The 50,749-nt window shown below is 40.0% G+C and overlaps 2 protein-coding genes across 2 annotated transcripts; one reads left to right on the top strand and one right to left on the bottom strand.

Moving 5' to 3' along the window:
- Positions 1-5,566: 5,566 nt before the first annotated feature.
- Positions 5,567-7,402, bottom strand: LOC116505360 (transcription factor AP-1-like). Its single transcript, XM_032212555.1, has one exon. It carries the CDS (start codon positions 7,125-7,127, stop codon positions 5,850-5,852), a length of 1,278 nt encoding a protein of 425 aa, XP_032068446.1. The 5' UTR covers positions 7,128-7,402; the 3' UTR covers positions 5,567-5,849.
- A 10,178-nt stretch (positions 7,403-17,580) lies between these two features.
- Positions 17,581-30,978, top strand: THAP1 (THAP domain containing 1). Its single transcript, XM_032214712.1, has 3 exons — positions 17,581-18,211; positions 19,959-20,154; positions 28,757-30,978. Exons 1-3 carry the CDS (start codon positions 18,141-18,143, stop codon positions 29,150-29,152), a joined length of 663 nt encoding a protein of 220 aa, XP_032070603.1. The 5' UTR covers positions 17,581-18,140; the 3' UTR covers positions 29,153-30,978.
- Positions 30,979-50,749: the final 19,771 nt, after the last annotated feature.

Raw genomic sequence — 50,749 nt, 5'->3', positions numbered from 1 at the left:
CATACTTTTTCACTTCTCAAATGTTTGGATTACCTTATTCTCCTAATAACATGACTTTTCTTGTTCCTAAGCAAGGAAAAAAACCCAGCTCATTTGTATCAAATTTCAGAAAGACACACGTGTTATAGGTTAGTAAGTAGGTCTCTTCTTGAGACTGATCAACTATGGGGGATTTTATGACACATTACTTCACCCAAGGACTTTCAGAATTCTTTCTTGTATGGGATTCTGTGACGTAATAGTGTGTACTAATCAATCAGTGAAGACCAGTGGGTCAAAGATGAGAATCAGGGAGCTGGAGACCCTTAAAAGTTGTAATCCTATACATACCTCCTAGTCCTTACCAATAAATCTTCCTGAATGTTATATGGGAATGCTATGTTTGGAGGAAAAAGGCTTAAAATATCAGATTTATGCTTTTCTTAGAGAAACATAGCTATATCTGCATTTTATTTTAAACCATTAGCTGTGATTTGTTTCAAAGTAGTATAGTTATCATGATATAATTCAGGAATTCACTATTAAAACTTCATCAGGAACTCTGATGAAGCCATACTCTGGAAGCCATACTGAGTTAGCATCAATAAAAAAAAGGCTACGAGTGTACTACAAATTTCTACAATCTCAGTAGACATACTCCTGATGGAGACATTTTCAATATTATCTATATAATAATTGCATTATCTAATATAACAGACATTTTTCATCTATCATGTCAAATTTCCAGTTTATGTTTCAAACTACACAAAAGGTTAAAACTACGCCTTATCTAAGAGGGATTACTCACACCCCACTTAGCAGATTCTTAGACAACTTGAGCATTGCTTTCAAAAAGGAAAATATAATCCAAGCTTATCTGAACAAATTGCCTGAAACATCATACATAAGACAAGTTGCTATTATATAAACTTCCCTTGCCCCAAATCTTTCAAATCTACAAAACTAATTTTGCTCTCCACGCAATTGCTAAATAAGCATTTTTAGAATTGATCATGTATAGAAAGTCTTAAACCTAAAGTTATATTATTTAAAAAAACAATATGCTTAAACTGCAAAAGACAAAAATTATATGATTGCATCTGAATGTCTGACTGCAAAATTATACCTAGTTATCAAGTTAAATACCTCTGATTAAAGAAACAGGTGTTTATTTACAATACAACTGCTCCACAGTGGGGAAATACTGACAACAATTAACACAGCAAAAATCACTTTGAAGTTCATTGAGTAATAGAAATATTGTCATACTTAAACAGATTCAGCTTTGCAACAGAAAGCAAGAAATTACAGTAATATGCACTAGGGCCTATGTTTGATTTTTACATCCTTCTGTTCCAGATAGATATTATTAAAATGCTTTCTGGCAGCAATATAAAAAGCTAAGCAGTGCTCCAGCAAAATTTAAGCACTTTTATATTGCAGTGATTTCCATGTAAAATTTAAAAAGATACTCTGACTAAAATCATGGGGTTTAAACATATATGAATTTGCTTGACACTTGCTCTAATGTCTTTTAATCCTAGTACATTTAATACTAATAAGTGTTCTACAACTTCCAGGAAAAAAATACACTATCATAATTGAAGCCAATGGCCCACTAACATTTCTAATGGGGAAAAAAAACATTGAATCGAAATTTTCAGGCTAACAGTCGAGTTCTCATAAAACCAACAACGATTTTCTTAGAATGAATAAAAATCCTGCTGTGAAAACATGCAGGGTTTTACATCAATCCCTACAAAACCTATAATAATGAATGGTGTTTTCAGAGTAAGTCCACACCTGAATGTACATTTCTGTCAATGACAAGCATTCCAAATAGAACCAAAAGTGATTCCATTGGTAAGTTAAAAAAGAACCATTGGAAAAGAATCGTGATACATCACCACTCACCAAGTTAGCAACAAAAATAGTCAGCCTTTTGAGCCATACAATCACCTGAGTATTCACATGAACTGGAGAAGTGCACAAGAAAACCAGCTGCCAAACAACTCTTCTCGTTAAAACTCAACGATAAGTTCTCAAATCCTGCAAAGACATCTTTTTTTCTTGTAACAAGATTTTATCTCTTGATTTTAGGTCAATGGACATCATCTGAACCATCAACAATATTAGAATGGGTTATTTGCCTAATTCACCTTAAGACAGGTGAGTACCATTTAGTCTAGAATTTGGGGGAATGGTTTTTTTTTATAATTACTTAAAGTGCAAGAGACAAAGTGTATAAAAACAAATCTAATAGATCTCTAAGAGTAGTTTAGAGGCACATGCAAAACAACAACAGCAACCCGCACAGTAATCAGAACAGATGAGAAAAAAGTAAGGGTGAAATTTGCATAAGGATGAAATTTCTTCCCTTGGGAATAAGTATGTTCCCAGGTCATCAGCAATAATGGATAGTCAACCAACAAATGATGCAGCATGTAAACAGGATTTCAAAGACACTGGCAGATTGGTTAGTACATGGAAAAAAATACAATATTAAAAATATCCGGAAATTGTGTCCAAAATACATGGTATTCAGAGAAATTATCACGGAAAAAAGCTTCAAAAACTGCATACATTGGCAATATTTGCCAAATAGGCTAGAAAAAGGCAAACAATTTAGAATACTGCAAATATTTCAAGCACGTCATGTTTTTGGCAAAAACTGTTACAACATACATACAGCATTAACAAGATAATGAATGATCTGCGTGCCAAGGGAAGGCACCAGGGTTCCACCACAAAATCACGGAGGACAAAATCGCGCTCGATGAAAGCGCGCATTTGACGTCATCACAGCGCGACGAAAACATCGCGCTGTGATCGAAAAATGTAAAAATAAAGCTAAAACCTTACCCTAACCCCCCCAAACCTAACCCTAAACCTAACCCTTAACCTAACCCTAAATCTAACCCTAAACCTAACCGTTAACGTAACGCTAAACCTAACGCTAACCCTTAACCTAACGCTAAACCTAACGCTAACGCTCTAAACCTGACCCTAACCCTTAACCTTAACCTGACCCTAACCCTTAACCTAACCCTAACCCTAAACCTAAACCTAACCCTTACCTTTATGTGAATCGGCTTGCTTTAATTTTAATTTTATTTCAATTTTTAATTTTTTTCATCGCACTGTGATGACGTCACATGCGTGCTTTCGTCGAGCGCGATTTTGTCCTCTGCGCTTTTGACGGGTCACGGACACCAGTTATGATGTGTCTTTTTTTGAAAAAATTAAGAAATAGGATGCTGTTTTTGAAGTAGGAATAATGATTTCTCTAAGCTCCATTTCCAAAACGCAATATTCCAGTACAGAACTTACCTGAGAAATTCTCCTATTTCAGTATTACATCGTCTAGAGAACATTTGAAAATATCTGATTTTTAACTGTTAACAAAATTGGAAAGAAAATTATTCATACTAATGTTGACTGTGAAAATACTAGTATAGATATGCATTCCAAACAAGAAAAAAATAATCACATACAGGGAAAAGATAAAGAATATATTATGAAAGTATCTTTGTCAATCAGTGCAAGATGGTTTAATCAAATTAATGTAAGTTTCCTTCACCAGTTCTCCCTCTACTCCTAAAATGCCAAGATTGCAGTGATAGGATTCCAAATCAAAAGCTCTTAATTGCCATTTTTTCTGAAAATCTGACTCCTTCATAGGTATCCATCTAAGTCTAGGATAAATATCAACCTATCAGTCAAGCAGGTTATGTCAATACTACTGCATGAAAGAAAAATCAACTGTGCCCTAGTATGTTTTTGACACAATACTTTCCTGGCAAATATCCAGGCAAGGGTTTTTACTGCATGGAAAGTTGTAGCTGAATCAGAAAATAAAATCACAGGACCTAAGAAAACTGCATTTGGAGAAGGGTAAAAACTATTCTCTGAACTTATACAATGAAATATGTTGGTAGGTAGGGCTGTCATCCATGATAAACAGTTTGGTGGAGTTACTAATAAAACTCACAAAATACCAATAAAACCATCAAAACCCTTAAAAAAGAAGCAAAAAACAATGTTTATTTCTGATCCCATTTTAAAATAAAACTCAATAAACCTTTCAAACTCAGCTTATAAATTTACTTGCCACCTTCCATCCTGAGAATAAAATAGCTTATACATAGTTCTTTTAAAAATATATGGCTATCTACATTTCTATTAATTTTTTCCATGAATTATTCAAAACATAGTTGAATTAACTAATTTATCTTTTTTTTAATCCAATTTTTTTCTCTGTATAGCACTATAGTTGTGATCATACCGAGAACAATTACAGCTGGAATGTATATTGTAAAAGATAAAACATTTGATATTTTTCTTCAAAAAGATTTCTTTTATCCTCTTGCATGTTATAAAAATAAACAGATATCCTATAGTTTTAATAAATAAGTGCACCCATACCCCTACTTTGTGCTGGCACAAGAAATAATATAGAGCTCATAGATCTAGGGGTGAAAAGCATTTTCTTAAAATCTGCTTTTTAAATAAATATTTTATGTGGCATAGTAGGCTAAATCTCCAGCATCAGAAATGTGAAATTAGCTTCAATGGCAACATTTTCATAGCGACAAATTACGGTTTGTGACTGTTTTCTTTTGTTCATCAAGAAAAATTTGCCAAGCCACATACTCCGTAGTACTTCCTAAACATATAAATGTAGTGTCTCTCAAGCGTTTAGCAAATCTAGAGAACCTCTACAGGAAGAAAATAACAAATAATCTGTACACAAAATTCACTTAACTTTGCACAAGTCTTCTAAATGTTGAAAAACATTTCACAAATCTATCCACTGGCAAATTCTAGAGCTGCTCTCTCTTAAAAATAGGCTTTATCTACTGAAATAACTAGCAATATGCATGATATACAAACATATTTACTATTCCCTTACTATCCCATCTTAGAAAATCCACACTGTTCATTAGAAAGCTGTAAATACACCTTCAGCAAAACTCATTAGAGTGTCTTTAACCATCCTTGGTAACTTTTTTTTCCTTTTTGCAGAAATGCTAATACATGTTGCACTCAGTGACCTTCAACCACAGAATAAAAATAAAATTTAAGAATCTTTAGAACATATAAAAGTCTTCCACAAAGATAACCTTTGTCCACAAGTATGATCTTTGAAGAGACCTTTGGATTTCCAGCAACAAGACATATTTTTACATTTAGTCAGCAAAGCTCTGGTTCTTCGTTTTAAGCAGGACAAGAAAGCTAGAAAAATAAGCTGTAGCTTCCAGAAAACCAAGGAACAACCCAGCCCCAGACTTCTTCACAGGCTGAAGGTAGTCAGAGGGGCTTCAACTGGAGAAGCTTGACACTTTCCTCTTTCCCTCTGAAGGTTTTGCATTTTTTGTGCTCTTGAAAAGAACCCAAGAGCATTACTTCCAGCTGCTTATTATCAATTTCAGTAATACTTTCATTACTTAGGTGGTTGGCAGGAAACCTGCTAGTTGTTGGAGATGCTTGAAGCTGCCAACCTTTAGTTAAGAATGACAGTTGTTATTTTTAAGAAGTTGTTTCTAGAAAGGCTAACACTGTCAAGTCCTACTCTGTTCCATGGCATATTTCTCTTTCTGCCATTATACCAAGTTCTTCTCTGGCTCTTCCGACTTCTATCAGAAACTGGTTTAAGATACCTGCATGGTCTCCCAGAAGCTGAACCTTTCCCTGCCTACTTCAGATGAATGAAGACTACTCTGCAGAAGCCAAAGGATGTGAAACCGAAGGCAGGGCTTCCATGGCCCTTCCCAAGACCATGATCAAGGTCTAATCAACTTTCTGCCGTGCATGCATGGCAAAGTTGGGCGCACTGATGGGTCTCTCCTTCTTCCGGGAGTCACACGCTTTCAGCAAGCACCGGTCTCCGGCTCTGTGGGTGCCTCCCTGCCGGGGGGTTGACCCCCAACTGCCAAGGTCTGCGCGGGGGCGGGGGCGGCGGCGTTGATGTGACAGCCACTGGAGAGGTGGCTCCGGACCCGACCTTGCAACTGGGTGACCTGGGCGCGGAGGAGGCTGGCGGTGGCGGCCAACTCGGCGTTTTGGCCTTTGAGCGCTTTGACTTTCTCCTCCAAGCGGGCGATGCGCTCCAGCTTGCGCCGGCGGCACTTGGAAGCCGCGATACGGTTACGCAGCCTTTTGCGCTCGGCTTTCAGGCGCTCTTGGCTCTCTGCGTCCAGAGGGGACAAGGAGGAAGGCGGCGGAGGGGAGTCCCCGGACGAAAGACCCGAAGGGGGCGGCGGCGGAGCTGACACTATTACAGGCGCTTCCGGCACAGTCTGCGGCTCTTCCAAAGCCCTGCCAGTCGAGCCTGGCACCGGCAAACGAGCCACAGCCTGGGAGGTGAAAAAAGCGCCGCCGGCCGATGGGCTGGCCGGGTTGAAGTTGCCTAAGGTGGTGTAGATGGCGGGGGGATCCTGCCTGTTGGTCGGGCAGCAGGGGCCTCCCGGGTGCTGGGTAGGCGAGAGAGGCGCCGGGGACACCCCGAGCAGCTGGTTCTGTTTGTGCAAGTCGGCCAGAGCTTTCACGAAGCCGTCGGCGAAGCCCTCCTGCTCCTGCGTCACCGCCTGCGGCGGAACCGAGGGTTGCGGAGACCGGTACAAGAAGGGCGCTCCGCCGGTCGTCGCCACCGAGGGCCCTCCGCCAGTGGGGCTGGATGGGCCGGCGAGGGCCGGGCTCCCCGCTTGGATCAGCAATTGTTCCAAGTCGGCGGCCGCAGGCAGCTTCAGCAAAGGCTGTAAAACGGCTGGGCCCACCTCAGGGCCGGCGCCGACGGTGGTCTCCTGAATGAGGCGGTGCACGGCGCTGCTGGGGATGCCGCGGGGACGCAAGAACGGCCCGGCCGGGGGCAAGGTGGCATTACCCGGGGAGGCCGCCCCCAAATCCCGAGGAGGAGGAGGCGGCGGCGGTGGCTTCCCGACAAGGAGCAACTTGCGCTGTTGAACCGCCCCGCTTTCCTCAGGCGGTTCAAGTCCCGTCGCTCCTCCGGGTCCGGGCCCGCCACCGAAACCCGGCAGCTGCACGAAGTCCGGGAGCAGCTCCAAGCCTTCTTCGCTGTAGTAAGGTGCTACTTCCATCTTCACAGCCACGCGGGCGCCAGTGCGCCCGCCGCCGCCGCCGCCGCTCATGCTGGGCGGGACGGCGGCGGGTTTGGAGGGGCCGGGGCCGCTACGGCGGCCGCCACCGCCAGTCCCCAGCTCTGTCTGGCTTCCAGAGAGAGGAAACGATGCGGTCCCGGCCGCCAGCTCCCGCTTCCCAGCGCGGCGAAGGCTGCAAGCGAGTTTTTCACGCCCGGCTCCAGCTCTCCATCTTCCGCCCCTGAGGCAACCCTTGCCCGGGGCTCGGCGCTTTCGACTTGCGGCTTTTAAAGGGAGAGAAAACTCTTTTTTTTTTCGCTCCTTGCAGCCAGAGGAACTGATGTCAAAATGCCTCGCCCTAGTAGCAGCTCCCGCTACTCCGCCTTTCTTGGCTGTGGCTGCGGCGGCCACACGCGGCCCTCTCGGCTCGGCAGCGGAGGGCGGAGCGACGGAGCCGCGTCGCCTGGTTCCGTCTTCCTCCTTTACTCGCCTCTCTCCCTTCTCCCCCGAATATAACGGGGCTTCGCGTTGAGATCAGCCCGAAGGAAAGCCGATAAGAGAAACCGAAGCGAAATCTCGCTGCGAAACTTTTATTGCTACCCGACGTTGCACTGCGGCTAATTCGCGCGGGCTACCAGATTCACCTGAAAACCAGGGGCTGAAAGGTGCCTCTCCCCCGCCCCAACTTTCTTACACAGCGGCAGTCCGATGGACGACCTGATAAACCGGTGAAGTAAAAGTGCGGGCAACTACAGGTAGTCCTCGACTTGCAACTTTTTTTAGTGATCGTTCAAAGGGAACTGAAAAATGTGACTTTTTCACAGTTATGACCATTCATTGTAGCATCCCTTTAATCATGGGATCAAAATTCAGAGGCTAGGCAACTGATTCGCATTTATGATGATTGCAGTGTCCCAAGGTTATGGGATCATCTTTTGTACCCTGACAAGCAAAATCAATGGGGGACCCAGATTCATTTCACAACTGTGGCAAAAAAAGATCATAAAATGGGGCAAAACACACTTCTCAACAGAAATTTCGTGGTCATAAGTCAAGGACTACTTGTAGTAGGTCGTGAGGACCAAGCAGCTATGGTTTTGTTTAGCAGGAAAAAAAGAACAGAGTGACCCTAATCTTGTAGTTTCTTAACGGCCTTCCTGCTTTCATCCTCATTTTGAGAAAATGCTTTTTCTGCTTTGAAAAAAAATCCCTTTCTGTTACAAATACAGAGCCATTAGAAAGGAAATGCAGTGGGGGAAATAGGAACTAGGCTACTTATACAGGTAATCCTTGACATAAGACCACAATCGAGCCCAAGATTTCTGTTGCTAAGCAAGACATTTGTTAAATTATTTTTGCCTCATTTTACGACCCTTCTTGCCACAGTTGTTAAGTGAATCACTGCGGTTGTTAAAGTTATTGACATGGTTGTTAAGTAAATCTGGCTTCCCCATTGCCTTTGCTTGTCAGAAGGTCGCAAAAAGGGATCACTTGACCCTGGGACACTGCAACAGTCATATATATGAACCCAGTGGCCAAGCGCCTGAATTTTGACCATGTGACTATGAGGATGCTGCAATGGTCATAAATGTGAAAAATTGCAATTTTGAATGGTCATTAAATGAACTGTTGTAAATCAAGGAGTACCTGTGTTCAACAAGGAGGTGTTGCCAATGAGCTTTTGCCAAGGTGCATATAAACACTAGGCAAACATCTGGAAACTCTGCTTTTTGTCCTGCACATTGTAGCTTTTATCTTAATCAAAAACCATGCCTGAGGCAGCCGTAAGTTATCTTTACCTGTTGATAAAGAGGCATTTCTGCTCTTAAACCAAAAACATCCCACAAGATTTTTAAGATAGACCAAAAAAAAGGCCATTCAATCTTGCCAGTGTTAAGCCCTTTCTTCTCCATCCAGATCTCCACGGCTTCCAGACATTTGAAATAACCATGAGAGCATCACTTTTGGGCAGGCTGCTGCAAAGCCACAACTGAAAACCAGCATACTGATATTAAGCCTGAAGCCTGATGATTTCACTCAGCACCTTCACATCAATGTTGAATAAGAGTGAGGGGAGAGAGAGTGAAACCCACCCTGCAATGCAGATTTCTAGATCTGGAACCTTCTTCCCCACCAATGCCAATTGTAACCAGTCTTGGAGGAAGGAGAACTACTTACTGTAAATCAATGCCATTCAATTCAAATTCAGATGCTTGGCAAATAGCATGTATGACAGTTGCAGTGTCCGGGGGTTGTAAGATCATCTTTTGCAACCCTCTGACAAGCAAAATCACTGGAGGACCTGTTAAGATTCACGCAACAGCTTAACAACTGTGGCAAGAAAGATAATAAAATAGGGCAAAACTCAATTAGCAACTGTCTTACGTTGCAACAGAAATTTTGGGCTCAGTTGTCAAAAGTTGAGGACTACAGATATTTTGTTTTATGTCCATGTCAGAACATCCAGATCACACTGACAAAATTCAGCGGTAAACATGTTGATTTGGGAGAGGACAATTTCCCATTTGAGTGTCCCAAGCTAACCCAAACTTTGTGGTCCCATTCCACTTATATTGCTGCAACACTGGCCATCTGCTCTGATTAGCTCCTAAAATAAAAAGTGGAGTTCATGTGCAAAACATTTCTTTTTGGTTACTGTCTTGAACAAATGGCATCACATCCTATGCATTAAGGTTTGTTATCGAAGCTTTCTCAGGCAATTTTGTTAGAAGAGGTATAATAAAGTCTATATTGTAATTTATAGGGAGATCTCTCTTTTTGCCTTTGAATTCTAATTTCATGAATGACAGCAAATCAGAAATTTGTCATGCTTGAGGAAGAAGGCAGGGCTTAGCAGTGAGAAGACGGATTTTCAGGCTATTCCTGAAATTCCTCTATTCCGAAGGAATTGGACGGTTAATTTTGAACCCAAGCTGTCCCGGAGAGACAGTGAAAGGTTGGAGGAGATCCAGTGACCCCAGAGATGTTCGCAAAGTCCCTGGGGGGTTGGAATTTAACCTCCTTTGCCAGTGACTTCTGGATTAGCTGTAAGCTAACCGAAACTGCAGGTTGCCCCTAAGAATGGCGTGAGTGTTTCCAGCTGGTAAGGTGATTTTATTACTCAGAGAGACACGGTCCGCATAAAAATTTAAGCTAATTGAAACCAAAGAACAGAAGAATCTAGCGGCGAATTGGATCTCTTTATGGGTTTATGGACGGTGGTTACCCTATTTCTTAAATGTTTTAAATGCTACTTACATGGACAAAGGAAAGATTACTTCAACATCTCCTCTGACTCTCTGTAAGTGGGCTGTAAACCAATTTACTATAATTTGACTCCCTACAACTTGACACTTTTATTGCTTGGCTGGGTTGGTCTAAGATCAGATAAGATTGTACAGCTCCCAGTTTGTTTTTACTTGCAAATACCTTAAAGCCTCTAAAGGGAAAATACTAACTGCGTACAAATATGGCGTCTATGCAAGTTTCAAATGATTCATTTCAAATGATTTTTTTCGCATTACAAAAGCTGTCTGACACGTTCAACAGATTTGAAAAAAAACTGGACTATTTGCTGTTTTTAACATCAAAATATGAAGAAAAAAGTGAGAATGTTGAATGTTTGAATGTTCCTGAAATACAAACAAAGGATATCAGAAATGAAGATTCTCAATTTACTGACATTCCGGGCATCTGGTTTACTTCTGAGGGAGAAAAAGATGGAACGTTTGAAGGGGGGGCAGCCATACAGAAGATTTACTTCCAAAGACAGAGCGCAGGAGGAATGAGAAGCATTAAAGAATTTATACTTTATGAAACATCATTTGCAAAACTTTTGATACCACCACTGAGAATTAAAGACAAGCTGAAAAGTGCAACAAACGTAGGACAACGACATTATATGAGAGGCATCTTAAGCAAAAAGGTGCGGAGATCTTCTTGTTTGGACTTGCTTATAAAGATGTTTGGAGAACTTGATCCACAAATGGCAACAGGATTAAGGAGGTTTTGTTATTGGAGAGACACAGGCTGATAGATGGAAGAATACAATTCAAAATTAGCTAAACCTAATTAATTTTATTTGTAATAGACATAGTTGAATAATAATTGATAATGATAGTAATGTATATAATGTGGAGTTGATATGATAAATAATAATTGGATATGAGAAGGGAAGGTTAGAAATATTTTTGGACCATATACAAAGGTTATTAATCACAATAATTATCACTATTAAAAAATAAAATAAAACTATATACAGTTAAATGTTAACTAATATGGGGAAAATGTTATGATATATGATATAATTACATAAAGAAAGGAGAATGATAATAAACTATATACATGGAGGATGGAATTTTTGGTATTAAATATTATGGATGTTTAGCTAAAACAGGATATGAGGATTTGATGTTAATGGAGGATTTTACAAACAAGTAAATGAAATGCTAGCATGTGGTTATGGATTAAATCTTTGACATAGTTAAGGATGAAAGATGTTTAAATAACTGTAGTCAACTAAAAGTGGAGGTATGATGATGTCAATATGGTAAACATTTGAGTTAAGATATTTGAACTAATATGAATTAATGGAAGAGATGCACCAAAACATGTTGTAACCAGCTGATATACTTTTTTATAATATATACCTGTGGTTTTTTTCTGTTTTTTTTCCTTTTGTTTTTTTTTCTTTTTTTCCCCCTGCCTTGTTTTCTGTTTTTTGTCTTTTTTGTGTTTTGATTTTTTCTTTTCCCACTGGTGTGGGTATGTGTTGTTTATGTAACAAAATAAAAAAATTTAATAAAAAAAAAAGAAATTTGTCATGCTTCATTCAAATTTGAGAGATGGTATTCAATTCATCCATCTCTCAAATATGAATCAAGCATGACAAGTTTCTGACTTGCTATCATTCATGAAATTAGAACTCAAAGACAAAAAGATATTAAATTCATAAGGGACACAATTACTCAGTGGCTAAGACGCTGAGTTTATTGATCAGAAGATTGGCAGTTCAGCGGTTCAAATCCCTAGTGCCGCGTAACAGAGCGAGCTCCCGTTACTTGTCCCAGCTTCTTCCAACCTAATACTTCAGAAGCACGTAAAAAATGCAAGTAGAAAAATAGGGACCACCTTTGGTGGGAAGGTAACAGCGTTCCATGTGCCTTTGGCATTTAATCATGCCAGCCACATAACCAAGGGGACATCTTTGGACAGCAGTGGCTCTTTGGCTTTGAAATGGAGATGAGCACCGGTGTCCCGTAGAGTTGGGAACAACTAGCACATATGTGCGAGGGTAACCTTTACCTTCACCTTATTCAATTCATCTCTTCAGCCGAAATAGTTGCTTCAATCAATTGAATATGGTATTTCATGTCCTCAAAACTTGTTCCCCCCAAATGAAGGAGAATCCCGTGTTAATTTTACAAGGAGAGTAAAGTCTAACGTGCAACATAATAGATTTAATCAACAATTCCCCTGAGTACACTCTGAATGATTTATTCCACAGACTGTTGTGCACTTCATTAGCGAAAGAAAGTTTTGAAACATGTCAATTAATAAAACTGCTTAGATGAATTTAAAACAATTGTGATATTATTTTTGTAACAATAAGCTTGAACAAAGACACTCCTGATCATATGGCTATCTTTAGAGAGATGGCCAGTCAGATAGAATGTTTACTAAAAAAAGGTAAACCTTCACCAATCTGCTTTCTTCCCATCTTCGAGTTAAGAGGAAAAAATGCCAGTATAGAGAACTGTGCTCCATATTTTGGCTTTGCTATGCATTGACAAGTCTCTCTCACTGTTGCAATCCACACTTTTTTTCAAATGAAGTAGACTGTCCCACCTAGTGTGTTTCACCAGCAATAAAACTACTATCGTAATTGCTCCTGTGAATGGCTGGTGAGGCAGGTTTCTATATTCATTTTTATTGCTCACTTAATTTTTTCCTACTTTATTAGACTTTTATTGCTAAGCATTAGTGATAGAACTAAAAACAACAACATCCCGATGTCCAACCCCCAGAAAAGAAAACTTGCAATAGAAGTGATAGGCACTCTTGTCCGAATTTCTGAAAATTTCTCCAGACTGTCAGGAATGAAGTTCTTCTTACTGGCAGTGTCTTGGCTAGAAGATGAGATCTAAATAGCCATAGTTTTTTCTCCTATGAATAGTAGAGGTGAATAAGGTTTTCCAAGTGTTATCTACCCTGAAAGAATTGAGGTTTTCTAGGTGTGATTCCCCATGTTCTTCCATTATCCAAGGATAAGTCTCTAAATGCCGGTTCTGTTCTCTCTCTTTTTTTTTGAATAGGAACATAGAATACTCCTCTCTCCCCACCTTACCATATCTTGAACCCTTCCTCCAACTAAAACAAAATTGAAAAAAGTTTTCTTGCTTGCAAAACTGCAATCTTGTTTCAATATGACATGAGTTCATTCATTCCAGCCCCCTTTTAAGTAGCTGCTCCTATGAACACATTTTAGGAAGTTCCTCTACTAAATATACTCAGATTCACACTTCTTCAAAATTGATGCAGAAGTCAAATCTTTAAAAATTCAGCAAATGGGAATAATCATCTGTATGTTTATTTTATAGAACGAGCCTTTCCATTGCCGATTCCATCTGCACAAATGCATGCATACAGTATATGCATGCTCACACACAAAAAGAACTGTTTTGCAATCACACTGTGCAACCACTATTCTCCACTACTCCTTTAACTCAGCTACCTAATGAAGAAATATTTGTGGGTAAAATTTTGCCTTCTTTATTATTGCTTACTAATCAGAATATTAACTTCATGATAGACCAGTGGACAAATTTACATGAAGTCAATATTCTCATTAGAAGAAACAGTCCATTCCAGTGAAGTGACCAATTCCTCTACAGAAAATAGTTGTAGAGGTGCAGCACTGTCTAGTGCAGGAGTGTCAAACTCAAGGCCCGCAGGCCAGATCTGGCCCGTGGGGCTGTCCTGGAAAATGTAAGGGGCTAGCCCATGTCACTTCAGTCTGGTCTACCCACGTCGCTTCGCCCCGGTCTACCCAATGCAAACAGGAAACATGCCAGCATTACTGCAATTTGGGGAGTAGTATCAAGCTGGCCACGCCCACCCAGTCAGCCATGCATGCCCCCCCAATGGTCAACCACAGTCCTGATGTGGCCCTCAATGAAATTGAGTTTGACATCCCTGGTCTAGTTGGAAAGAAAAAGGATCCTGCTGTGGACCAGTTGGATTCCTGCAAATTGCTGATCTCATAAAGCTCTTCCATATTTACTAGAATGTCTACATGGGATGTCTTTTGCTGACATAAGGTGGAAAATCCTAGTTCCATGTCAGAACCCTTAGTCTCATTTCAGCATGGTCACTGAATGGAAATTGTGGGAGTTGTATGGCTTCAGGTAGAGAATGAAAATTGGCACTAAAATTCTTTATATGTAAGCTGCATTTTATCTTGCTATGCCCTGAAGATGTCCATGCAAATCTACATCTGCTATGTGAAATTATACTACTAGCAACTGTTGTTTTATTGTATATACCGTATATCTGATAGCATTGTTCAAATACGTTCTTAAGACAAGAAGGTAAAGCATCTTTTTTTTTTCTTTCTGATTTCACAGGGACATCCTAAATCTAGTTTCAATCTGTAACTTTCTTTCTATTTATATCATTGCACTCTTATGCTTTAACTGTCCCAGTCTTCACCCTTGATCACATGACTGTAGTATCATCTTATAGCCAACCCAAAAGCAAAAATTACTTGACCTAATTTTTACTGCGCTGAATAAAACTAATTTTGTTTCCTCTTTGGTTAACAAAGTCATTATGCTGTGTAAAACGTTTGTCACTTAATCTGGAGGCAAGGACAGATGATAACTGCAGAAAGATGTGTCTGAGATTGTTTGGGGGGGGGGAACATATGCATTCCCCCATAGCTGTTTCTTTCCCTGCCTTTGCTTCCTGAGTTCAATTTCATACCTGGCAGTCTCTCCTACCCATTTTGCAAACAGTTAGACTTCAGCCTTTCAGTATAAAAGAAATCAGATATTATTTTTTCTAGGTAAGATAAGGTGTATTAATGTTGGTACTAAAATATTTTGAAATGGCACGTACCTTTAGATATAACAGCTCCACTTTTCTTGATTGCAGTGTCAAAAAATAGGGATATTAAAGTGGGCATTGGTTTATTTCCCATATTTATTTCAATTACTCTTCCCCTGCCTTCTCTGTAGTACAAGATGTAATTTGCTCAACATCTAATCATTTTGAATTTCCACCCTACAGGATCTAGTTGGTTGTACAGTTATGGCAGAATCTGAGTCTCTCCTCCCTGGGGCTATTTCTGCCTTGTTCTCTTCCCAGATGCTTCTTTATATTATTTCGTGCACATTCTCCTTATTCTGTGTGTGTGTGTGTGTGTCTTATCCCTTATTAACTTTTTGTGTTGCTGTCACAACTAAGCCCTTTTTCTGGTTTAGAAATTTAAAGTGTAACTGGATGGAATGTCAGGAAAATATTTAAGAGAACTGATTGGCATAAAAACAATTTGCTTTTATTAATTTTAAAATATGCCTTTGAACAGATTTATTTACTTTGATAAAGTAACTTATATCCTATCAATATGGGTAGTCCTCAATGTATGACCACAATAGAGTCCAACATTTCTGTTTCTAAGCAAGGCAGTTGTTAAGTAAGCTGCTCCTCATTTAACGATTTTTTTTTGCCACAATTAAGCGAATTACTGCAATTCCTGGGGACGTTACAAATGGTGATCAATGACCCCAGGACGGTGCCAATCACAAATACAAGCCAACTGCCAACCACCTGAATTCTGATCACTTGAGTGTGGGGATGCTGTAAGTATGAAAACTTGTCATAGGTGACTTTTTTCAGTAATAGTAATTTTGAAGGTCACTAAATGAATGGCTGTAAGTCAAGGACAACCTATATTAATATATCCTAGCATTAAACATATTCTTAATCCTTTCTCCCTGAAAGAAGATATTCTCAGATTAAGATCCTGAGCCTCCTTCAGACTATGCCTCCAACACCTCTCTTCCAATTTCCTTCTTCCTGCCTGAATATACCTTGCTATGTCTTGTCAACCTTTCATTGCTAATTCACCCAGTCCTCACAGCACTGAAGGAAATGCCAGAAAACCAATCAACCTGTCCATAAGAGGCACCACTCACAAAGTAGGGCAATGTTACTCTTGTGAATTTTATCTGATTGTACACTGCTTATGGCTTATGTCAAAGACAGTAATAAAATATTTGATTTGATTACTCCAGTGATTTGGGACAGGTGCCACAAAAGTGAAATGGACTGGTAACGAGGACAAAACATTTTATGCAAGTACATATTTTTTTTCATTTTCTGCGTAAAGAATGAAGGACTCCTGTGAACCACTGGACTGTATATTTTGAAATGCATTTAACCAAATTGCCACTTTTGCAACTGGGTCCTATCCTGTCATTCTTATTTTTACTACATCACTTGTTGAAAAAGGCAAAGATATAAGTAAAGAATATAATGCATTCATGTTATTTGGAAGACACGTGTCCAACTCCTAACTATGGTAGGACTACACCCCTATTGTAACAACAAAGGCCAAGAATCTGGAAACTGTCCTAAACCCAAAGCCTTATTAAGCATCCCCCGATAGCGAGAAGAGTAATCATGATAGCTCTAAACTGCAAGAGGCTTTTTACATCTCAACACTATTTTAAACCAATGGCCCCCCCAATCTTTTTGGCACCAGGGACCAGTTCCGTGGAGACAGGTTTTTCCACAGACCAGAGTTTCACGTGCTGCCTGCATCCCTCGGATTGAGCTTCACTTGTTTGTGCAGCCCAGTTTCTACCATGCTGCGGACTGGTGCCAATCCACCAACTGGGGACCCCTGTTAAGAGCAGGGGGGGGGGAGGAGAGGGGAGAAAGAGAGCGAGGGAAGGAGGGAGGGAAAGAGAAAGGGACAAAAAGAAAGAGACGGCAAGAGAGCAAGAAAGGCAGGGAGGGAAGAGATGGAGAGAGAGGCAGGGAGGGAAAGAAAGAGAAAGAGGGACAAAAAGAAAGACAGCGAGAGAGACAGAAAGAGGCAGGAAGGGAAGAGAGATAGAGAGAGGGAGCAAGGGAGAGAAAGAAAGGCAGGCAGGCAGAGAGGAAAAGATAAAGAGGGAAGGACAAAAAGAGACAGCAAGAGAGAGAAAGAGGCAGGGAAGAGATGGAGAGGGAGGGAGAGAAAAAAGATGCAGGCAGGGAGGGAAAGAGAAAGGGAGGGACAAAGAGACAGACAAAGAGGCAGGGAGGGAAGAGAGAGGGAGGGAGGGAAAGAAAGTAAGTGCAGGCAGGGAGGGAGGGAAAGAGAAAGGGAGGGACAAAAAGAGACAGCAAGAGAAAGAAGCAGGGAGAGAAGAGAGATGGAGGGAGGAAGGGAGAAAAAGAAAGAAAGAAAGATCTGTCAAATATACAGGATATGCAATTTCTTGCTATTATTTAATGGTCATCCGTATTTATTATGTCAGATGATAACATCCTTCAACTTAATTATTTTAGGAATAAACATCCTTCCCAACAAGTAAGGCTAAACTGCAGGACTAAGGACACAGTTTATAGAAGCGCGCCAATGCCTTCTTTGACGAGGCGCGCATCAACGTTAGGGTCGATCTAAAACAACGCGCCGTTCAACGACTCCCGTCGCGCGCTCGTGCTATTTCCGAGCTCAGAAAGCCGGAGTCCGTGCGTCAAAAGATGAGTCACTCCTCTCATTGGCTGTTCCGACGGAGACGCGTCGCACCCCAAACATTGCGGGGCGTGACCAATAGCCAAGCCCGATGCGAAGATCTCGAGAGAGTTGGTCTGAAGCTGGCACCGCCATGTTGAAATAGGGAGAGGCCACAGCCAGTTTATGTCGTTCTTCGGATTTTTTTTTTGTTTTTGAAAAGGAACGCGAAGACCTCAAGGAAGCCTTTGGATCGACGCGTGTCTTAACTTGATTTGCTCCCTCCCAGAAATCCCGGTGGTGGTAAAGAGGCAGGCGGAGGGGACGGCAACAAGAGGATGGTGCAGTCCTGCTCTGCCTACCGTTGCCGGAATCGATACGACAAAGAGAAGCCCATCTCTTTCCACAAGTGAGTAGGGGCGGGGGTAGGAAAACGAGAGCGGAGGAGGGGGGGAGAGGAAAAAAAAGCGACTCTCTTGACCAGGCGAGAGAAAAGCTAGCATTCGCTTCGCGAACAGGAAGGCGGAGCCAGAGCGCCTGCGCGGCCCAAAGGGGGAGGGACTTTAAATCGTGCGCGGCCTCTCTTGAGGTCGGCGAGAAGGCGGGGCTAAGTGTACTTACTGGGTCCTTTGGTGGATTTTTTTTTCCTTTAAAAAGTAAGGCTCGAGATGTGCCTGACTGGTGGAATCGAACACGCGCAAGCGCGCGCTTGTTCAACCGTCAATAACGGCAAAGCGGCACTTCCACCTTTCTGACAGGCTGAGAGGGAGTGGTTATCAATGACTGTTTAAAATAATCATGATTAAGAATCGGCAAAAGCAGGATCGATAGGGATTAGCCTCCCCTCCTTTTAACTCTGGTATTACACCCTAATGCTGGCTGGTTTAATAAAGTGCCCCCCCCCTCAAATAAAGCAAATAAAGTTCAGGTTTTGTTGAAAGCAAGTAGATCTAGGATTGCTTTTGGGCTTTAGGTAGTCCTCAACTCCCAACAGCTTGCTTAGTAACTTCCAAGTTACACCGGCATTGAAAAAAGAGACATGATCATTTTTCACACTTATGACCGTGGCAGTATCCCCATGGTCATGTGTTTTACATTTGGATGCTTGACTCACATTTATGACGGTTGCAGTGTATTGGAGTCATGTGACCATCTTTTTGCAATCTTCTGATAAATAAAGTCGATGAGGAAACCAGATTCACTTAACAACCGTATTACTAATCTAGCAACTGCAGCGGTTCACTTAACAAATGTGATGAGAGAAGTCGTAAAATGGGGTGAAACTCACTTAACAAATTTCTCACTTAGCAACATAAATTTTGGCCTCAAATTATACGTTGAGGACTACCTGTACAAGTAGTTCTTGACCTCAGACTATAATTGTGCCTAAAATTTATGTTACTAAACAAGACAGTTGAGTTGTTAAGTAAATTTTGCCCTATTTTAGGACCTTTCTTGTCATGGTTGCTAAGTGAATCTGTGCAATTGTTAACTTAGTAACGCAAAGTTAAGTGTATTCCAGTATTCAGGATTATTCTCACAAAAATTTAAGAGCAGCTGAGTTGACCGGCACCAAAGAAGAGGTTAAAAGTGTAACTGGAAGTTTACAAATGCACGTCTGGGTGCTTTTGAGAACTTGAAAGTATCTGTAAATCTATAGTGGGGTTAATAAAATTATAAATAAATTTTAATACTGATTTGAGCTTATATTTAATGTAAATGTTTTCTTTTTCTTAAACAGTAATAAATCTTGAGCCTTTGTGAGTTTTGTATGCTCCTTAAAAATTTCTACAAACATGGATTAAAGTTATAGAAATGGAGTATTTCAAAGTTCTTCCACAGACCATGAGTAGAGAAGAATCTGTAATTTGTTCACTAGAAATTGAACGTTAGACGTCTGTACTGTCATCTTGCACAAACTGATTTTACTGTTTTTGGTTTCCATTAGAATCTCTCCTGTTACTGGGAGAACAAAAAAAAATAGAGACCTTTCATTAAATCCAAAAGCTTGATTCCTACCATGTTTTAGGCAATTTCTTAAAAGCATATTAAGACTACAGCTAAGTGAAAATGTGAGTGCTTCCTCTTACTCTCCCTCCCACTTCCAGTTTGGTAGTAAAAATAATAAAAATGTTTGATGTACATTTTATTTGCAGGTTTCCTCTCACAAGACCTGATCTCTGCAAGAAATGGGAAGCAGCTGTTAGAAGAAAAAATTTCAAGCCAACAAAATATAGCAGCATTTGTTCTGAACACTTTACTCCAGATTGCTTCAAAAGAGAATGTAACAACAAACTATTAAAGGACAATGCTGTACCAACAATATTTTGCCACACAGAACCAAATGTGAAGGTAAGTGAAGTTTATGAATTATTTTTAAAGCTTCTGTGATTCAGAAAACACTGGGAGGCAATGCTGCTATTGCTAAGCAAAAGTACCGTATTTATCGGCGTATAACACGCAGTTTTAAAACTAAAATTGCAAGCTTAAACCCTGCCTGCGTGTTATACGCCGATACTGCGTGTTATACGCCGGGTCCCAAACTGCCTGCTCCAGCTGATTCACCGGCGCCCATGATACTCATAGAAGTGCAGCATCCATTTCATGGCAGCGTCGGCGGCTCTCCAGCTACCCTGCCTGATATAACCCCTACCTTGCAGCAGTGGCGGCAGCTCTCCAGCCACCTGCTGTTCGCTTTAACCCCATCATTGAACAAGCGGCGGCTGGAGAGCCGCCCGCTGCCTGATTTAACCCCATCCTAGCAGCAGCGGCTCGCAGCGGCCAGAGAGCCGCCCGCTGCCTGTATTTTTTCTCCATCATTGCGGGTGCTTACCTTCCCGCCCGCCTGCTCTCTGGTCCCAAGTGTACGCGCCGGCATTCTCCCAATCAGCTGTGAGTCCGCAGCCGCCCGCGCTGCTGTTTTAAAGGCTGCTCCTCAGGACCCTCCGAGGCCACCGTACTTCTGACGAGTGACGTCCCTGACGTTACGCTGAGGACGTTACTCGTCAGCGCAATTAAAGAGTAACCTGAGTCTGCTAGCGACACAGGCCAGGTACTGTGGTGAAAACAAAAACATATAGAAATAGGGGTTTATGTGGGGGGGGCTTGTTATGTGGCACAGGGGGAAAGAGTATGTGATATGGGGGGTGGGGTTATATGGTACAGGTGGTATCAGGACTATGTGGTACAGGGGGATTAGGTTGTACAGGTGGATCTGGGGGGGGGATTAGGTGGTACAGGGGGATCAGAGGGGGGAAAATGATGTGACAGAAGAGGGTGGGGAAGTAATTCATGTTCTAATGTTATAAATTTTAATCCAACATTAAGTTCCGAGCTTCCAAGTCATTTATTTTTAATGAAAAAAATTTTTACTCAAATTTTTGTGTTAAAATGGGGGATGCGTGTTATACGCCGGTGCGTGTTATACGCCGATAAATACGGTATTTTGAAGACAGAAGAGTGATATATAGTGCCAGACAAAAGCTTGTTATATTCATCTATTGATTTAATAGAATGAGTTAAAATTCTGTTCCTAACTCATTTACCACCTTTGATTTTTTATTTTGGATTTTTCTAAAATAAAAAATTAATTCATTGTTGCAATTCTGACAGATTTTTATATCACTTTTAAACATTTCATCATTCCTGCAAGAATACTTTTAAATTTGATTGATTTCACATGGGTTAATGCAAGAACATGATCAGTTCTTCTGCATCAGACAATATCTCATAATTTTTGGACCATTGCAAGAGAACTAAATATTTACTGTTTTGTACAGCTGCACCTTACTCCATCTCATGTCATATTTATGGACAAAATATCACTACTACAACCATAATGTCTTTTTTAAACAAGGAGAAATGGGGAGAATGATTTGCTTGGCACAATGGATATGTGGGACACAACTTTTCCTTTCAAATTGCCACTACAGGACTTGGTGGAAATTTAAAGTAAGGTACCGTTTTGTTTACTCAACAGCCCTTTCAGAACTAAAAACCTAAATAGGAGTCCTTGTATAAGTTATTATTTCCATCCAAGAAATAGCTATATTAATAAAAGTGATACCCTTTTAAAATAACTAACCTGCAATGTTCTATATTAGAGATCAGGAACCTTTTCAGGCTCTTTTACAATTTTGGATGCTAAAATACAATTTTAAACAACAAAACACACATAATACCTGATGAAAGAATATAAATCCATCTTATATAATTCGCTTATATTTTAAGTTTTTATTTTTTATTTAAAAATCCTCATATTTTAATTTTTGAAGTTAGAGGGTATAATATAAAGGTATCACACATAGCCCTTGTTTTATCAGAGCATAAGATTTTCTTTTTAATCTCTTTGTCTTTTCCTTATCCTCCTAAAAATGCATGAGTTAATTAGGGGAATCATCATCATCATCATTTTAGCAATTGTCTATCCACTGCAGGATGAAGGTCTCTTCTGCATGTTTCCAAATATTATGGTCCTGAGTTTTGTTTTGCCAATTGGGCCCATAATACTTGCTGATGTTGTTGATCCATTTTGGACATTCGTGCTCGAATGTGAAGCTCCATTCACACAAGTGCCCGCTGCTCTCACAAAAGCAGCTTCGCACATGCACTTGCCCATTGCTTGCACAGCCTGGTTTTGAACAAGCTGCATCCTAGTAGTGGTCTGCGGCTTGGGTGTTAGGAACCCTGATTTATGACAACTTTCTGTTTTTTTTTATAAATATTAAATCAATATCCTACATGAGAACAATGTATTTTGTTGCAACTCCCACATACACACTTTATGTCATTAAAAAAACATTTATATTGTTTTGAATATTAATTAATACTATCTTTTTAAATCTTTAATTTTTGATGTACCATTCATAAAACATAACTGCTAATAGGTGATTTTTTCTTCCGGTTATTTAAATAATACTTGGAATTCTGAAAGTTATTGTTTAATGATTCTTGACATTAGATTGGAAACTAACACAGCTACCCTATACATACTGATATGTGTGGTTTTGGGAAAAGGGCTGTGATAAACATTAATTAATTCATTGATTATATTAATTATTCATTTTTCTTCTCTTTAATTGTATTCAAATCTTGGAGAGTGCCTAGTCAAATCCTTGCGGTTTTCTTGGCAAGTTTTTCAGAAGTGGTTTGCCACTACCTCCTTTTTATGGCTAAGAGAAAGTGTTTAGCTCAAGATCACTCAGCTGGCTTTATGCCTAAGGCAGGGATGGCGAACCTTTTTGGCTTGCGTGCCATAAGGGGGGGGGAGCGCAGGGGGTCCCTGCATGGGCATGCCGCACCCATAATGCAGCACACGACCCCCAGTGCACATGCGCGCATGAGAGGTGCTCCCCCCATTTTTTGCATGCTTTTTTCGCCCATTCCAGGCTCCAGAGGCTTTATAGGAGCCTGGGCAGGGCGAAAACAGCCTCCCCCACCAGAGGCCCTCTGGAGGTTTCCCTGAAGCCTCCAGAGGGCTTAAACTGACCCTACAAGCAAACCGGAAGTCTGTTCCCGAACTTACGGTTTGCCCATAGGGCCGTTTTTTTGCACTCCGGAGGCTTCAGGGAAGCTCCTGAAGCCTCTGGAAGGCCTGTGGGGGGGCAGGGGAGACTCTTTTTGCTCTCCCCAGGCTCCTATAAAGGCTCCGGAGCCTGGGGAGGCTGGACTCAGCTGGCCAGCGTGCGCATGCCTTGCGTGCCCTGACAAATGGTTCCGCGTGCCACCTGTGGAACGCATGCCATAGGTTTGCCATCTTGGGCCTAAGGCATGACTGGAAGTCATGGTCTCTCTGCTTGTAGCCTGGTGTCTTAACCATTGCATCAAACTGGCTCTTTTAATGGTGATATAAAGCGCAATGAATATAATCATAATCCACTTTTAAATGGTTAGGCTTGTAATTTATGCTGTAGCATTAGTAATATGAAGGCTTCATTATAACAAAGGCTCTCAGTATTTCTGGTCTGCGTATAAAATTGCCACTAGGGATTTTCTTATGAGTTAATGGAAAGATTGCCACTGGATAGGCTGTTCAATGCATGGTAATCAGCTCATTTTTAATCTAAAGCAACTGCATTTCTGTATTTATTTGTTGTGGATTTATACTCGCTACATCTACCGGGACTTAGCATAGCTAATAACTCCTTAGTACTGCTGGTGGAATATAGAATTTAACATGCATGTTAAAATCAACTTCTGTAAGACAGCAAGCCTGGAGATGAGGTGAAAGCTCATCAGCCTCTATTACTATCATGTAGACATTCATAAATTGAATGTTTCTAGGCTGCAGTTCCAAATTCTCTCCTATAACTATTAATTATAGTCAAATGACTTTTTTTTGCAGGAAAAAAACCCACCTTGCTATCTTAATATTAACACATTTTAATGAAGTTATTTCAAAATAACTTTTCAGTGCAACTGATAAGGGTGGAAAAAATAATAATCACTAACTGACTCATGGATTAGTCATTAGTGCTTCATTTACTGAAGCATTTAACTGAGATGTAGTAACACTAATAATCTATAAATCTGTTTCCGTTCAATTCAAGTGTATTTATGGTAATTAATTAGTATATATAAATACAAATAGCACATATAAGAATAATATCAATTACAATTTGAGATAAGGTTTCACAAGTTGTCAAAGATTGTTGAAAAAATAGCAATTAAACAAAATATATGTAACACTGGGGCAGGAATTGAATAGTATATGGATAACATATGCTTCATTATTTTTCTTGAAAACCTTCCAAATTGGGGGAGATTAAATCTGTTCTCAAATGTATATAAAAGTTGTAATATAATAAGACTTCATTGGAGAGAGATTGGCCAAACCAGAGGGAATAGTCAAGTGGGGAATTAGTTTGGAATCATTATGTAGGCAAAACAGAGCAAGGACCAACCCCCTTGAAGGCCTTTGAACTATGTCTAATCTGGCTCTGGTACAAACTGCCAATCTGGGAAGATTTCTGTGAAATAGGCACGAACAATAAAGTAGCTAATTGAATTCTTCATGTTCAATTGAATCTGGTTGTTTGCATGTGACAGACATGGGCAATATTGTCTGTTGCACTTGTAGAAGAACTACCGTATTTTCACCCATATAACCCGCCCACGCAAATAACCCGCCCACGCGAATAACCCGCAGGTTTTCGGGATCGTGTAAAATATTTTCCGTATACCCCGCCCACGCATATAACCCGCGACGAGTAAGGGAGAAGGGAAACAGCTGAGATCGGTGGGGGCAAAAGAAACGGAGGAGGAAGCCTGCGCAAGCTGGGGGAGAGTTGGAGGAACGGAGAAGGGAAACAGCTGAGATCGGTGGGGGCTAAAGAAACGGAGGAGGAAGCCTGCGCAAGCTGGGGGAGGGTTGGAGGAACGGAGAAGGGAAACAGCTGAGATCGGTGGGGGCTAAAGAAACGGAGGAGGAAGCCTGCGCAAGCTGGGGGAGGGTTGGAGGAACGGAGAAGGGAAACAGCTGAGATCGGGGGGGCTAAAGAAACGGAGTAAGAAGCCTGCTCAAGCTGGGGGAGGGTTGGAGGAACGGAGAAGGGAAACAGCTGAGATCGGTGGGGGCAAAAGAAACGGAGGAGGAAGCCTGCTCAAGCTGGGGGAGAGTTGGAGGAAGGGAATATCTTCCCGATTCCCCCATCTCCTCGCCCGTAGAACTGAAACGAGAGCTGCCCAAATATCTCCCGGCCCTTCAGGGCTGCCGTAGCGTGGAAGAATGTACTCCTTCACTTCAGAGCGGGGCTAGGAGAGCTTTTCCTCCCACGGAGTTCAATAAAATAAAATAAGGTAGATGGAAGGGAGGGAGGAAGGGTCCCTCCCTCTTACTTTCTGCCCATTGAGATGAACCAGAGCCCTTCTCCCCGTAAAATCCCCCATTTCTCCCACGATCCTTGCAGGCAAAGCGTTGAATTCCCTGGCAAAGAACAAATGGCAGGAAGGGAGAATCCGGCTCCTTTATCGTAGGGAGAAGAAAAACCAACCAACCCCCCAACTTCTCCCTTCGTTTTCATTCCTTGCCCTTTCCAATTGTCAAGCTTTTTGCCTCATTCTTCCTACTTCCCACGGAGAAGTAAAACTCCTTAACTGCTCAGGTTGGGAGCTCAAAAGGGAAAAATTATATGCTGGACCTTTCCCCCTCCTTTATCGTAGGAAACGTTTCTGAGGTTTATGGAGCTTAAAGGTTCAAGTGCTTTTTGCCTCATTCTTCCTACTTCCCACGGAGAAGTAGGAAGAATGACTTGACTTCCGCAGGACTTCTTCTCGTTCAAACACACACAAACACACAAGCACGCGCGCACACACACACACAAAACACAGAGGCGGGGACGCAGGTCGAGTGCCTCAAGATATCCCCACCTAGATATCCCCACCTGTGCATGTAAAAAAAACGCATATAACCCGCGGGTTATATGGGTGAAAATACGGTATTGTTGCAAGCTTTAGTCCTAGGTAGGTATACAGTTTTAGACAATAAACTTTTGTTTCTTTTCAATGGCAATGTACTTTAAAATAAATAGGAGGGGAAATGTTTTTTGTCTTTACTAGTGATGGAACAGTTTCAAAATCCTTAAGATATATAAAATAATCATAGTACAAACTATGTACTTCAAACAATTGTAATTAATGATCAAGAGCAATTTTTTATTCATTTATTAAATTTATATACCACTCATCTTGTAGTTTGAGGTGACTCTTGGCTTCTCACACTGTAATAAAATATGGAGCTATAAAAACATTTAGTTATACAATCACAGATTAAAATCACAAAAGATTAAGAACAGATCACGGATTTGGAATGGAGTGGTGCCTTCTTCTGGCACTGCACCAGCCACCTGCACTCTCAGTTTCTTCTTCAGAGCTCCATGTCAACCAGCACAGCCTGGTTTTAAGGCTCTTCCTGAGTGCCAGAGGGGTTTCTTTCAGTGTTAAAAGAGTGCACAATACTGTTAAAAGACAGAATCTAATCTTATTTGAAAAATAAACTCATGAAATTAAAAAAAACCAATGCCCTAACAGTAAATTTGATGAACTATGCATTTTATGGGTCATATAATATATTGGGTTGCTAGATTGTTTAAGAGAATATTTCCTGTTCAAGGCCACGTATTCCAAAAGGTAAGCAGAAGGTGTATTTATTTGTTAGATTTATATTCTGCTTTAGTAAATCTCATCAGATATTAAGTCTCTTCTGAAAGATGACTTGTGGTGGGGCAGCCACAACTATGGTCATTGACTGCAAGATGGGCAAGTGAATTTTGAAGCCAGTGACTGTAGCTGCAGATATTCTTGACCTGGTAGAGATTTCAGTTGGAATTTAGAATTATCAAATGTTCATATTCCTTCAAAAAAAATCTTAAAGGTAAGTCCCAGTCTTACAGTAAGATGAAGGAGTATGTTTACAAAAATATAACTGTATAATAAATTATTCAAATGCCCCTAACTGCTTCAATGAAATAGATTACATTCTGGTTTCTAATGTTCTACTGGAATTTATAACAAAGACCTCTAGGCTGAATTAAATATATAGTTTTTGCTCCTATTATGATATATGTTGTTTATACAAAAGGAAAACTCTAGCTGGAGCTGGAAATTTAATCTTATTTTTTTGTCCAGTAAGAATTACTGAGAAACAATTCCTAAAGCATTTTGTAATTATTTAGAGAATAATCCTGAAGAATCTGTGAGCATTCACATATGTTGGAAAACATTAAAAGCAGTTGTAGGAATATCAACATTAAATGGCTTAGTAGAAAAGAACAATAGAGTAAATAAATAAAAGGGAAAAATGAGGCTTTATAGGTACCACCTAAATCTAATAGGATCAATTAAAGAATTAGAACTACGGAAATTCATTTCTGTTGTAATAGAATTAGTTTAGGTGAAACAAAGATACTAAATCTAAATTTTATTTCCAATCTCTCATCCACTGGCCTATTATTCCTTCCTTATACAGGTAGTATTGCTATCCTATTTATTTAAAGTTATCATTTTCAGATGTTTAGGAGCATTAGTGACCTCTTGCTTTAGGGAACATAATTATTCTAAGACAAAGCTCCTAGTCTCTTTTGTAGTACTCGTGTTTTGGTCTGTGACCGTAAATAAAGTATATATATGTAACACAGTTGTTAAATTAATCTGGCTTCCCCATTGACTTTGCTTGTGAGAAGGTCATAAAAGGTGATCATATGACCCTGGAACACTGCAACTGTCATAAATAGGAGTCAGTTGCCCAGCATCTGGGTTTTGATCAGATGACCATGGGGATGCTGCAACGGTTGTAAGTGAGAAAAAAGCCCTAAGTCACTTTATTTAGTGCCATAATTTCAAATGGTCACTAAATGAACTGTTGTAAGTCAAAGACTTCTTGTACATAGTAGAATTGAAGTGATGGAGTATTTCATATCGTTGCAGCTGTGAACATGAAGGTGCTTCTTTTGTTATCTCAAGATAATTTTATAATCCTTCATGCTCTTTGTGGAATAACATTTACACAGATATAAACGAATGATCTGTCTTCAGTGGTAACAAATTATTCTAATTTGTGGATTGTGTCTCTGGATTCTCAGATACCAAAGATGACTCTATAGCACATATGTTACTAAATTTCCCCTTTTTACACAACTGGCATTTTGAACTTATATCAGTTTATTCAGTTCCATTCAATATTTTCAAGGTGAGCTCAGGTATGATAAGATCCCTGTGAGAGCAGACTTCTCTATTCTGTTCATTTGCAAAGCCTTTAACTGACTAAACATATTGTTCCTCTGAAGGTTTTGCTACCTCTGTTTGAAGCTTGTTTTAATGCAAATAAAATAATGAAATTATTATTTTCTCGAAGCATGAAGTTTTGAAGAAGAAAAATGATCTTGCTTGTCACCTGAAATGTATTATGTTACCTTTGAACAAAACAAATGTAAAATATATCTTTTTGTTTTGCTTTTAGTCTGAAGGCACACAGGAACCACCTGAAGTACCAACGCCCCCTTCTCCTTCACCTCCACCACCTCCTCAAACGTACCCAAGATTGGTAGATCCAAGCATTGGATTATTGATGCCACCACTTCACACTCCCAATAATATTGCGGTGTTTTGTGATCACAACTATACTGTAGAGGATACTGTGCATCAGAGAAAAAGAATTCAGCAACTGGAAGAGCAGGTGGATAAACTGAGGAAGAAACTTAAGACTGCCCAGCAGCGATGTAGGCGTCAGGAGAAACAGATTGAAAAACTACGAGAGCTTGTTCAGTTTCAGAAGGAAAAAGACGTGCTGTCAGGCAAAGGTGGATATGTGATTCTGCCTAATGACTATTTTGAAATTGTAGAAGTCCCTGCCTAGAAGGTTAGCCTTGCCATTTGTGGGACACTGCCAAAGTTAGCCTCATCAGACTAACCCACCTGTTCAGTTTTAAAAAGCAAGACTTTTTAGTTCTGTATATTAAATACTTCAGCCCTTCAAACCAATAAAAGTTGCTATATAGTCATTTGTTGATGTTGCCTAGTGCTGATCTTTTTATTGACCCATTGCTCAAAAATGGAGCTGGTGATGCTTAAATGTAGAGAGTGATTGACAATAGCATACTGTGCTCCTTCATATGTTGCTTGATGTGATAAAATTTGACTCAGAAAGAAATACTGAGCAGTAATAAAAAAGATAAATCCCGAAAAAGCACCAGAAAAAATGCAAAGCACCTCCACCTTGATTGTGTTAGGGATAAGTTAAACTGGAAAGATACTTTGTCAGGCCTTCAAGATTATGTATCAATAGTTTAACAGCATTCAGGTGCATTCCAAGACTCTAGTGACTCCTTTTTCTGACTCTACCTATCTCAAAGAGCTGATATCCATCTTGGCATTGTCCTCCCCTTTCTCTCAGGAAGTTCATGTGTCAGCACACTCAGAAATCTATGTTCAGTGATTCATTGGCCTATGAAATATTTCTATAGTATTCATAAGGCATGATATGATACAGTGTGGTGGTGATTATCTGTGAGTCACTAAAACCTTGGTTCAAATTCCCTTGGGTAAGGGAGGCCAGTTGTATTTCCTCAGCCTCTGAAAAAAATATTTATGTGGCTTTTCTGTTCCACTGTGAGCCAGATTGCAGAAGATGGCTAAGCTAGGTCATCTTTCATTGTTCAATAGTACTTTAAAAATTAAAGAAAAAAGAGACACGTTCAGAGAAATTCTAACCAGCTCTTAGAATAGCGCCCAGACAGTAATAGGGCTCCAGTTCAGGTGCTAGACTATTAGAATCCAAGGAAACTTCAATTTAATGAATTTCAGTACAACAGGGTTCACATGCAATCAATCACGTTGCACTAGTGATTTATGTCAGTTGCATAAATTCAGATCATTTGCCTGATAACATAATCATGTAAATGCTAGAAATCAGTTTGTCCCAGTGTTTGATAGACTTTATGAATAATGAGCACACATTCCACAATTAGATTGTTAAAGTGAGGTGGTACTGTGCTTTTTCTTAGTACCTCCTTGGAAAGAATTGTGCTGTTGTGTCTGCAACCGCTGAAGCTTTCGATTATCTGGCTGCCCATGTGAAACAACTTTGAGGTTATGTTATAAATAGATGAATTACAATTGTTTAGGTTCACTGTATCCTTAAACTAGTAAAAGGTATATTCAGCCACTGCTAGTTTGAGCTAGAGATCACATAGAATAGCAGTCTATATCAAGACCACAGCTGTCAACGATCCTTCAATTTTATATTCAGTTTCATCCTGTTCCTCCTCCTTTTCATGCTTGTAGTGAGTAAGATTTAAAATAAACATCAGAATTACAAGATCTAGATCAGATGAATAAAACAGGTTTTTTTGCCTGCGTTCAATATGATGATGTCTGATGGTGTGCAACCTTCTCTGACTGCCTTATGTAGGTTTCCCGTTGCAACCCAAAGTCTTGGTTTTAAGTTACAAAACCCAATATGGTTTGGTACACAGGTAATTGCAGTGCTGCCCTCACCTACATGAATTAACCCATCTACACTTTTTCTGGGAAAACCTACCAGTGAAATCCAGTTTCACAAGCTTAGGGAAATGGAGGCCAGGAGGCACTGATTCTCAATTATTGCTCCAGCCTTATGAAATAGACTTCTTGTGGAATTAAGACTTGCATCATCTCTCAATATTCTGGGAGTATTTTAAGATGGAAATCTTCGATAGAATACTTGGGGATTTATTAGATGCTGCTAGCTTTAATTTCAATGTAATGGTTGCAATTCACTTTTGTCTTGTATTTTAATTGCTATTTATTTTTTCCTATTATAATTATACAATATTTACATTTTGTATTTTAATTATGCTTCTTGGTGTTTGTGTTATTTTTAAAATTGTATTACATAACACACTTTCAATCTGTCAGCCCTTCTTCATTCACAAATCAGGAAAGAAAACCACCAGACTCCATTTGTTGAAATCAAGTGTACTTTTACTAATTATAAATGAATAGAAGCGTAGCAAAGCTAAGACTGGTTATTTAGGGGCAAAAGCGAATAATATATTGTATAATTCATTCCCCTCCCCTTGGCATCCCGTGCACAGTCCAATCATAATTCTCCCAAATGTCAGGTGTGAGATAACTTCAAAAGGCATCACCAGGATGGAATGCTGGTCCATTGGCCTTGACGGGAAACACTCCTCCTCCACATGCGCAATAAGGTGGTCCGGTCAAAATCTAGAATCTTCCTCCAGCACAACAATGAGTCCCCTCCCAAATACCATGCCCCCCTCCCTGTTTCAATGGCAGCCGAAGCAGTAGCAAAGCGGAGGCTGACATCCGGCCTCCCTCCAGAAAAAGGCGGTCAGACTTGCAAAATGACAAAGCACAAACAAACAGACGAACAACAAGAAACGTAAAGGGAAAAAAGGGGAGAGGGAGAGAGAAAATACGTCAGGAAACCGGCCAAACTAGGGCTTGTCAGAATAAGCAGAATAGAATTGGCGGAGCAATTTAGGTGCCCGAACATGAGACTTGTCCACCCATTCGGTATGAGAAGGGGGAAAATGCTTCCAAGCCACCAGGTACTGAACACGATTCCGCCGTCTACGGGAGTCCAAAATTTCGTGAACCTCGAAATGTTGTTCACCATCAATCAACAGCGGGACGGGCGGTGGTGGAACAGGTGGACGTAAAGACGAAAAGCGAACAGGCTTTATGAGTTTAACATGAAAAACAGGATAGACCCGGTTGAGGTTTTTAGGCAGCTGCAGCCAAACAGAAACAGGATTGATGATCTTGATAATAGGAAATGGGCCAACATACTTTGGCCCCAACTTCTTGGACTTCTGGGGAGTCTGAAGAAACTTGGTGGACAGGTAAACTTGATCACCCACCTTGTAATCATACGGCTTAGTCCGTTTCTTATCAGCCTGTTTCTTATGTGCGCGATGCACAGCGTCCAAAGTTTGGAGTGCTAAAGGCCAAATGTGCCGAAGGCGATCACTCCACTCAGACAGAGACGAGACTTGGGACTGCTCACGAGGAACTTCAGGAATAGGTACAAAATCCTGGCCAAACACCACACGGAAAGGGGTGAAGCCAGTGCTGCTATGTACAGAATTATTATAAGCCACCTCCACGTGCGGCAACAAGTCTACCCAATCATCTTGCTGGTAGTTGATGAAACAATGTAAATACTGTTCCAGAACAGAATTAGTCCTCTCACAAACTCCATTAGTCTGAGGGTGGTGGGCGGAGCTTAAACCCTGGGCGGAGCCAATCCGCTTAAAAAACTCCCTCCAGAACACGGAGGTGAACTGCACACCCCTATCCGAAATGATGCAGTCTGGCACCCCATGTAAGCGGTAAATGTGGGAGATGAACATCTTAGCGAGGGTCTTAGCAGACGGAATCTTGGAACAAGGGATGAAATGGACTTGCTTTGAGAACAAGTCGGTAACCACCCAGATAATGGTGTGTCCCTGGCTCTCAGGGAGTTCGACAATGAAATCCATAGAGATCTCCTTCCATGGGGCAACAGGGCAAGCCACAGTCTGGAGCAGACTTTGCGGTTTCCCTGGTGGGCATTTAGCAGCAGCACAAACAGGACAACTGGCCACATAAAGTTCAATGTCCTTTTTCAAAGAAGGCCACCAAAACTGCCTTTTCACAAGATGCAACGTTTTCACGAAACCAAAATGCCCCGCCATCTGGGAATCATGAGCCCACCAAAGAACCACTAGACAAAGAGACTTAGGAACGTAAAGTTTTGCCCCAATCCAGGGCAATTCATCCCTCATGGTACATTCACTTATGTGCTGCTGGAACCATTCATCATCAGTGAGAGTGTTCTTGAGATTGGAAAGAAAATCCTGGGATACCTCCACCTTAGAACGTGCCTGATGTCTAGTAACCACTGGAGCAGCGAGGCTCGATGTGGGAATGACCGGCTGGACCATGCTGAGCAGCCAGGACTTGGTGGCTTTGCGGAAGACCGGGAGGGTAGTAAGGGTCCGGATCTCCACGGGGAGTTCATTCCAAAGGGCTGGAGCTGCAACAGAGAAGGCTCTCCCCCGGGGAGTCACCAGCCGACATTGGCTGGCAGATGGAATCCGGAGGAGACCTAACCTGTGAGATCTAATCGGTCTATGGGAGGTAATCAGCAGGAGGCGGTCTCTCAGGTACCCAGGTCCGATGCCATGTAGGGCTTTATAGGTAATGACCAGCACCTTGAAGCGGGTCCGGAGACTAATAGGTAGCCAGTGAAGCTCGCGGAGGATAGGTGTGACGTGGGTGTACCTAGGTGCACCCACAATCGCTTGCGCGGCTGTGTTCTGGACTAACTGAAGTCTTCGAACACTCTTCAAGGGCAGCCCCATGTAGAGCGCGTTACAGTAATCCAGTTACCCGGTGAGGAAGGTGTCTGTTAATGCATTGCTGGTATATTTTTTCATTCAATCCCTCAGCGAACTGATCCAATAAAGCGACTTCTGACCACCCCCTCATATAGGCTGACAACTGTTGAAATTCCTGTATATAATCTGCTACCGATCTACTTCCCTGCTTCAGGGCCATAAATTTCACCCGCCTGCGTCTCTCAATCAGCGGGTCATCAAACCTCCTCTTCATTGCAGCCATAAAGTCATTAAAATTCCTCAGGAGAGGGGGATTGCATTTGTGTAGGCCCACCATCCATTCAGCCGCCTTTTTCTCTAAGGCCATCAGGACCATTCTAACTTTCATATCATCAGTCTCTAAATCAGGTCCATAAATCTCCATATAATTCCAGACCTGAATAATAAACAACCCTAAATTCTGGGGGTCACCATCATATTTTACAGTTAAGGGAGGGACTTTTGCCATTTGGCGTCGCCTGCCCCCCCTACTCTGAGTGGCCCTAGCTGGAGGGGGAAGGCTGGTTCTGGGTTTTCTTGGCCCCAACCCCCTTCGGCTTCTTCACCCTCCCTTAACCTATGCATCGAGTACCTTTGTTCAAGATCATCAGCCTGCTCCCTTTCCGCGGCTCTTTCACGGCTTTTGCGTTCAGACCAAGCTTCCTCGAGGAGTCTCATAGTATGGGACATCTTGTAATCCTCTTCCCCAGCGGCACCCCCATCTGCTGACTTTTTTTTGGGTCTTCTTCTCGTGACTCCAGCATCCAACTCCTCTGACTCCTCTTTTTGTCCCACACCTAAAGTCCATCGGGGACGAACAGCTGGCTCTTCCATTCTTAGTCCAGCCAGCCTTTCAGTTAAAGATGGTTCTGCCGTCGCCCCCTCAGTTTCCTCTTGGTCACTCACTTGCAAAGACATTTCTTTTCTTCTTGTGAGGACACCCCCCTTGGTAGGTTGTAGCTCCGGGTGGGGTGAAAGTGAGTCTTAGCTTAATTGTCAGCCCTTCTTCATTCATAAATCAGGAAAGAAAACCATCAGACTCCATTTGTTGAAATCAAGTGTACTTTTACTAATTATAAATGAATAGAAGCGTAGCAAAGCTAAGACTGATTATTTAGGCGCGAAAGCGAATAATATATTGTATAATTCATTCCCCTCCCCTTGGTATCCCGTGCACAGTCCAATCATAATTCTCCCAAATGTCAGGTGTGAGATAACTTTGAAAGGCATCACCAGGATGGAATGTTGGTCCGTTGGCCTTGGCGGGAAACACTCCTCCTCCACATGCGCAGTAAGGTGGTCCAGACAAAATCTAGAATCTTCCTCCAGCACAACAATGAGTCCCCTCCCAAATACCATGCCCCCCCTCCCTGTTTCAATGGCAGCCGAAGCAGTAGCAATGCGGAGGCTGACACAATCTTTGTCAGTATATAGCTAGAATAAATGAATATACATATTGATCAGGTTCATACATTATGCTAAATCATTTATTTAATCATGGTTTATTGAATAAATCACAATTAGCTGGATTTGCAGAGATTCTAATCCATAAATAATTATTTATAGATTACAAATGTGTAAATTTATATAACATCTTAAGTCCTAAACAAGCCACATTGTAGCTTAATACACTTTTGAGGGATTCTTCATGCAATCGGTGTCTTTATTTCGATTACTGACTAACAAAGCAAAAAAGTGTCAATTGGTTAAAATGAAACAAGGTATAAAATCATAAAGTAAGTACAATTTTAAGTTAATGTTTGAGAATTTGGGACATAAAAATAGCCTAGTAAAGTATGCTAAAATTTATTGGTATATAAGCAAATAAATGATTGCACAGAATAACCAATACTAAAATTACCAATCTAAGATATATAGAACCATTATAATACAAAAAGCTATGGGACTCCATGAAATATCTTGGTCAAAGATGAGAGCTGCTTGCCATTGCCGTCACTAAAACATTTTCCCCAAACTAGAAAACAACTCTAGCAATTGCATGCTTTATCAAACTAAAAATCTCTGAAGAAATAAATTTTAAGTATACTAATTTAAACTGGGAAGATTTTATTGTTCTAAGACTACCACACAAGACCTAGTAAATTAAGTTGAAATAATGATTATAAAAAGATTGGCACATTCTCCTCCCCCACACTGCTTATATAGTCTCTTAAGTGTATAAACCAGTGATGATATAATGATGTCATAATTCCTTTCTGCCTTACAAAAGGCTAATGTTAGTGAATGTGACTGAGTTCCTGAGAGGACATTTGGTTAAGGTAAAGCTTATTAGATGTCATTGTAACATGGAAGATCTAAACTGTTATCCAAATTACCATTCTTTATTGATAAGAAAATACTGAAGATATTTACCGTATATACTCGAGTATAGGCCGACCCGAATATAAGCCGAGGCACCTAATTTTACCACAAAAGACTGGAAAAGTTATTGACTCGAGTATAAGCCTAGGGTAGGAAATGCAGCAGCTACCGGTAAATTTCAAAAATAAAAATAGATACCAATAATGTTTTTGAATATTTATTTCAAAGAAAAACAGTAAACTAGCGGTGTATTCAATGAAATACTTCACTCACCTCATGATGCTGATGTCCCGCTGTGATGATGATGTCCCGTGCAGCCGCGGGAGCGATGTCCCGCCTCCTATGACACACGGCACAGTGATTCCTATCATTGGATCACTGTACCAGAGGAGGTGGGACATCGCTATGTGGCTGCTTGCCATAACAAGGAGGAGGTGGGACATCATTGCAGAGCGGCAGGAGGGGAAGGAAGGGGAATCGTAAGACAGCCCTGCATTACATTAGAACGTGAGGAGGGGGGATGGTGCGGTGCGCGCTGTGCGGCAAACTGACACAGAGGGAGGGGAAACTCACAGGGGCGCCGGGCCATTCACGAGCGTCACCCAGCGGCATGGCCCCGCCCCTTTTTCTCCTCCATTTCGGGCAAATTTTTCACTGACTCGAGTATAAGCCGAGGCGGCTTTTTTCAGCCCAAAAAGTGGGCTGAAAAACTCGGCTTATACTTGAGTATATACGGTAATACAAATGCTGATGGCTTCTTTGAGTAGAAAAGGAAGTACACATGCCAGCAGTTAGAAGGTTATAGACTCCTAATGTTTAAATCAATTTTATTTGTGAGATTTACTGTACATCCTACACTTTGTTCTTAAGACGGAGCAGTATTTCAAGTACTCCTTTCTCTGATTATTTTTTACCTCAACAACAATCGTGTGAGATAGATTGCACTGAAAGAGAATGACTGTTCCAAATTCTGTAATTGAAGGTGGACTTGAACCTTTCTTATCAAATCTTTTGTAAGAATCTCTGAGAAAAGAATGATTGTACCATCAGAGCCTCCATGGAATTGTTCTACCATGGATCAATGTCAACCGGTATTTTCTTGACTACTGCAGTTTTTTAATAAGGTTTTTCAGAAATGGTTTGCTATTGCCTCCTTCCTGGGACTGAGAGAGAGTGAATGATCCAAGGTCACCCTGTTGCCTTCATGTTTAAGGTGGGACTAGAACCCATGATGACCTGGTTTCTACCTAGTGTCTAAACTAATTGACATTTGTTTACTGTGCATCTCTTCTTCCATATCTTTTTTTTTAAATAATTTTTTTTAATTTTTAATTTAAAACAAATGCAACATCTTTCCTTACATGCTATAGAAAGTGTATCAGTTGGTTACAAATAGATTTTTGTGCATCTCTTCCACAGTCAACAAACATAATTCATGTTAACTCAAGCGTTTTAACTCAAATATTCATACATGTCACCATCATCATATATCGATTTTCATTTGACTATAATTGTTATTAAATAATAATAATAATAATGATAATAATAATTTTTGTTACTTAAACAACACATGCCCACACCAGGACAAAAAAAAACAAACAAGGACCTTGAGCTTGTTTGGAGGTTCTAGCAGGAGAGCGCAGCTATCGTATACCCTTGACCGAAGATCGGTACACTCCTTCTATCTGGGATGGTCGTCACTTCCACCGAGCGCGCAGCTTCGGGAGGGATGCACATGGAGCGGTGAGGGAGGAAGGGGACACCCGCCTAGGCAGCCAGATCAGCCGAATCAACCCTGGCGATCAATGGGGTGACAGATGTCGCAGCCAGATCGCCCTCACAAAAAAAAAAAAAAAAAAAACAAGGGGAAGAAGGCGGGGCTTAGCAGTGAGAAGATGGAGTTTCAGGCTACTCCTGAAATTCCTCTATACCGAAGGATTTTTGGATGGGTTCTTTGAACTCTAGCTGTCCCGGAGACGACAGTGAAGGTGAGGAGAGACCCAGGACCTCAGAGACACTCGCAAGTCTCTGGGGGGGGTATTAACTCCTCGTGCCAATTCCTTTCTGGATTAGCTGCGTGCTAACTGAAACTGCAGGTTGCCCCTAAGAATGGTAGAAGTGATGTCATCTGGTAAGCTGATTTTATTATCCAAGAGAGACTGTCCGCGTTAAAAGCTTAAGATAACTGAAACCAAAGAACAGGAAAATTTAGCAGCGAATTGGTTTTTTTTAATGGATTTATGGCTGGTGGCTACTTTACTTCTTAAATGCTTCAAGAAACTCCTCGACATTCTCCCCCCTCTGACTCTCCCTAAGTGGATCGTAAAATTTATTTTCTACTAATTAGCCCGTCACGATTTGACATTTTTATTACTTTATTACTTGGCTCTGTTTACGATCAGATAAGATTGCACAGCCTGCAAGAGACTAAGAAAAGTGTTTCGAGGTCTGTGGAAAAAAAAAAAGAGCTTGCAATTTTTAACTGCGACACATCATGGCGTCTCAAAATACCTCTAAGATTTCATTTCAGATTCTTTTTTCCGCATGTAGAGAGCTTTTTGATTCTTATCAGAGGCTGGAAAGAAAATTGGATCATCTGATTTTAAAATATGAAGTAAAAACTGAGATCGTTGAATGTTTAAATGTTCCTGAAATACAAATGGAAAATGTGAGAAATGGTGTCTGGTCTATCTCAGAGGAAGAAAGGAGGGGGGGAGCTATAAAGAAGACTCATTTAAAGAGACAGAGTGCAGGAGGAATGGAAAATCCACCATTGAGAATTAAAGTTAATTTGGAAAATTTTACAAGCCCAGGACAACATTATTATTTCATCATTGACATTCAGAGTCCAAAGGTGCAAAGATATCTTTGTCTGGATTTGCTTATGAAAACATTTGGTAAATTTATCCAACGCGTGGCAATTGGTTTGAGAAGATTTTGCTATTGGAGAGACACCGGCTGACAGATGGAAGAACGCAATTTAAAATTAGCTAAATCTGATTACCTTAATGTGTAATAGATATAGCTGAACAATGACTGATATGGATAGTAATATATATAATTTGGAACTGGCTGATAGATTGAAGAATACAATTGAAAACTAGCTAAACCTAATTGCTCTTTTTTGTAACAGATATAGTTGAATAATAATTGATATTGATAGTAATGTATATAATGTGGAGTTGATATGATAACTAACAATTGGATATGAGAAAACATTTTTAGATTATACATAGAGTATTAACTACAATAATTATCACTATTAAAAAAACTAAATAAAATACATACAACCAAATGTTAATCAATACTGGGAAAATGTTATGATATATGATATAATTAAATATTATGGATGTTCAGCTAAAATAGGACATGAGGACTTGATGATAATAGAGGATTTTACAAATAAGTAAATGAATTGTCAGCATGTGTTATGGATTAATTCTTTAGCATAGCTAAGGATGAAGGATGTTTAAATAACCATAGGTAATTAAAACTGGAGGTATAATGATGTTGATATGGTAAATATCCGAGTTAAGATATTTGAATTAATATGAGTTAATGGAAGAGAAGCACCAAAGCATGTTGTAACCAGTTGATATACTTCTTTTTTTTTTCATAATAGACACCTGTGTTTTGTTTTGTTTTCCTGCCTTGTCTCTTGTCGTTTTTGTCTTTTTTTGTATTATTTTTATTTTTTATTTTTTACTTTAATTTTTATTTTTATTTGCTCTTTTTTTTTTTATTTTTTCTTTTCCCACCGGTGTGGGCAGGTACTGTTCAAGATTATTACTTTTATTAATATTTTTAAATAATAATTACAGTTAAATGAAAATGGATATATAATAATGCTTGAGTTAATATGAGTTATGTTGGTTGACTGTGGAGGAGATGTACCAAAACTTATCTGTAATTGATTGACACATTTTCTACAGATGTAAAGAAAGATGCTGTACCTGTTTTAAATTAAAATTAAAAAACACTTATTAAAAAAAAAAAACAAGGCAGGGAAAAAAAAAGGAAAAACAAAGGAAAAACCAAAAAAAAAAAAAAAAAGAAAGAAAAAAAAAGAAAGAAAAACAAAACAAAACACAGGTATATATTATAAAAAAAAGTATATCAGCTGGTTACAACATGTTTTGGTGCATCTCTTCCATTAATTCATATTAATTCAAATATCTTAACTCAAATGTTTACCATATTAACATCATTATACCTCCACTTTTAGTTGACTACAGTTATTTAAACATCTTTCATCCTTAACTATGCCAAAGAATTAATCCATAACACATGCTGACATTTCATTTACTTGTTTGTAAAATCCTCATATCCTATTTTAGCTGAACATCCATAATATTTAATACCAAAAATTCCATCTTCCATGCAGTATAGTTTATTATCATTCTCCCTTCTTTATGTAGTTATATCATATATCATAACATTTTCCCCATATTAATTAACATTTAACTGTATATATTTTATTTTATTTTTTAATAGTGATAATTATTGTGATTAATAACCTTTGTATATAGCCCAAAAATATTTCCAACCTTCCTTTCTCATATCCAATTATTATTTATCATATCAACTCCACATTATATACATTACTATCAATATCAATTATTATTCAGCTATATCTATTACAAATAAGAGTAATTAGATTTAGCTAATTTTCAATTGTATTCTTCAATCTATCAGCCTATGTCTCTCCAATAACAAAACTTCCTTAGTCCTATTGCCATTCTTAAAACAAGTTCCCCAAACGTTTTTATAAGCAAGTCCAAACAGGAATATCTTTGCACCTTTTTGCTTAGGATGCCTCTGATGTAATAACGTTGTCCTTGGCTTGTTCCACTCAATTTGTCTTTGATTTTCAAGGGTGGTATCGAAAATTCTGCAAATAATGTTTCATAAAGTATAGATTCTTTAATGCTTCTCATTCCTCCTGCGCTCTGTCTTTTGAAATAAATCTTCTGTATGGCTGCCCCCCTTTCAAGCGTTGCATCTCTTTCTCTTTCTCCCTCCGAAGTAAACCAGACGCCCGACGTGTCAGCAAGTTGAGAGACTTCCTTTCTGACATTCTTCATTTGAATTTCAGGAGCATTCAAGCATTCAACATTCTCACTTTTTTCTTCATATTTTAATGTTAAAAACAACAAATAGTCCAGTTTTTTTTCAGATTTTTCATATGTGTCAAACAACTTTTGAAAAGCGGAAAGGATCATTTGAAATGAATCACTTGAAGCAAGTATAGATGCCATGTTGTGACGCAGAAGATATTTGCAAGTAAGGACACGCTGGGAGCTATCCAATCTTATCTGATCTTAGACCAACACAGCCAAGCAGTAAAAGTGTCAAGTTATAAGAAGCCAAATTATAGTAAATTGGTTTACAGCCCACTTAAGGAGAGTCAGAGGGAATGTTGAAGTAAAGTAAACTTTCCTTTATCCACGTAAACAGCATTCAAAACATTTAAGAAATAGGGTAACCACCGGCCATAAACCCATAAAAAACAAACCAATTTGCCGCTAGATTCTTCTGTTCTTTGGTTTCAATTAGCTTCAATTTTAATGTGGACCGTATCTCTTTGAGTAATAAAATCAGCTTATCAGTTGAAAAACACTTCCACCATTCTTAGGGGCAACATGCAATTTTGGTTAGCTTCAGCTAATCCAGTAGGAGTTGGCAATGGAGGCTAAATTCCAAGCCCCCAGGGACCTTGCGAACATCTCTGGGGTCACTGGATCTCCCCCAACCTTTCACTGTCTTCTCCAGGATAGCTTGGGTTCAAAAATGAACCGTCCAATTCCTTCGGAATAGAGGAATTTCAGGGGTAGCCTGGAAATCCGTCTTCTCACTGCTAAGCCCCGCCTTCTTCCCTCTCTTCTTCCATATCTTGATTTTCAATTGAACAAAAAAAACCCCACAGCTTATGATATGCAAAACTTTGAAAGAGGTTTTTGTGTTAAGGAAGGCTTGAAGGAAGCATCCTTCCCAAGCTCTTCATGAAGGAATGTGACTCTCTCACATTTAACAGTAAAGTTAAGCAGCAGCAGTTTTATTTTACCTGCTCCAAGTGGTCTTTGATAGCTAGAAGATGCCCCTGCCCAAACATTATTCTACCTATTGCAGCCTTCTCCAGCAACTGCAGATACTGGTTGAAGCTGGTGGGAACAGGAATGGTTTTGGTTGCTTTCCTTTTATAATTTAGAGCTGTATTTTATTGAGATTACCATACTATCAAATACAAATGAAAATAAAGATAGTAGGGAATGGGAAAGAGAACGGTGAACATTTTAATTTTTATTCAATTTTTCACATTACTGTACTGCCCATCTCCCTCAAAGACAGATTGTCTCTTTGCCTTGATGAGAAGAATTTGGTTTTGATTGCAGTGCAGAGCACCTTTCTGAAGTAAAACACCTTGTACACCATGTACAAGCTTTTGTTTTTTCTTCACTTACAAGAAAACATCTTTTAGATCAACAGCCATGCTAGTCTTTCACATATGGACTACATTTAGACATCCCAGTAAGCAGTAGTGGGTTTCAAATAATTTAACAACTGGTTCTCTTTCTTAATGACCAGCTGGGTAGGATGGCTCAGTGGTCATATGACTCGATGGGCATGGCAAAGTCAATGTCGCTCACATCAATAGGCGCTTAGCTTTTACAATGTAATAAGGGTTAATCGGAGAGGCAGTTTCTGTAAGCAGGGCAATAAAAATTAGGCTAGAAACAACACCAGAATGTTTCCTTCCTGCCTTCCTTACAGGATTGGCCCTGTAAAGTGGAAAAAAACAAAATGAGATTTCTTCCAACAACTGGTTCTCCAAACTGCTTCGAAAGTTAAAAACCGGTTCTCCTGAAGAGGTGCGAACTGGCTAAATCCCACCACTACTAGTAAGACATGAGCTGCAGCATGGTTTACATTTAGTTTAATTCTCAACATGTTAAGCCAAAATTAAGATCATTTTGGCTTAATGTGGTATGTGAATCAAACTAGGCCACACATTATACTAGTTCATGAGTTGATTAAGCATGCTTTATTGAATAAATCACGGTTGGATTCATCAGAAATCTATATATATCACAGCTTAGCACACCGTGATCCTTATGGTTGATTTTCTTCATTTTCTATTAACTTTCATAAGACAAACAAGGGGAAAAGAGTACTTTCCCCTCCAAATCAAATACATCTTTCCCTAGCTGCATCTTTGCTTAAAATTGTCTTGCATCAATTAAAATAGATTTCTACTAATTACATGACAAAATGGTTTAGCCAGTAATATTTGTAGCCTTACCACCTCATCAAGATGGAGAATATTGATGTTAATAGAAAAGTTTGGTTTCACAGAAGAGAATATAGTGATTCTTTTTTTATTCTTTCTCCAATTGAAACAGCTTTTGAAGGGTGGAGGAGAATTCTCATGGTTTAGCTTCTTTGTCCTGGATCCTTAGAGTAAAGAAAAAAGACAGCATCAATATAACCGACAGAAGAGCTTTGTTGGAATATGGATTCATTAAGTGATGGCTCTAAGGTTTTGTCTCAGGATAGTAGAGCCAAACAACATGCTTCCCGTAAAAAAGCTAGAGTTTCTATAAGTCATACCATTGAGCGCCTGAATGATAGAGAGACGCCTGCCTACTTTCCCACATCAGCATGCTCATGTAAGCCAGACCAAGAGGCCAGGGTTTCAAGAAAAGTTAAGCATCACCCTGCAAGAGTGTTGGGCTTTGTTCATCAGTGGCAGGATCCATCCAAAGCTCAAAGCACCAGCAATATGAACACAGATGAAGTTCTAGCCTTTGGCCTGGGGCCTCAGCGAAAGACGCGCCAACACTCTGGGCAACAAAACAAGGCAGCCACCATCATACAGTCAGCTTGGAAGGGTTCTCATGGCAGACAAAACATGGAGAGGATGAATAAGGCTGCCACCAAGATTCAGGCAATATTCAGAGGATACTTGATCCGAAAGGAGCTGCCTCTGGGATTGTGTTCCTCCTATGGCTGGGCTGAAGAAGAAAAGAAAACTAGGCCCAGAAAACAAAACCACTCTTTCCCAACGTACCCCATCTGCCATCCGCAGCGTGGTCTAAATTTGGGAAGGCCAGTTGAAAGGGAGTGTACCTGCCTCCGGAGTCACAAGCCAAAATACTATCCAAAAACGGTGATCAAGAACTCTCCCCCTGTGAATCACAAAGAGCCCTTTGCAAGGGCATCTATCCTTCCAGCCAGCAGGACAGGGTTTCCTTCAACGTCTTTGCCACTGGCATTAGAGCAGCAAAGGTACCAAGAGGCTGCCTTTATCATTCAAGCAGCCTGGCGGGCTTACCAAAACCGTCAGAAAAGAGGGCCTTTTGTCCAGGTCAATGGATACGCTTTCCCGCCAGATGTTGCCGTTGAACAAACAGTTTGGAAAAACCTAAAATTAGGATGTACTTTTCCAGAAGACGAAATGCAGCAGATCTTGGAGAACTCAGACATTTTGATACTGAGCAAAGCACCACGGGTTCGAAATATTAATATACGTGCGGTGGTGAAAGGCTTGCCAGTTTCTTCCCCGGCGCCCAACATATCTGTGCAGGTAAAATCCCCACATGCCGTAATCCAAGGATTTCAAAGAGACTTGAGCAGTGGCGTCCAAGCAGTTTACACCATGAGAAATGCCAGTGCCTCAGGAGTGTCTCAGATCCTCATTCACGTGAATACGCAGCAAGGAAAAATGGCCTTTAAGTAACTGGAAAGAAAATACAAAAGACAGCAGTTTAACTTTAGTAAACATCTCTTTGAGAAACTCTTCATAGATTTTGTAAAAAAAAGAATTAGTTTTGTAAAAAACTAATTTGCAGTCACTCCACACTTAGAAATGAATGTCCAGGGACTTTTTTCCCTTCTAAAATGGAAGAAAGAAAAGGACATTATTGAGACATAAAACCATGGTAAAATCAGATCAGAAAAAGACATAATGGGCATTGCCTAAATGTTACAAATATGTTTATTTTCTGACTTATTATATGGCAGTAAACCTGAATGTTAGACTTAGACTAAGAATAACTATATTGTCACTTTGAATGTACACTAATCGGAATACATTAAAAACGAAATTCCATTGAGCACAGCTCTCAAAGGGTTACCAACTCCAATATACTGTATTTTTCGATGTATAAGATGCACCAGAGTATAAGATGTACCAAGAGTTTGAAGAGGTAAATTTTAAAAAAAGTCTTTGCACTCTGCAGACCTCCCAAACCCTCTGCATGCCTCGTTTTTTTTGTGAAAAATGGGGCATGTAAAGTTTGAGAGGCCTGCAAAGTGCTTCTGGGGTCTAGGGGGTGGGAAACAAGCAAAAACCGGCCCATTTTTCACTTGTTTTTGCACTCCCCAACCCCCAGGAGCACTCTGCAGGCCTCCCAAACCCTCTACACACCCATTTTTGCAAAGGGGAGGGATTTCGGGAGGCCCAAAATGCTATATTCAGTATATAAGACACACCCAGATTTTCATCTTTTTGGGGGGGGGGGAAGGTGCATCTTATACTCTAAAAAATACGGTACACCACATAAACATGACAAAATAAATAAATAAGTACAAAATTATGATATTTTATCGTGTATATGTAGTCCTTGACTTACAACAACCACTGAGCCAAAATTTTGTGTTGTATTTTATGTTGTTCAGTGAGACATTTCTTCATGTGAGTTTTGTCTCATGAGCTTTTTTTGCCCCCATTATTTATCACAGTTAAATTACTGCAGTTGTTAAGCTGGTAAAATGGTTGCTAAGCGAATCTGGCATTCCCATTGGCTTCACTTGTCAGGTGGTCCCAAAAGGTGATCACATGACCTCGGAATATTGTAACCATCACAAATCTGAACCAGTTGCTAAGTATTCAAATGTTGATCACGTGACCATGGGGGTGCTGCATAGGTCATAAATGTGAAAAATGGTCATAAATCACTTTTTTCAGTGCCGTTGTAACTTTGAATGGTTTCTAAATGAATAGACGTAAATTGAGGACTATACATGCTACAGAAAAGGTCTACCTTTCTTCCCATGTGTTAACTGGTTCATAAATTCCTAAAGCATTTATCCATTCATACATTGTGATTAACCTAATGAAACTCTTTTGAACTTAGGCACTTTTGGTTTATATTTTTATTCAAGTTCAGATGCTTAAGACTGCAATCCTACAGTCCCCAAAAGAGCTTTCTAGCATCAACAGGAGAACAGAGTATGAACTTGGATATACCCTTCTGCCTTTTCATGGTCTCCGCAGCTAGCTATTGCTGAAATTGAGACAACATGACCTTGGAAGAAAGGATGGTAAAGGGATTGGTTAGAAGAAAGAAGCGACAGAAAATCAATCCTATCATATCAAAGCTATAAAAATTTGGATGACCATTAGATGGCAGGGAAGAGTTGGAGTTTTCTGTAGTTCTTTGCTGCCATTCTTTTGGGCAACTGGATTTTTGTAGCCCAAACCAGGTGTGAAATTCAGCAGGTTCTGACAGGTTCTGGAGAATCAGTAGCAGAAATTTTGAGTAGTTTGGAGAACTGGCAAATACCACCTCTGGCTGGCCCCAGAATGGGAACGGAATGGGTATTTTGCAGTATCCTTCCCCTGCCATGCCCACGAAACCACACCCACAGAGCCACGCCCACAGAACCAGTAGTAAAAAAAAATGAATTTCACCACTGGCCCAAACATGCTATAAAACTCTTCCTTCACTGTGCTTCTTCCTCAGCTTAAACAATCAGTTGTTGTCAACTCATTCCTGTCAGTGCAGATTCTTGCACTGAGCAAAGAACTGAACTGTTGACTTCAAATGTCCCTTCCAGACTGACATTCTATGATTCCAAGCCTTCCATATAAGATAGGAACTGCAGAAATCAGAAGTGGGTGTTTGGGATTTTATCAACAGAAAGTGATTCTATAAAGTCATCTAACCTCCACTAGATGTCTCTGTTTTCTTGTTCTACCAATGGCTTGGCTTAACTTTTAAGCTTCTGAAAAAGAATTCTCTGCCTGCAGCACAGGCAAATACACACAACTAGGTCCCATATTTAAGATAGATTTTGGATTGGTTTGGATTGGAAGCTTATGCCACAATGTAGGGTCTCTTCAGAGAAGAATTAAATGGGAGAGGAAACACATAGAAATGTGAGAGACGAGGTTTGATCAAGTAAAACAAATGGTACATTGAAGAAGGTATACTGGTGCCAGCTGTTAGATCACTCTTGCAGTTGCTGTGAGGACAAAGAATTATGGAACCTGCAGTCCAGAACCACACATATATTAAAAGAAGTAATATTAACAGGGAATTGAATTCTCATATATGACAACTATGGATCTTTACATTAGGTACAATTTGTTACGCGTTGTCTCTTTCAGCGGTGGGATTCACATAGTTTTATCACCGGTTTGCAAAAGTGAGCGTGCGTGCGCGCACCTTCCATGCATGCGTGCGGCCTTCTATTGTTACCCAGACTGACACTTGCCTGCTCTAGTTCAAATATTCAAGATTTAGGGTTGCCATATCTGTGTTGCAAAAATTCCAGGTAAATCCAGAGGGCGGTGAAGTGTTAGGAGTTTTTGCTCTTTCCTGCAATCCAATGGCCATCTGTGGTTTTGTAGCCCAGGTATGGAGCTGAATTCAAGCATATGCACAATTACAATGAGATGCAAACCAGAGATGGTATTCAGCTGGTTCCCTCCAGTTTGGGGGAACCGGTAGTGACGGCTGCAGGAGGCTCCGCCCACCTACCCCGACATAATGTAGAAGGCAGTGTGCATGCACAGATTCAGCACATGCTCACATTTGTGAACCAGTAGAGAAGGTAAGTGAATCCAATCACTGGTGCAAACATAGAAGTGATTTCCTGCACTACAGCCAGCCAGGCATTAACCTCACACTGTTGTTGTGGCTGGCTGGCTGACCAGGACAAACTCAGGGAAGCAAAAACATGTTCCTGGTTTGGAAAGGTGTATCTCCCAAACCTGGGCTATCCCAGCAAAACTGGGATGTCTTTAAAAAGTGTCTCTGACATAACTTTTAAGGAAATACTTTAATGTCAGTGACCAGATTCATTTGTCAGGAAAGATGGGCTGATATTCTTGGCATTTCACTCTGTAAAGAGAGACAATAGATCTTGGTTTCAGCTGTTTTGCACAAGGCCACCAAACGGAAGCTCAGAACAAAAGGTTGTTTTCTTGAGTGCAAGAATATTTTATAGCTTTGGCTGGAAATCCAAGGCCTATCGAACTTCAAACATCTTTAAAGTCTCTCAAACTTTTCTAGAAATTGGAATAAAACCTGACTTTTCTCCTTGAATTGCTAGGGCACATCATTTCTTTTTCAGTTCTCTAATCTAAAAATGTCCTAAAAATGCCAAAGGTTAAAATGATGACTACCAAATTCTAGCACCACTCATTTTATCAGTGATGAAACTAACAGGATGGCATGGTGGACTATAATATGTTATAATACATTATCTTTGACTGCTGCTTAGAAATAGTTATTGACTTCTCCTCTATGGCTTCTTTATCCTTACGTAGTTCCTTCCCGATTTGCTTCTGAGAACTATATGTGTATTGATGCTGTAATTTCAAATCCTGACATCACTTTTTGTCTAGCTGATACCCTTCAGAAGTTACAACAGCTTGCAAGTTATGGATAATCCTTATTTAGCCACTTTCTAGGACAGCAACCATTTGTAATTGTGACAGTGATAAAAAAAAATAACTTTATGACCCATTCTCGCCTTTACAGATTTTGCAGGTCTGTAAAGCAAAGGAAAGCTGAAATAAGTTCATAAATATGGTCGCTATTTCATTTAACAACCACTTTGCTTAACGACCAAGTTGCCAGTCTGAACTATGGTATATTGAATTGGCTTGTGGGGCTACTGGCCTGGACAGAGTTCCCTGGATAACTTCCTGTCTTCTTTTTCTCTTTTCCTTTCCCTTTCCTCTCTTTTCCATTTAGTTTTGTAAACTGCCCCAGTGTGTGTGTTTAAGTTCCTTACTTGCTTAACAATATGTACAATAAACTATTAATTAACAAACCCACAAGCAACAACAACAGATTATAATTGGATTCTATTTATGATATTTATCTGAAGGGGGACCTTCCTTGATTAAAGGAGCTAAATTGTGATTGTTTGATCTTTTTTTAATTTTACCCCTGTCAGACGCAAGGAAACCATATTTGGTGATATGACTGATTCATTGCTTATGTACCTTGTTTTGTTTTTGACTCCCATTGACTACATAATTGTAAGGTAAAGGTAAAGATTCTCCTCGCACATATGTGCTAGTCATTCCCAATTCTAGGGGGCGATGCTCATCTCCATTTCAAAGCCGAAGAGCCATCTCCATGGTCATGTGGCCGGCATGACTAAACGCCGAAGGCACATGGAACACTGTTACCTTCCCAGCAAAGTGGTCCCTATTTTTCTACTTGCATTTTCGAACTGCTAGGTTGGAAGAAGAAGCTGGAACAAGTAATGGGAGCTCACTCCGTTACATGGCACTAAGGATTCAAATAGCTGAACTGCCAACCTTTCTGATAGACAAGCTCAGTGTATTACCCACTGAACCACCATTATTATCACATATTTTCATGCTTCCCAATCAGCCTCTTTATTTTACCAGTTTGTAGACTTTTCTCTCCTATTTCTCACATTGCTATAGGCAGATATATTACAGTTCCTGGTTTCTCTGGACAGCTATTTCATGTTCTCCAGCTGTCCTTATTTCCCCATCCCTGATGTTCTTTTTGCCTCCCGAGGATGTTTGTTCAAATTGTGTTTTCTCAGAGGCTTTTAAAGCTACAGTCCTCTGGGCTTGAGTGTTAAGTCCTATTGGGCTGAACTCAGTGAAGTTGACATATGAGAAGTTTATATGCAAAGTTGCAACATGTAAATGGAATAAATGCAGATTTTATTTTTCTGTGCTCGTGTGTGTAAGTGCATGTAGGAAATATGTAATTTTTCATAGCTTCTTGTTTTCAACAGGGTGCAGCTGCTGAGATGGATTTTGAACTTTGGATTCAAATATTTTGGTAATTCAGGACAGTTTTTTTCTTCAAAAATCTTTAATCAGATAAACACATCTACTCTTTAGGCATTGCAAAATAAACAAATTTTGCTGATATATAACAGGGGCTCATATATTAATTGGGAGTGATACTTATACTCAGGTTACAATTATATCCCTGTTTTCATCTGAGAAATGTTAAAAATTGAGGTATAATTAAATATATTCCCTAATTAATAATAGACTGGAGATCTTAATATTAATTAATTCATTTCTGACCAAAACAATTGTCACATAACTACTGGTCTAATATGAAATGCAACTATTTTTTTAAAAAATATTATACTCAATTTTGACTGTAAAGTTCAATACTTGTTTGCTTTTGGGGATGCTGTGTTGGCTGTGTAAGAACCGGTTGTAAGTCAAATTTTTCAGTGTTGTAACTTTGAATGGCTGTATGTCAAGATGACTTTATAACATTTACAATAAAAGGAAAAAAAATCAAATAGAATTTTAGGAACCAGTTCATAAGTTTCTCTGTCAATTTAGAAAAAGAGGTGAAATTGGCTCCCATCCTTCTGAACTTCTGTGAGAGCCTGAAGACCTGGTTCTGCCAGATGACTTGGGCGCCCAGTGAGGGAGCATCTGACTAGAGGTGGTTGATGAATTAAGAGGCAATCCCACTTCTTCCTGTTCCCTTACTCTCCATCTTTTAACTGTAATTTTA

Source organism: Thamnophis elegans, chromosome 3 (genome assembly GCF_009769535.1).
Source record: "Thamnophis elegans isolate rThaEle1 chromosome 3, rThaEle1.pri, whole genome shotgun sequence".
Lineage (NCBI taxonomy): Eukaryota > Metazoa > Chordata > Lepidosauria > Squamata > Colubridae > Thamnophis > Thamnophis elegans.
Note: the sequence above shows the minus strand (reverse complement) of the source record. Positions and strands in the feature narration are given on the sequence as shown.

Excerpts from the sequence above, each read along its gene's own strand:
- THAP1 (XM_032214712.1), top strand. The coding sequence starts at position 18,141 with ATGGTGCAGTCCTGCTCTGCCTACCGTTGCCGGAATCGATACGACAAA. Across the intron at positions 18,212-19,958 it reads AAGCCCATCTCTTTCCACAA|GTTTCCTCTCACAAGACCTG; the intron begins GTGAGTAGGGGC and ends TTTTATTTGCAG. Across the intron at positions 20,155-28,756 it reads ACACAGAACCAAATGTGAAG|TCTGAAGGCACACAGGAACC; the intron begins GTAAGTGAAGTT and ends TTTTGCTTTTAG.
- LOC116505360 (XM_032212555.1), bottom strand. The coding sequence starts at position 7,127 with ATGAGCGGCGGCGGCGGCGGCGGGCGCACTGGCGCCCGCGTGGCTGTG.